Genomic DNA, 60,948 nt, shown 5'->3' on the forward strand with positions numbered 1-60,948 from the left:
GGATCCAGGTTTGGTTCCTAGCACATGGATGGTGGCCGGCAACCATCTCTAACTCCAGTTCTGGGATATCTGATTCTCTTCTGTCCTCTGTGGACTTCAGGCATGCACTTAGTGCATAGACATACAGAAGACAGAATACCCATATCCATTAAAATAAATAAATATTAAACTTAAAAACTGCAACTTCCTATTGATAGTATCTTAGATTCAGTAAGTCAAGGTTACAAGTATCAGTCCCTAGCTCTCTTTAAATTTTAGTCTTTATTTCTGCTCCTCAAATGCAACCACTTTCAATTTTCATGTTACTTTTACTTAGATTTCCAAGTTATATCATTGTATACATGTATGAAGATATGGTCATGTAATTTCTCACTTTTTAGCTCAGGCTACCCTCAAGTTTGTGATCCTCTTCAGTGTAAAGAGAAAGCCTTTTCCTTGCCAGCCGCTTTGGTTTTACCCTGCCAGCCGCTTGGGCTCTGCCACATTGTAGTCCCCAAATAACACACAAGACGCTGTATTAATTATGAAGCTGTTGGCCTTGCTTGTTTCTTACTGGCTAGCTCTGACCTAAGTAATTAATATATAAACACTAGGATTGACAGAGACATCTTGCTACCTGAACAGTCACCCGAAGTTTCTCTGTAACGTTGGGGCATTCATCTTCAGCCCATAGGCCATAATGTGTCCAGAAGATTTCTCAGCAAAGCAGGAAATTTCAAACTGTCCATCTGCGCTGTTTATACCATGGGGATCATGACAAAACTCAGAAACCTGTATAAGTCCTTATTTTCAGGGTCTGTAAGACTGCATCATCTTAGTTATTTCAATTGTTGGAACACCTGGCCCACTGCTTCCGGGGGTCTTGGTTCATCAAACCGCCTGCCTCTGCCCCTGCAGCAAATCCTACTGGCATGTGCCACCACAGCCGGCTTCTCTATTTACCACTATGTGAGTTTTTTTTCTCTCTCAATCTTACGTATATTTTTAAACACACTGTAAACCTTTAGAGGTTTTTCTTCATCCAAGTCTGACTTTACTGTAAATCTTTATGTTTTTCTGGCCACTTGTCTTATCTGTTAAAACCGCAGCTGTTTAAACTGCCGTTTTTCCAAGATGGCGGGTGTAAGCGTGATTCCAGCTTACCACCTCAGTCCATGCTGACATCCAGCAAAAGCTGCCGGCTTGGAGATGTAGTCATTGCCACTTCCAGCAGTATGTACACACCTTTCAATCGTTAGCAGAGCCTCTTAAAAGAACCTTGCTGGGTTTTTTTTGTTTTTGTTTTTTTGCTTTTGTTTTTTGCTTATGCTGAGTCAGGAAGATGCCCTTAAGCGAACCACGGTGTGAGTCTTTGCTTGTCGCTAGCAAAACAGAGCCCACCTGAGAAAATGCTGCTACCAAAAATCTGTGCTTCTCTCCGTTCTTCTGTTTCTAAAATTCCTTTAAAGCTTTTGTCATTCTACGTGGAAATTCATCATCCCACTCCTGATCACCATTATGTAAAGAGAAACCTTTTCCTTGAGAGAAGCCTTTCCGCCAGCCGCATGAGTCCCAAATAAACACACAGGAAGCTATTAATTATGAAGCTGTTGACCTTGCTTGTTTCTTACTGGCTAGCTCTGACCTAAGTAATTACCCCATAATTGTTAATCTAAGTATATCTCTTACCGGAGAAGTTTCCAGGCTTCCTACCCCATGGTGTTACATCTTGACTTCCTGTGTTTCTCCTTCCCAGAGTCCTCCTGGACTCCTAGTCCCACTTATCTTGCTTCCCTATTGGCCAACAGTGCTTTATTGACATATACACAGGACTTCCCCCATCACTTCAGTTGGGATTACATGTGAGCATTGCAACTCCAGGTATTGAGAAAAAGCCACACAAGTCAGTAATTTCTCTTGGGAATACCTTTCTTGGAATCCTTCACATTTGTTTCAGTTCAGCTTGGCATTTTTCATTGGTTGCTGCCAAACTGTCACCTAGACAATACATTTGTGCTTGTCCTATGTGCAGAAGTTCAGATTCAATCCATAAAAACCATTTTCCCCTCATATTTCCACATCTTTGTTTTCTGGGTTTAGGTTCTGCATCATCTCCTCAGTTTATAGCCTAATTTTTGCCCTTTTTTTCATTTTAAATTTCTGACATCTCAGTTTGGTTCCCTGAATATTCTTCTATCATAGATGTAAAAGCTATTTTCTGTAGTTGAACTTTTTAAAACTCTTTGGGAGCCTGCCATCCAGCTCCAAAATAAATACACAGAGTCTTATTTGTACTTATGAATGTCCAGCCTTGGCTTGGCTCGTTTCTAGCCAGATTTTTTAACTTAAATTTTTCCATTCTCTTTAACTATGTTTTACCTTTGGGCTTTTTACCTTTCTTTATTCTATATACCTCCCTTTCCTTCTTCCTCCATGTCTGGCTATGTGGCTGAGTGACTGGCCCCTGGTGTCCTCCTCTCTTTCTTTTCTTGCTCCTCTCTTCTTCCTTCAAGGCTAGATTTATCATCCTATTTTTTTTTCTCTGCCTAGCAGCCCCACCTATTTCTCTCACCTGCCTAGCTATCGGCCATTCAGCTCTTTATTAGAGCAATCAGGTATTTTAGACAGGCAAAGAAACACACCTTTACAGAGTTAAATAAATGCTACATAAAAGAATGCAACACATCTTTGCATCATTAAACAAATATTCCACAGCATAAAGGATTGTAACACATCTTAAACTAATATTCCACACCACTTTTCCTCCAAAGACATTTGTTATAACCAAATGATGTGTTCTGTCCATCATTTGTCTTAGATCGCTTTTTGGTTGCTTTGTCTTGATCCCTACTTTCTGGATTAAAGACTTTCAGATTTGATGATGTCTTAGTGTTTCTATTGTTATGAAGAGACACTATGACCACGGCAACTCTTATAAGGAAAACATTTAAGGTTTAGCCCATTATCATCATGGTGTTGGAGCTGAGAGTCCTACATCATAATAGGTAAGCAACAAGGATGGTTTGTCTCATTGGGCGTGACTTGAGCACATATGAGACCTCAAAGCCTGCCTCCACAATGACACACTTCCTCCAACAAGACATGTTGCTCCCTTTGCCAACTATTTTCTTATAAATCACTGAAGAGGGTGACCTGGCTATGACATCTGTCACTCCATTAGGATTAGTTCTGCCCATTTGGCTGACTACAAGTGTGTCCCCTTTTTCCCCTCACCACTCCATGAATTCCTCCTGAATCTTTGCATTTGGTGGAAGAGGACAACCTTCCCCAACAAAGGAGAACAGTTCTTTCTGCTGTAATGTAGCTGTGCACCTCTGCTGAAGCTTCCAAAAAAGTTTCAAGATCCAGATTAAAAGTTTTTTTTTCACCTGTGCAATGGCTGTCCATTCATATTTAATCTATTCATATTTAAGGGAAGGTCATTAAAAATAGAGTGAGGGATCCAGGCAGTGATGGCACATGCCTTTAGTTCCAGCAGTTGGGAGGCAGAGGCAGGCAGATCTCTATGAGTTCAAGGCCAGCCTGGTCTACACAGTGAGTTCCAGGACAGTCAGAGCTGTTACACAGAGAAACTGTCTCAAAAAGAAAAAAAAGGGAAAAAGAAGGCTGAGGACTGATATTATGGTTTAGTAGGTGAGTGAATGTGCACAGGTGGTGCTTCTAGTGGCTGCAGCTGAGGGCATATCCTGTCAGAACCCAAGGGCAGGCCAGTACAGATTTCTGAAGACTAACAATAGCACTTACAGGCCTGATTCCTTGATCAATTTCTCAGAGAGGAGTCCTGTAATCTCTGGTTTAACAGCAAAACCCATGTTCTTCCCATGTTTCTACATTGATTAAGCTCTAAGACAAAATGTGTATGTAATGTAGTTTGCTGTTTAGAGTTCAGGAAATGAAGTGCTCAGTGGGAAGGCTGGCTGAATCTTGATAGAAGAAACATGGGACAAATTCTGAGGTACTTGGTTCAACCAGAAACCAAGGTGAGAGAGAATGGAATGGTCATTAAAGGGAAAGTTTTAACCGGAGTTAAAATCGCTTTTGCACAGCTGACTAAGATATGTATCTGGAATTACATTGTACTCAGCCATAAAGTAGCTAGAGATTTTGGCAGGTCATTAACCTCTAAGAGATTTAATCTCTTCAACTGACAAACATGGGGAGGTTATCGATAAAATCTGTCCTAGGTCTAAAGTTCCTTTAAGGGGTTTACCACTCAAATTCTTTTGCATCATATATATTGACTATTTAGAGAATGACTATGTAGCTCATAGGAATGAGCTCAGTGATTTTGAAACTACTCATTTTTGGGGAGAAACAATTAAAATTCATATTGTATGCTATTTTTCAAGAATACTCACCGGGCGGTGGTGGCGCACACCTTTAATCCCAGCACTTGGGAGGCAGAGGCAGGCGGATCTCTGAGTTCGAGGCTGGGCTGGACCGACAGCCTCCAAATCAACACAGAGAAACCTTGTCTCGTAAAAACCAAAAAAAAAAAAAAAAAAGAATACTCATTGTTGTATGTATACACATTATATTTCTTTCTCTAACCCAGTAAACAGCTAGAACCTGAAAGAGATCATGTTGAAATGCTAGCCTTGCTTCTTCCCTTTACAGACAGACAGAGGTATTGCTGAACAAGGAAAGCAGGCTCTCTTTACCCCAGTTGTGCTATTCCAAAATGATGGCCCGGCTTTAGTTACATTAACATTTAGTGTCTAGTCAAGTGTCAGTATAGTCATTGTAGAAATAAAAAGCATGGTTCCTGCTGTCCAGTAGTGCACAGCATAGTAGAAACACAGTATTTTATAAAGTGATACTTGGGAACTGGGAAACTGATCTGGAATTGATGTCTCTTTTGGGTTACCTGTCAACACCTGTTTTGAAGTAGTCCCTGGATTCTTCTTTGGGAATTATCCAATCTTTCATCACACACATACATTTCTTTCTTTCTTTCAGCCTGGTACTATGTACATAAGACTGGCGTTGAACTCACAGAAATTCACCTGTCTTTATTTCCCTAGTTCTGGGATTAAAGGTATGTACCACCATGCCTGGCTCATCCCATTCTGAGTGGAGCTGTACCACAAGATTTCGTCCTTGTTAATTAGTGTCATGCACTGGGGCTTACAGCCATTGGCTCAAGGACAGAAACCATGGGCCAAGCCAATCCAATCTGTCACAGTCAAAAGCAATCTTATAGTGTCTCGCTATGTCACCTAGGCTGGCCTTTATAACTCAGTAGGTAGCCAAGGATGGCTTTGAGCTCGTTATCAGTCCTCTCACCTCAGCTCCCGGAGTGTCACCACGTCTGCTACTCAGAATGAATTTTATGACAAAGCGGAGTGCATTTAGAGTTCATCAGATTTAGTTACAGCTAGAAAACTGGTTCTGAACAGGGAGAACTGAGAGATGAGTATAAAGGATTGTAAGGCAGGAATAGTTGACGAGGGCCCTTGCTCAGAGTCTCTGATTCTTAGAGTTCTGAATCCCTAACAGGGCTAAGCGGGCACCGCCCCCACCTATTAGATTCCTGATATTTGAAGAACCTGCAAATCATATTTCCTGCTGTTCCATCTGGTTGTACTTACCTTAAGTAGACTCAAAAGCCTTTAACTCGGTGGTTCTCAACCATCCGAAGGCTGGGACCCTTTAACACAGTTCCTTAAGTTGTGGTGACCCCTAACCATAAAATTATTTTATTGCTATTTCATAACTACAATTTTGCTTCTGTTATGAATCATACCATAAATATGTGACATTTCTAATGGTGTTAAGCGACCCATGCAAAAAGGTTGCTTGGCTCCTAAAACGGTTGCGACCCACAGATTGAGAATCCTGCTCTAACTGCTTTTGAGGTTTGAACACAGAATTACCTCAGTGTGTCCAAGGAGCTTTTTATTCTGTACCAGAGCTGGGTAAGACTTAGCTCTGCAAGAGTAGAATCGGCCCTTTCACATTACTGAGAAGGAATTAGACTTTGGACTTGATATTTTATCAGTCTGTTTCCATACGCTGTTTGGGGGAGATCCCCACAACCACTGCATGCACAATTCCTCCTTTGCATGCCGCAGCTTGGGTGAATTTAGGAATTGAAATCGCAGCCACTAAGCTGAGTAGCAGCTCTAAACTATGTGCTTTGAACTCTGAAGCGATAAAGGGCGGGGTAGCAACCACAGCTCCTATAAAAATGGGTATGTCCAAGGTCATGCGTGAGTGGCAGTTAACGATACTGAGGTTCAGAAACCTCTAATATCGAGTGTGTCTCAGCTCAAGGGTTGGAGTACAACGCAATCCCAGTTTTACCGTGACTTATTTAAAGCAAGAAAGCCGGGGCAGGGTGTCCTGGGTCTAAACAAGGTGCTCTTCCCATCACACCAAAAAGATGCGGTGTTCCTCCTGTTACGAGTGTCACGCTCCGGCAAATTTCAACACCAGCGGGTTTCTATTTACCAGCTTTTCAATTAAAAAAAAAAAAAAACATGCGCAGTGCGACATCACCGCCCCACCCTCTTAGCATCCTCAGCGCGCATGCGCCCAGAGGCCCCGCCCTCGCCCTACCAATTGCAGTTCCCGCTCCTCCCCGCCCCTTTCCCGCCCGGATGTTACTTTGGCTCGGCCGGATGTTGTTGTGAGTCCGGCAGACACGTGAGGCTCTGCTACGTCATCACCAGGCACGCGCGGGGGAACATGGCGGCGGCGGGCGTTGTGAGCGGGAAGGTGAGTAACGGCACCGGCTGGCGCGGGTGCCCTTGGCCGGCGGCCTGCCACTGCTGGGCGGCCGACGAGGGGGAAGCGAGCCGCGTCGGCGTCGGGGGCCGCCGGTGGCTGACCGCGGCGGGGCTGGGCGGGGTGACAGCTGTTCCGCCCGAGCGCTGGCTGAGCCCCACGGTAGACAGTTCCTGCTGCCAGGCCAGGCCTCGCAGGCCTCCGCGCCGCTGCCCGGCTCTGCCCCGCGGCGCGAGCTGAATCCCGTCCTGTCCACCCCCGGTGACTAGTTCTTCCGACTCCGAGGCCTTTTGTAAAAGCCTCGGAGGCGCCACCCTGGCTTGGCTGTCTCCCTTCGGTGACAGGCATTTGCTAGTCACCGTCTAGAGGAGCCGGCCGGGAGCTCGCGCTGCAGCTGTGTTCCCAGAGCTCGGGGGGTCTGGTTCGCACTTGACCCAGATGCTTTGACGGCTGCGAGCAGCACGGTGATGTCTCCCCGGAGGGAACTGGCGAATGACACCGTCGCCAATCCCAGGCTCAGCTAGTAAAGCATTCGTTTAAGACATTTATTTCCTAGACGTCTTCGGGCGTTTCTGTGGGGACTGTCTTGTCATGCTGTTTTGCCGAGGCTTGTCAGTGACGCCCTCCTGGTCGGTTGGGAGCTGGCGTTAGGTGCGGAGGAGATTCAAAACAAAACAAAACAAACAAACAAAAAAACAAGCCACACATTGCCAGTTTAGATTCAGAGGGAGAGCTTTTGCCTGTCTAGGGTTATCTGCTTCATGACATACACCTGGCGGCATTTCCCAGTGCAGCGTTATTTCGCAAACGTCCATGACAGACTGGTAACGACTCAGAGAACGCTCAGTTCTATTTACTTGTTGTTGCAGATAGCTTCCTTCTTCTGCCCCTTCGACTTCAGATGGCCTCCTTACTGCATTTCACCCCAGTTTTGAATTATGTGACCACAGTTTGTGAAATAGCAGATTAGCCTGTGGGATAACAAATAATGGCTTTATCTTCGCTGTTGATCTGAATTGTGACCTTGGAACACTGGATAATTAAGACTTCCCTGTTCCTCGTCCTTTTTATCTGCAGAATGCCAGGCGTCTGGTACTGGAGTGCTTAGGAGTACACGAAGCCGAACAAACAAGAATGTATACATGGACATATTCTTGCTCTTTCAAATAATAAATTGGACAGCCTTTTAAAGGTTACTTCTGTCACATTCTGCGTTTTGGTTGGTTGTGGTTTTCTGTAATGCTCTCTGTTGCAAAGAGAAGTTTCCTTGATTTGAGGTGGAGACTACACTTAGAGTGGGTACGAGGACAAATGTCTATAAGATTGTTAGGGATTTTGCTGCTTAGTAAAGTGGTGATTGTAGATTCTCCTTCAAGATGAGTACTTTACTAGACATAGATAGTTGGCAAGGTTTTCCCTACCAGGCATGATTTCTCTCTTGAGTGGAAAAATGTGGTAGAGTGTTATCTTAAGGTGTGTGACTTTTGTTTAACTGCATTTAACACTGTGAAGCTGCGATTCTTTGCCTGTCTGAAACACCTGATGGTCCTAATAAAGAGCTGAACATGGAGGCAGGAGCAAGGGTGAATGCGGGGCTGGTAGGCAGAGAGGAGAATAGGAGAAATGAGGAGGTGGAGGATAGCGAGAACAGAAGAGGACATGGGGGAGCAGCCGCCCATAGAGTAAGAGGGAAAGTAAGATATGCAGAAGAGAGAGAAACGTGGAAAAAGGTAGACGGGTTAATTTAAGAAAAGCTGGGTAGAAACAAGGCCAGACATTCATAACTAAGTGTGAGTTATTTGGTGGGCCCTCCAGAGAGCTAAAAGACTAAAGAATAAAAAAATACCCAAGGGCAAGATCTGTTGTAGTTTAGGTGGCCCTGAACTTGCTAGGTAGCTGAGGGTGTGACCATTTGATTTCTCTACCTTCTCATCTCAGATTCTGGGATTACAGGCATGAGCCACCATACCAGGTTTATGTGGTTCTGGGGACAGAATCCTTTGCTTTGTGTATACTGGGCACTCCACCAGCACCCCAGCAAGAGTATTTTTAGTATCTAGTAGATTTTTCTGGAGATTTTTCTTTTCCTTAGATGAAATCATATGCCATGATAGTTAACTGGGGTCTTACAGGAATATGCCATTTAAGTTTTTATTGTTGTTCTTTGGCTTAACGGACATTTGAATACCAGTTACTATGCTGGGTTCTTTGCATGTAATGATGATTAAACATGGATTTTACTTTCTTTTATCTCCTTGGTTTATTGAGACAGGATCTTGTTGTACATCTGGTCCTGAACAAGGCTAGACTGCTTTCACCTCCTGGTACTGGGATTACTATGTGTCTTATACTGGACTTTAGGTTGTATTGTTTATTTTTAGTCACATTTCATTTATTATTGTGTGTATGGGGCATGATGCAGCATGCGTGTGGAGGTCAGATAAGTTTTCAGGAGTCAACAACTTGGAGTGGTACTCTCACATGGCAGTCTCCGGGCGGTACTCATTGCCCTGCTTTTTGTGCTTTTCCTTTTTGTATTCTACTATGTAGGTAATTGCCAACTGAGGAGAAGCCATTCATTGAGTCATTCGCAACTCCTCAGGCTGCTGATTTCTTTTTTGTCTCCTGTCCATAAAAAACCACAGACCTGCCTTTCATTGAGATTTGCTACACTTTTTTGTTTCTCAGTGGTTCACTGAGCATTTCCAGCTGTACCTCAGTAAATGACCTCCAGATGTCCCTTCACCTCCCAAAATTAAGTCACAAAGTCCTATACTTTTGACTTGTTTTTCAAATTTTGACTTTCTAGCCATCTGCCTTTCCACATTTCTACCACTATTGGCTTAATCGATGCTGTTACAAATCTCTCCACTTGGGTTATTGCAGCTGTTCATTATTGCCCCTTAGACTATATACTGTCTTAGAAAGGGTAGGGCAGATTATAGATCTTTCCATTAAAGCTCCAGTGGTCTAGTTCCTTAGCCGGGATTGGAGCAATGTCTGAAAATATCTTCTCACTCCAGAAACTGAAATCGGGCTCTTGTAACAAGATGAGGTGGAGGGCAGTGGGTACAAGAGTCTGGCAGACGTGTGCGCTTTTGGAGGATTGTTGGAAATTGTAGATGGGAGGACAACAGTGTTTGAGGAACAGTATTCACATAGAAAAGCACACTAGGTTTTCAAGGAACAGACTCACAGGCAGAAAGATGATGTCAGGAGGTGTAATGTCACCATGGAGGAGGGTAGAGCCCAAACGCATTTAAACTGTATTGATGTAACCAGATGTATAGTTTATACAGATGAATTGTAGAGCTACCTGTTACTCCCCTTACATGGGTGACTAGGTTGGAAGAATGTATGTGAGCAAATGACTCCACATAAGGTGAGGGGCCAGTGTCATAGTAAGACTGTCATGTTACAATGTATCGAGTCAGGACGGTGAGAGGCTTTAAGGGGAATGCCTGGTTGGAATGGCTGGTGAGAGAGAGTAGCTGACAGTATATGAAGAGCAGGTTAATACAGAACCTAATAGTTTAAGATGCTTGTGACTAAGGATGTGGAGATAGCAATTGGGTGCTTAGATGTTTAGTCGTGGTGGCTTTCCCTGGGAACAATTTCTGTAACTAAAAGCTTAAATTGTTTTCTGTAGGCCAAATAACTTTTCGATAAACTGAATTTTTGAACCCTTTTTAAATTGTAGATTACTTAATAAAATTCACATAGTTGCTAAACTGGATGTTATGCAGTAGCTATTGAGTTTCCATATTTGGAGAGATTTAGGGCAAGAATTGTACCTTAATCTTACTAATGAGAATTTTAGTTGAATGCTTTTCATTTATCTTTAGTTTTTCAACGTATCTGGTGGCAATATAAATGGCTCACTTCCACATCAGTATATAAAAGACCACTTCTGTGCTGTGCGTGTTCTCTTTCCAGCTTTGTTAGAGCATGGGTTTAAATTTGGTAATGCAAAAACGCATCTATTTCTGTCTGCCAAGTTGAATTCATTTGCGTTGTCACATTTTTTTTCTCTTTAACTTTTGTTGCTAAATTGAGGTCAGCAAATTTGTTATAAAACATTGCTGTAGTTCCTCAGAACTCCTTTGTTTATCATTATCCTCCTTAACATCATTTGAGGCAGCAGTAGCAGCTCATGAAAACCAGTCTTGGCCTTGAACTTGGTATGGCTGAGGATGACCTGTCTCGGCCTCCCAAGTGCTGGGATTTTAGGCATGTGCTACATCACCTGGCTTCAGAGTTATTTTAATCTCCTGACTTAGTTCCTTTGCTAAAGGCTATTAATGCTAGTAGGATGTCATTGGAAGTTTTATATATGCACTCAAGTGCTTGAACATCTTTTTTTTTTTATTTTCCAGTTTAAATTTAGATAAGAAACGAGGTTGCTTCAGAAGTCAGTTCCAGGTCCCTCTCCCATTCCCTCCCCTCCTCCCGTGCCCCCCCCGTTATCCCCTCATTCCCCCAGGGAGGGTGAGGCCCTCCATGGGGGTGTCCATAGTCTGTCATTTCATATAGGGCAGGGCCTAGACCCTTCCCCAAGAGTTCAGGGTGAGAGTGCACCTCACATTGTTCTATGGGAGTCCAAAGTCCGTGTGTATACTTGGGATGGGTACTGATCTGCTGCCCAAGGCTCAATAGATTACCTAGGCCTCCTCACTGACACCCAGATTCAGGGGGTCTTGATCAGTCCCATGCTGGATTCCCAGGCTGATGCCTGGGATTCAAGAGTTAACCTTTGTCTGGTCAGCTGTTTCTGGGGGTTAAACCAGCCCAGTCTTAATCCCTTTGATCATCAGTCCTCCCTCTCTGTTACTGGCTTTCTTGAGTTCAGCTCAGTACTTAACCAAGGGAGTCTGCCTCTTCTTCGATCAGCCACTAAATGAAGTTTCTGTTTCCCAGACTCTCTGGCCATAGGATTGTAGGCTGGCACTCCCCAGATCTATGTCTAAAATCCATATATGAGAGAGTACATGCCATGTTTCTCTTTTTGTGCCTGGGTTACCTCACTCAGGATGGTTTCTTCTAGTGTCATCCATTTGCCTGCGAATCTCATGATTCCATTATTTTTTTCTGCTGAATAGTACTCCATTGTGTAGATGTACCACATTTTCTCTATCCACTCTTCGGGTGAGGGACATCTAGGTTGCTTCCAAGTTCTGGCTATTACAAATAAAGCTGCCATGAACATAGTGGAACAGACATCTTTGTTGTATGAATGGGCATCTTTTGGATATATGCCTAAGAGTGGAGTTGCTGGGTCTTGCGGTAGGTTTATTCCCATTTTTCTGAGGAATCTCCATACTGATTTCCAAAGTGGCTGAACCAGTTGGCACTCCCACCAGCAGTGGAGGAGTGTTCCCCTTTCACCACATCCTCTCCAGCAAAAATTGTCATTGGTGTTTTTGATTTTAGCCATTCTGACAGGAGTCAGATGGTATCTCAGAGTTGTTTTGATTTGCATTTCCCTGATGGCTAAGGATGTTGAGCACTTTCTCAAGTGCCTCTCAGTCATTTTAGACTCCTCTATTGAAAACTCTCTATTTAGTTCTGCAGCCCACTTTTTAATAGGGTCCTTTGCTGTTTTGGAGACTTGCTTCTTGAGTTCTTTGTAAATTTTGGAGATCAACCCTCTGTCAGATGTGGGATTAGTGAATATTTTTTCCCATTCTGTGGGCTGCCTTTTTGTCTTGCTGACTGTGTCCTTTGCCTTACAGAAGCTTCTCAGTTTCAGTAGGTCCCATTTATTAATTGTTGATCTCACTGTCTGTGCTACTGGTGTTATGTTCAGGAAGCTGTCTCCTGTACCAATTCGTTCAAGGGTACCACCCACTTTCTCTTCTAAGAGGTTCAGTGTGGCTGGATTTATGTTGAGGTCTTTGATCCATTTGGACTTAAGTTTTGTGCATGGCGATAAACATGGATCGATCCGCATTCTTCTACATGCCAGTCTCCAATTATGCCGTGCTTGAGCATCTTAATAAGTATTCTAAAAATTGTATGTGTGTGTGTGTGTGTGCTTGCGTGTGCACATGCCATGGCACATGTATGGATGGAGGCTCAATGACAACTTTGGGGAGTCAGCTCTGACCATCATGATCTGGGCTCCAATTCAGGTCATCAGGCTAGGTGCCCCCCACTCAGGTTCCCAGTGTAGCCCTGACTGACCTGGAACTTGATGTGTAGAACTCCCAAATGACCTCTGACCTCCACACATGTGCCATGACATGCATACCCCTCTAATATGCACATTGCTGGCCGACTCTAACCTGTTTGTTTATTAAGAGTGTTTAGCTTATTTTTGTATATATGTGTATATGTGCACAAGTATGTAGGTGTCTGGAACCCCGTCAAACTGGAGTTTTGAGCTGGCAGTATGGGTGTTGGGAACTGCATGGACTCTGAGCCTCCACAAGAACAGCAGGTGCTCTTAATGACTGAGGTATCTCTAGCCCCATTTTATCATATTTTTAAGAATAAATGAAGAGTCTGAGATAACTTTATCCCAGGTGGAAACTTTATTATTATTATTATTTTTAGCTTTCCGAGACAGGGTTTTACTGTAGCTTTGGAACTCGCTTTGTAGACCAGGCTGGCCTCGAACTCACAAAGATCTACCTGCCTCTGCTGGGATTAAAGATATGTGCCACCAACACCGACTGGAAAAGAGTTGTTTTAAAAGTATCTTTATACATTTTATATACCTGTTTATACCTTTGGAGCAGTGGACTGCTTTGAGTAGATCGTATCTTTTTAATACTGTCAGAGGACCTGCCTGGTGGCACAGGCCTGTACTCTTGGCTGGTCAGGGAAAGCACAAGTTCACCTGGGCTGTAGACAAGAGGAGAAGGCTCTGACTCTAAGTGGAAGGTGAATTTTTATAGTATCTTGAACATGTGGAATGCATTTATAATATTACTTTTAGTATTATTCCCTCCTAATTTTGTTAGTGTCACTGGGGGGCATTTTTGATCTCATATTGAAATTTGTGTAGTTTTGTTTAATATGCATATACACTATGAGGTTGGAATGATTAAAAACACCTGTGCTCTAAATAATAAAATATCATTCCCTTAAAAGCATATCTAAACACTAAATATGTGAAGTAATGATTAACCCAAGATATGATGTGAAAAGTTCAGATGGAGCGAGTAGGCCAGATTGTTAACTCGATGCTGCATGGACTTACAATCTAAACACTTTGAAAGTTAAGTCTGGAGCAGCGTCCTTTCTGCATCTGGGATCTCTAACTTAGTTTGAATAGAAATAACTTCAAGACATAACATAAAAAAGAAAAGGGAATTCTAGGAGTTTAAAGTTACAGACTTTCTGGGGTGGGAGCTGGGGACATGGTTCAGCAGTTAAGAGCACTTGATGTTCTTGCACAGGACCTTGGTTTGGTTTCCAGCAGCCACACATTAAAAGCTAAAAAAAAATTAGATACTTTTTGGACTTCAGCTTATCAGTGTACAAAACAAGGTGAACTGAGTGATTGTATGCAATTCCAGAGACTGGTTTTCTCATGCATTGAACATTTCTAGTAGTTTTTTTTCCTAAGGTTTGTTTGTTTTAGTTTGTGTGTGTGAGGGTATGTATATGTACCAAGTGTGTGCTTAGTGCCCTCAGAGGTCAGAAGGTGTCAAATGCCCTGGAATTTGAATTACAGTTATTAGCCACATGGGGGTACTGGGAACTGAGTCTTCATCTGTTCAAGAGCAATTGTGGTAGAATAATATTCTAAGGTGTGTGACTTTTGTTTATGCTGTATTTGTTTAACTTTGTGAACCTGTGATGCTTTGGCTGTCTAAAACACCTAATGGTCTAATAAGGAGCTGAATGGCCAATAGTGAGGCAGGAGCATGGATAGGCAGGGAGGATGAATAGAAGGAGACCTGAGGAAGGAAAGAGGAGGAGAGAAAGAAAGAGGAGAGGAGAATGTCAGGGGCCAGCTACACAGCAGTCCATGGAGTAAGAGTAAGATTTACAGAAAGAAGAGATCAGGAGAAGCCCAGAGGCAAAAGGTAGATGGGAAAATTTAAGGAAAAAAAAAAAAAGCTGGCTAGAATCAGTGTGTGATTCATTTGGGAGAATAAAATCTACTACACATCTTTTTAGTATTTTTTAATCTGTTTGGGTTTCTACTGGTTGAGTTTAGAGAATGTAGAATCCACAGAGATGGAGCCTTCATAAAATTTTTAGCTACAGATCAATCACTAATTTCATTCTATTTGCCATTTCAGTCAGACTTAACTAATCTCTAGAAGTTAGCTACACCTTTGAAGTTAGGAAGCTAAGTGTGACTGCCTTCTGCAGACAGAACAAATATACTTTAGAACTTTGAGTTTTGGGACATGTAGCTTTTTCCTTAAGAAAGCACTGCAGAGGAGCTGGTGTGCTGGTGTCTATGCCAGGAGCAGCAGGTGGCAGTTGAAGTGTTCTTAGTGTAGGCCCACTAGGAGGTGACTCTGATGGCTGAATCTCGATTAGGCAAGGCCTCCGGACTACAGACCCCAGAATGTCTTTTGCTTCTGCTGTGCGTTTACATGCTTGTTACTGCAATATTCCTCTGGTACCCAGCATGGTGTGAGTGGTGGTGAGATCTCCACTGCCGGTAGTAGTGGAAACATCCCATTCTATTGGGCATTTCTTTCTGTGGATTGTCAAGAAGACAACTCCTCTCTAAGCTGTACTGTCTAAATTGCTAATAATGATATCCTATACAGGATTTTGATGAGTAAAAATAAATACAAGATATGTTTCACAGCCAGGGCCTGTGAGTTTCACCTAAGGAGCTGCGTAGATTGTAGCTCAAGTTAGTGATTAACGACTGAATACCAGTAGCCCAGCTAGTTTAAATTCCTAACCTTAATATTGGTTTCAGAATGCTGCATCACAGCTGAGACAAAGCTTTGAAAATAACAAAGTTAGACTAAATTTTTTTTTTGTTAAATAGCTTTGAGATGAAGAAACCCAAGAAGATAATCTAAAGTTTTAGAAAGGCACATAGTTGAATGCAGAACTCATTAAGGTCTGGGAACAAGAACAAATCAGCCCAAATTATCATTGACTGAAGTACCTTTCTTGCTAGGATTAATTCCTTATAACTATTTCTTTTTTTTTTATTGGTTTTTCGAGACAGGGTTTCTCTGTATTGTTTTGGAGGCTATCGGTCCAGCCCAGCCTCGAACTCACAGAGATCCGCCTGCCTCTGCCTCCCGAGTGCTGGGATTAAAGGCGTGCGCCACCACCGCCCGGCTCCTTATAACTATTTCTGCCCTTAATCTCCTGATATAAAAAACTATTAATGAGTGGATATGCACCCTAAATATTTGAAGGAGAGTTGACTGATTTTCATATATAAAAGTTTAGGTTTGTGATTCCTTTACAATTCCTTTTAAGATACCTTTAAAGATAAGTAATTAAGTAATTGGCCCTTTCTGGTAACTGCAGAATGCAGCCTGCCAGAAGACCTGACAAGAACACCTTGCTTTCCCACACAGTTAATTTATAACAAGTTGCTTGGGTATGAATGTGTGTGGGTTCTTGGGACAATTTGTTTTTCACCTGTAATATGTAAAATGTTTAATCATGTAAGGGGTATGGGAAACATGCTTTTTTGTTTGTTTTGTATTCATTGTAATTCTATTGGAAAACAATGCAGTCACATTGTAATTTCTATATTGTCTGAAAAACTTTGTTGTGATATATAAGCTGTAGAAAAAAAGGTGTAAGTAGAAAGGACACAGAGAGAATATAGAAAAGAACACAGGAGCAGCATGAAGAAGGCAGCCAACAAGAGAGTGTGTGGGGTCTCTTCCCCCAGACCCCTTAGAGAGGAAAGTGTAGTTTATGCCAGCTCCATGAGTTCTTCCAAAGCCCTGTGCTGCTGGAGACTTCCCCCTCCCCCAGACAGCAGTACTGGTGTGTACCTGCATTTGCAGCAAGTGGAAGGCAAAGGTAGTTTATCACTGTCTTATTTTTTTTCCATCTATAGTGATTTTTGCTGGATATAGGAGCCTGAACCAGCATCTGTAGTCTCTTAAAGTCTGCAGCACATCTGTTCAGTTCCTTCTGACTTTTAGAGTCTCCTGAGAAGTGAGTGAGTGAGGTATAATTCAAATAGGTCTGTCTTTATATGTTACTTGGTTCTTTTTCCTTGTAGCTTTTTTTTTTTTTCCTTCGAGACATGGTTTCTCTCTATTGCCTTGAAGTCTGTTCTGGAACTCGCTCTGCAGATCAGGCTGGTCTCAAACTCACAGAGATTCACCTGTCTCTGACTCCCGAGTGTTGGGATTAAAAGCATGTCCTTTGTAGCTTTTAATGTTCTTTCTTGGTTCTGCTTAGTGCTGTGATTATTATAGGCTGAGGGAGACTTTGTTTTCTGGTCTGGACTATTTGGTGTTCTCTGCTTCTTGTACCTAGATAGACATTTCCTTCTTTTAGTTAGGGAAGTTTCTTCTACATTTTTGTTGAAAATGTTTTCTGTGCTTTTGATCTGGGTTGGTTTTCTTTCCTTCGGCTCTTTCCTTCCCCTATTCCTATTAGTCTTAGATTTGTTCTTTTTATAGTGTCCCAGATTTCCTGGATGTTTTGTGCCTGGAGTTTTTGTAGATTTAACATTTTCTTTGATGTATCCATTTCTTCTATTGTGTTTTCAGTAACTAAGATTCTGTCTTCATCTCTTGTATTCTACTGGTGAGGGTTGCCTTTGTAGTTCCTGTTCAAGTTCCTAAATTTTTCATTTCCAGATTTCCTTCAGTTGGGTTTTCTTTATTGATTCTGTTTCCACATTCATGTCTTGAACTGGTTTAATCATTTTTTTCCATTATTTGTATTTTCATAGTTTTCTTTAAGGGATTTATTTCCTCTTTAAGAACCTCCATCCTTTTCATAAAGACTTTTAAGGTCTTTTTCTTGTGCTTCAGCTATGTTGGAATACTCAGGGCCTGTTGTGGTAGGGTTGCTGGTCATTGGAGACATTGTCCTGGCTTTACTATTGTGTTTTTGTTCACATATAGGCATCTGGAATTGGGAAAATTATAGTTCTAGGTGCTGATAATCAGTTTTGTCTTTGTTGGTGGGTGTTTGTTCCTTTGTTTCTGTTTCCTTTCTGGTTCTTAAAGAATGTGGTGACTTTGTGTTCCTTAGTGGGGAATTCTCAGGTCCTGATAGGAATTACCATTGGGTATTCCAGGTAAAATGTGTTTCTGGGTATTGGGAGCTGACCTTAGGGATGGGAATAGGCTGGGAATGGCGCTGAGGGGGCCCACAGGAGGGAGGAAAGCAGGGTGTTCCACCAGGATCTGCTTAGTGCCCTGGGAATGGGGCAGAGAGGAGAGGCCATAGCAGAAGGTCTGCTACAGAGCTGGTGTGGTAGAGTATTATTTTTAAGGTGTGTGACATTTATGGTACATTTGTTTAGTTTTGTGAAACTGTAATTATTTTTGCCTGTCTAAAACACCTGAAGGTCTAGTAAAGAGCTGAACAGCCAATATCGATGCAGAAGTAAGAATGGGCAGAGAGTATAAATAGGAGAGCTGAGGAAGAGAGGAACAGAGAATAAGGGAAGGAGGACGTCAGGGGCCAGCCACCCAGCCACATAGCAAGACACAGAGTTAGTGAGAAGGAAGAAAGGGCATGTAAGAATAGAAAAGGAAAAGCCCAAAGACAAAAGATAAACAGGATCATTTAAGAAAAGCTGGCAAGAAACAAGCCAAGCTAAGGCTGGGCATTCTTAACTAAGAGTAAGCCACCTCCATGTGTGATTTATTTGGGAGCTGGGTGGAGGGCCCCCAAAAAGTAACAAGTAAAACATCACACTGCAAGCTGGAGATGAGTCTGGAAGATTGGATTTGTAGGAATGGAGGTGAAGATCTGCAGTTAATCTACTTGCTTCCATGGTCAGAGTGGCCTGTGGGGTTCCAGGGAAGTACCTGCTGAAGTTGGGGGCTGGGACAAAGCTATGGGTGTGTGTGTGGAGTGAGTTTGAGGGGAAGATGTGTGATCATTGGAGATGGGGCAGGGGTAAGGCCTGGAAATACTCTTTAAAATTCCCACACTGCTCCCTGTAATTCTATACCTGGGTTATAAAAGAGTACCAACATGATTTTTAATAAGAATATGGCACCATAGGTATATGTAGAAAGTTCCTGTTCCTTATATTTCATTGCTGATTCTTTTAGATGTTTTCATATGGAATTTCAGTTTGAACTTGATGTTTACTTAAAATACTAAAATATTGGTGTTATTAGTCTTGCATGGCTGGAAATAGAACCGAGGGCAGTGTATATGAGGTAATCAGACCTCCAAACAGGTATTATAAGAAAACACTTTGGGGACTAGAGATAGGGCTCAGCCGTTAAGAGCAGTGGCTGTTCTTCTGGAGGGCTCAGGTTGAATTCCCAGCATGCACATGGTTTACAGTTGTCTGCAACCCCAGTTTCATGGGATCTGATACCATCTTGTGGCTTCCACAGGTACCAGCCATGCAAATGGTACACAGACACACATGCAAGTAAAACACCCATACACATAAAAAATTTAAAAAGTGAAAAAGAAAACATCTCAGGTATTTTTAAAAGATTTTGAGATAAAAAGCATGACTACGGCCTCCAAAACAATACAGAGAAACTCTGTCTCGAAAAACCAAAAAAAAAAAAAAAAAAAAAGTATGACTAGAGCTGGGGTTCATTTAGTGAAGTACTTGTCATGCCAGCATGAGTTCAGAATTGTAGCACCCAAGTGAGATGAACCTGTGTTAGGAGCAGTGAATTGGTCCTGAGAAGAGACCGAAGACACACACACACACACACACACACACACACACACACACACACACACACACACACACACACATGAACGAACGGGAAAAAGTGTAATTATAATCTTGTTTTTGCTCTTCCAGATTATATATGAACAAGAAGGGGTATATATTCACTCATCTTGCGGAAAGGTCAATGACCAAGACAACTTAATTTCAGGAATATTACGTGTTTTAGAAAAGGTAAGTGTCTGGTAAATGACTTCTTTAACAATATTTTATGGCAGTGGTTCTCCTCGGGACTCTGAAGGAGAGTCTGAAACTCACAAATAAGACAATGTATTTGAACAGTGGTTGTAAATTTGACATCGAAATGTTAGAAATAAAATACCTTAGATGCACCAGTAGATAGCTGAAATCTTTTAAATGTGTATGTAAAGATGGCCATGTTGGTGAACATCTTTAATCCCAATCCAGCACTTGGGAGGCAGAAGCAGGTGATTTTAAGGCCAGCCTGGTCTGTATAGTGAGTTCTGAGACAGCCAGAACATCAGAGAGATCCCATCTTACCAAAAAGAGAGGTGGGGATAGACATTATAGTAATACAATTTTTTTCATAATGAAAATAATTAGAATTAAATTTCTATAACAGTTATTGTTAAACAATGGTGATGTCAGCATGTGTAAAATACTAATATTTAAGGGCCTAAAGTTTTATTTTGTGTTTAGAAATAAAAAATGGATTAAGAACATAATATATTGACAAATTCTAAATATAATCCATGGTTTCTGTCTTCAAGATGCTCAAGTTATATCGTTGAATTCTAAATATATTTCATGATTTCTTTATGTAGGATGCTGAAGTAATAGTGGACTGGAGACCATTGGATGACACATTAGATTCTTCTAGTATTCTATATGCTGGAAAGGTATTTAAAAAAAATACAGTAAGACTGCTGTGTGTTTTCTGTGTGTGTGTGTGTGTGTGTGTGTGTGTGTGTGTGTGTGTGTGTGCATGTAGTCATGCAAGTGTCTTGTTTACCACCCTGTCCTAATTCCCTCCCCTGCCACCCTCTCCCCTTTGTGCTGGTACTTTTTGTTCCCCACAGTAGTCCCTTTTTCTGTGTGTCAGTCACGTGTATTTTTCCCCCCTCCTCTCCATCCCTTAATATCCCTACCCCTGACCTCTTCTCTAGTCACCATAGAATTGCTATGTAGACCACCAGGCCGGACTTGAACTTGTTTAGTTCTGCTACTGCCTCTCAAGTGCTAGGATCACAGGCTTCTTGCCACCACACCCAGCGTAAAATGATCTTTATTTTTAATTGTGTGCAATCTGTTTGCTCTGAATGGCTCCTCTTGTTAGCCCTCTGTGTTTCATTTGGACTGTGTCTTTTATTTAGACACTTGTCTTGGTATTTGGAGGGTTCTGTACTGTTAGGCTCATATTAATGGCAGGTTTCCCATTGAGATTATCAGTGAGAGTGTGTTCTCTTTCATTATGCTTAGGCCTGCTAATAGTGGGATTCTTCTCTGTATGTATAGGTAGTCTGTTCTCAGCTGGGAATCCCTAATGTCCTATTATTATCTTTCTTGGAGCTAGCTCACTTTATCAGAATGGAAGTTATAGATTCCTGCCCAGAAAGGCTAAGCTGGGATGTTAGTGTTTGGACAACTGAATCGAACAAGAGACCTGGGAGTCTTGCCACCATTATTATCTACATGGAGTTCCAGTTAAGCCTGTTTTCCTCAGTGCACCTGGTTTCTCATAGTCCATATCTTCTAATGAATAGAGCTTTAGCCATAGGGCTGACAAGATGGCTCCGTAGGTAAGGGCACTTCCTGCCAAGCCTGACCACCTGAGTTTGATCTCCTGAAACTACTAGAAGAAAACTGGCTTCCAAAGTTGTTCTCTAGCTTCCTTATGTGACAGTAGGTATCCGCAACAGTCACAGCACACTTACACAAAGTTTTAAAAAGAAATATGAAACAGCAGCAAAAAATCTTCAGTCTTCTGGAGTTGTTATTTTTCTACTTATAAAAACTTTACATTTTGTGTGTGTGTGTGTGTGTGTGTGTGTGTGTGTGTGTGTGTGTGTGTGTGTGTGAGAGTGAGTGAGCCTGCTTGTTTGCATGTGTACCGCATGCACGCAGTGACTGGAGGCAGAAGAGGGTGTCAGATCCCTTTAGAGCTGGGGCTACAGGTATTGGTAACTGTCCAATGTGGGTGCTGAACCTGGGTCTTCTGTAGGAGTAGTACAAGCCCTCTCTCCACCAGTTCTCCTATTTATAGCTTAGACTTTATCCTAATTTCTCTAATTGTTTTAACATGATCTGCCATTTCTGAGCCTGTTTGTTTGTAGGGGAAGGCCCACATTGAGAGAGGTGTGGGCGGGCTAATTCTGAGAGTGGTTCTTACCCTCCTCATTACCAGGCTGTGGTCAGAGAGATGGCAGTGAGGGAAATGTGGTGGTGGTTGTTGGATGAATACAAAAGGCTTTCTGAACTTGGCTTGGTAGTGTGCCTATAATAGGGAGGCTGAGGCAGAAGCATCTGAGTTCAAGGCCAGCCTGGATCACATAGGGAAAGAAAACTGAAACAAAGCCAACCAACCAAAGTCTCAAAGGTAGCTCTTTGAAAATGACATTTGAGGAAGAACCTGGAAGAAGAAAACCAATCTACTTTAATTGTAGTTTCATATGGTCTACTTCTTTTTAGTTGGCTGACATTAACTTGTCAGTTTTCTTGTGATTTGATGGTTTCATTCTGCTCCTAGCTACTTCCTTCTCTTATTCTGACAAAAGTTACACTGGACATGCGTCTTTTTCAACATAAAGGTATTTACTGGCTCAGAAACTTTTAGTGAATCTTCTAGACTTTATCTGTGGTAGAATGCTTATCTGTGTTGATTTGTAAGCTACATTTGTTCTTTTATGCACAGTTTTTAGTTTGTTGCATTTATGTTTATGTGTTTAATGAATAGCTATGCTTTTCTTAAATATGGGGACAAACTCATAAATGTCTTCTTAGGCAATGGCACTTTGTGGGAACATCATAGGATAAGATATGGACACAAACCTAGATGATACACAGTAGTCACCTGATATGTCCTCTTGATGTGATCAAGAGACATGATACCAATGTATGGATGATGATACCGGTGTGACACAGTATAGTGCTGTATCATATAGTATAAAAACTCAATGTAAGTAGACTATCTTTGTTATTAGAGTATACACAGTATATAAATGTGTCAGCAATGTGCATCGGTGTTGTCATTGTCACATATATACTTCCGGTAGTTTATTGTACTGTGCTATTGTATTGACTAGCTGCATGTGGTAGGTTTATATACACTGGCATTATCACATGCATCAGAGCACTGCCTGTGACACAGTACTAGACTGCTGTTGAATAAGTAGTTTTCCAGTTCCAGTCTAATCTTATGGGATCATTGTCATATATATGGTGGCTGTTTACTTAAAAGTCATGGCTATACATGACTATAAGTACATTTGAATGTGTATCAACCTTTAGCTATAGTATTTAATTGGCCACCCCTTAATTTCTCTTCTATTGATGTATGTTTTAATTTTTAAAAGTCCAGCTAAATTGCCCTATTGCAGTCAGAATTAGGAAATACTATTGTCAGCAGTGTAAGACAGCCCATTTTCTCAAACTTTTTTATACTTGATATCTTTTAAAAATAGGACAAAAAGGCCGGGCATTGGTGGCGCACGCCTTTTATCCCAGCATTTGGGAGGCAGAGGCAGGCGGATCTCTGTGAGTTTGAGACCAGCTTGGACTACCAAGCGAGTTCCAGGACAGCCTCCAAAGCCACAGAGAAACCCTGTCTCGAAAAACCAAAAAAAAAAAAAGACAAAAATAAAATCTTATTTTTTAACTTTTCCTTATTTCTCCTGAAGTTGGATATTGTTTTACTTTAATATTTTGCTCTTTTACGTGTATCGGTGTTTTGCTGGCACGTATGTCTATGTGCCACATGTATATCCGGTGTCCAGGGAGTTGAGAAGAGGATTGGTTCACTCAGGAACTGGAGTTAACAGATGGGTGAGCTGACACTGTAGATGCTGGGAGTTAACAGATGGGTGAGCTGACATGCAGATGCTGGGAGTGGAACCCTGGTCCTCTGAAAGAACAAGAGGTCTTTGACTTCCTTGTTCATGCCGTGTTTATTTCCTTACTTTCTTACATTTCATTTACTGTGTGTGTGTGTGTGTGTGTGTGTGTGTGTGTGTGTGTGTGTGTGTGTGTGTGTCTGTCTGTCTGTCTGTCTGTCTGTCTGTCTGCAAATGCTTGTGGAGGTCAGAGGACAACCTGTGGGAGTAAGTTCTGTTCTTTCACCATGCACATTCTGGGACTTGAATTCAAATTGCCAGGCTTGGCAGCAAAAGCCTTTTTACATGCTCTTGCATCTCACCAGCTCAGCTCCCATTTGCTTGCTTTTGTTTTGCATGAAGTTGGTAGGAGTTGTCTTGTAGTCTGGGTATCTCTCTTTTGCTTGTCAGGGTTAGAGTCTGTCTCACTTTAACTTATATATATTGTCTTTGTAAAGAAATAGATGTTTGGTTTTATTGTCTCTAAAAGCAAATGTCTGTAGAGCCATACATCATAGATATGTAATTTTTAGCTAATTTTTATTGTCAGAAAACACATAATTTTGACTCAAGTAAACCATTATAGTTAGTTATTTTCCATTAACCTTAAAATCTGGAAATTGGATGCTTTTTGTCTTTTGCTTTCTTTTCTCTTTTTGTAAGATGGTTGCTGTACTTTTAGACATCACAACTCCATGCAAAGCAGGACAATGAGGAATTGAGGTGAAATTTAGTTTAAAGCCAAACACTACAGAAACCCGAGTTGGCTTCTGAACATATTTATTGGCAACACTAACTGCAAAGAGGGTGATAAAATGAGAAAGGGGAAACTGGCCTTTGTGCTGTCTGCCGCAGCGTTTGGGCGCCATTCACAGGGGCTAAGATGTTATGCATCAGCATGGACTAGCTTCAGACTTAAATATTCATGTTACTGTTTCAGGACTCTAGCTCAGTCGTAGAGTGGACCCAGGCCCCAAAAGAAAGAGCTCATCGAGGATCGGAACATCAGACCAGTTATGAAGCTGAGTGGGACATGGTTAATACAGTGTCATTTAAAAAGAAACCACATACCAATGGAGGTATGAATTAAATCTTTTTTTTTTTTTTGAAATAGGGTTTCTCTGTAGCTTTGGAGGCTATCCTAGCACTCCCTCTGTAGATCAGGCTGGCCTCGAACTCATGGAGATCCACCTGCCTCTGCCTCTCGAGTTCTGGGATTAAAGGTATGCACCATCACTGCTAGGCAAATCTTTGCAATCTTAAACTGAACAGAAGTGCAAAGAAATGCTTTAGTGTTTTCAGTCAGGAAAGATGGTCTTACACTTCAGTATGTATGCATAACTAATTTTGTCCTGTTTTTGTTTTCTGGTTATTTTGTTGCTGCGACTTTAAAAGAGGAATTAAAGATGCTTGTTCTGTTTTTTAGTATACTTAAAAAAAGTAACTCTGATTAAACCCTGAGTGAAGTAAGAGCACACCTAGCTCAGCACTGGGGGAGCCTGAGGCAAGAGGATCCTGAGTGTAGGGGCGGCCTGGCTCATTAGTTCCAGGCTAGCCTGGACAGCATGGCAAGACCCTGTCTCAAAAACAAAACAGCACTCCATACATGGCTTTTCTTAATCTAGTATTTTAAAATCATGTTATTTCATCCTGAGGCACCAGGGGGAGATGGAGTATACTACTAAACTTTGCTATGCTGACTTCAGTATTTATTATGAATTTTTGTAGCTCTTTTCAGACCCCTTTTGTATATTGAAATCTATATCTACTGTGTGGTGACTACAGAAAAAGTCAAGATAACAGTTTGATACTGTACTTGCTAGTTCACATCAGAAAAATAGCGCATGTTCCTTAGAATTATGTATTATACTAAATATGATCTAACTAGCTCATATGTGATTTGATCAATATATTTGTGATCATTTGTTAAAAAGTTGAGTATTTATATACTTACAATGTTAGGTATTTCTTGTTCTATAGTATTGATTCCTTTGTGATTTGTAATGAAAAGGATATTTTCTTAATGATTTTGGCCTGAATTTAAAAAATCAATCTTATTCATTCAAGAGGATAGCAACATTTTTTGAGCATGTATTGTTTACATTTATACAACACTGTTGATGATTAAAGTTGATTTTAATGTGTAGTCTGTGGAATCATTCTCATATACAGAAGGTACACTTTGTTCTTAATCAATTCTAGGAAATAGTTGCAATGGAGTAGTAAATAGTATCTTATAAACTTTGCTACTAGGTATATAATACCCAGGCATGTAGGTTTTTTGCGGGTGTGGGAGATAAGGGAAGACATTTAGGTATTGAATTTTAATGCAAGGAGAGGGTTTTTCCAGGATTAGTATAAAGTGTCAAAGAGAGATTTTTGAATTTGGCATATAAGATGATGATTTACTTATTTATGTGGTTGTGATTGGTGCATGAGAAATGCTTTTGCTGTTGTTGCTTAATGCTGGTAACTTGAAATGAATGATGGCAGGCCACGAGAATGAGCAAGTTTTCAGAATGCTATAAGCATTACATGGATGAGATTCACAGTCTGGTAATAAAGATCTCTTCAAGATTTTGGGAAGAGCCTGGCGTTGGTGGTGCACGCCTTTAATCCCAGCACTCGGGAGGCAGAGGCAGGCGGATCTCTGTGAGTTCGAGACCAGCCTGGTCTATAAGAGCTAGTTCCAGGACAGCATCCAAAGCCACAGAGAAACCCTGTCTCGAAAAACCAAAAAAAAAAAAAAAAAAAAAAGATTTTGGGAAGGGGGGGATGGAGGAGGGGAGGGAGAGGGAACTGGGATTGACATGTAAAACAAGCTATTTAAAATTAAAATAATAATAAAAAATATTTTGGGAAGATTAGGTATAAAAACAAAGTCCAGACTGTGGGGCAGCTGGAGCTGTAGCATCAGTATTTTCTAGAAGGTCTTCAGGTGATTTTAATGTGTGGTCCAGATTGAGAATTGGTGGTAGTGTAGCTGAACCAAAAACCACTGTTGTGATTTGTTCATACTGGCTTATGAAGTGAAGGGGTTTCGTTTTGCAGTCGTGAAATGTTAGGGACATAACTTTCATCATTGCATTCAATTATGCAAACTGAGTTTCTTGTGACATTTTTATCTCTGTCTGTGCTTTCACCTCCTTTCCCCTGGTCTTTTCCTAAGGAAATACCTTCTTTCCCTTTCTTTTCTTCCATTTTTAGCTAGGGTCTCATTGTGTATCTCTGGCTGGCATGGCACTCTCAGATCTGCCTGCCTCTGCCTTCCCAGTGCTGAGAGTAAAGGCATATGCCACCATGCCTGTCTAAAGAAATACTTTGCCTTTTTTGGTTGTGAGCCTAGCCTTTAATGGCTGAGTCATCTCTCCAGCCCTCTTTTTGCCTTTTTTTGTTTTTGTTTTTGGTTTCTCTGTGTGTTTTGTGTTTTGTTTTTTTTTTTTTTTTCCTTTCAAGACAGGGTTTCTCTATAGCTTTTCAAGCCTGTCCTGGAATTCGCTCTGTAGACAAGTCTGGCCTCGAACTAGAAATCTGCTGGGCTAAGAAATAATTTGTAAGAAATTGAATTTGAGATATTTTAATATTTTATATAAGTGCTTTTTGAGATTTTTATTTTACTCATTTCACACTTAGCTTTTACATTTTTTACTTTGTGCTTCCCCCCTGTGGTTAATCAAGCTAATTTAATTTGGTATTTCTTAAGAACATTTAGCTGGGCGGTGGTGACACATGCCTTTAACCCCAGCATTCGGGAGGCAGAGGCAGATGGATCTCTGTGAGTTTGAGACCAGCCTGGTCTGCAGATCGAGTTCCAGGACAGCCTCCAAAGCCACAGAGAAACCCTGCCTCAAAAAACAACCAACCAATCAACCAACCAGAAGAACATTTAATGTTGTACTTCAAATACTTGGCTCTTGTGACAGATAACAGTGTTTTGAAACTGTTTACTTCTAGATAAACAAATTTTCACGTTCTGGCTAGAATTCTAATGCATGAGAATGTTGTTCTTGATATTAATTCTATTCACAGCATAGACTTTTGAACTGTTAGTTGTGCTTTGTACTTTTTGACTCTTTACTTCCCCATCTCAATGTGTTGGAGGTAGTGTACATGATCGTTAGAACTAATGTTTGTCTGTTTGCTTTCTGTTGTTGTGTTTAACTTTTAAAGAGAGGGTATGCCAAATTAAATTTGGCTTCTCTCTAGTTTTCTTTTGTAATCTTTTCTATCAAGTTAGCTGTTGACTGCCGATTTACATGCAGACTACTATATGTTGATGTGGTGTCCAATTCTTATTGCATTTCTTGGGCATGCTTTTGATTACCTCATGTGTTGTAGCCACTTCCCGGTACTGGAGATGTACCTGGAAACAAAGCTTCTGCCCCCTTCCCCTTATTTTTATCTTTTGAGATAGGGTTTCTCTCTTTGCTCCCCCTCCCCCTCTCCTACCTCCTACCTCTTTTGGAACTCCCACCCCTCACCTTTGATTTCCTGGAACTTGCTGTATAAACCTTGCTGGTTTCGAAATCTCAGTTACACCTGCTTCTGTAAAGGTGTGTGCTACTATGCCTAACCTAAGGAAATAATCTCTAAGAATTGAATTTCCTACATATTTTTATGTAATATTTTTATGTAATTTTGTGTAAGTTCATATTCTCTTTAAGTTTGTTTTTTAATGGAAAGACTTTTAGAATTGAACTTGTAATAGTTATCATCTTTATCAACTTTATAAGGGGAAATGTGTGAGGTATCTTCCTTTTAACAGGTTCTATCTCTCATTAAGTCTGTATAAAGTGTTTGCTTTTAAAATACACAAACTGCACGTACTATGTAATCTTCATAAGGTTTAATTGCATCTTTAGTGCAATTGATGCAATGTATGTGTTTTTTCTTTTATTGTCTATCTAATTTATCATTACTGTTATTCTATGAAAATATTTTTAGATTTTGCAAATAATCTAGTAGCATGTACCTTTTCCTAGGCAGTTCTGGTGTATATACACAGATGACAGATGGGGTAAGTTGGAATTCTTAGAAATGTCTTCACTCTCCTATGAGCTTGTGCTGTTCTGAGCTTTGTGCTATTGAAATACGAAGCGCATGGATGTGGCACTTAATGTGGCTTAGATAAGAGTTCACCATTCACACCAGTGTGGAGGTGATGCAGGTCTGTGGTGATACATTATTTATGATTTACTAAACTTTGCTTGAGGATTCAAAACGCAGTCAGCCTCAAGTTTTAGAGATCAGGCAGTGATGTTACACACTTTTAATCCCAGGACTCAGGAGACAAAGGCAGATGGATTTCTCTGAGTTCAAGGCCACCCTCGGCTACACTCAATTGAATCAGTCTAAAAGAGTAACAGAATTCACACTTTTAATTCCAGCACTAGAGAGGTATAAAAGATAGGATCAGGGTCTTCAGCAATCAGTCTTGGGAGTCGCCAGCCACACTGAGGAGAGCATAGCAGTCTAGTATAGCAGTCTAGGATTGCAGTCTGAGTTTTGGCGGAGCCAGGATGACCTTTCAGTCTGAGGTAGAGGTAAGAGCTAGTGACTGACTGCTTTGTTTCTCTAATCTTCAGCTTGAACCCCAATATCTGTCTTTGGGTTTTTATTTATTGTGCTACACAGGTCAGTGTATGCAGATAGTTACTGTAGCCTTCTATAGCAATTTTCAAGTGGTACTGTAATGTTTTAACTACACAGGAAGGTGACATGTATTCAAGTCAGCACCAGTTCATCTCTTCAAGCATTATTTTGTGTATGATAAGTGGGATGGAATTCATAATGGTCTTGAATAATAAGACTACAATATATCTTATGAAATAACATTTTAAAAAGTATATTGTTTTTCTTTTACATTTCAGAAACAATCATGTTTGTTAAATTATAAAAGCAAAGTAACATTTTACATTAGAAATTTTATGTAGTAGGAAATACTGCTTTTAAGTAGTAGAAAATATTTCTTGTAAGAAAATGCTTTTTAAATAGTTTTATGAATTTTTAAAGTAATCTTTAAGTTGCTTGTTAACAGTTTTGAGAATGTCCATGGGCCTAAGGTTTCATTTTCTGCAAATGGACCACATGTTCAGAAGATGTTGCGTTTTGTATAATTGCATCCTTAGTAGAAAATTGGTGGGGGCTGGTTATGTGGTTTAACTGGTAGAGTGCTTGTCTAGGAGGCGCTGTACAGTGTCCTGAGTTTAATCCTTAGCACCAGATAAACTGGGCCTGTGGCACATGCTTATAATTGCAGCTTTCCGTGGATAGGGGCAGGTAGGTCGGGTGTGTAGGTGTCCTCGGTAAGCACAGGGGAAGCTGCAGTGACGTGAGTGAGTGGGATAGTGCAGCCCTGCGTTTTAAAGCCGCTCTGAGGTAAATGTGAAGAGCATTGTTGATACCTTTTAAAAAGACAAACAAAATATCTATCCCGTTTTCTTGTTTTTAAGATGCTCCAAGCCATAGAAATGGGAAAAGCAAATGGTCATTCCTGTTCAGTTTGGCAGACCTGAAATCAATCAAGCAAAGCAAAGAGGGTATGGGCTGGTCGTATTTGGTGTTCTGTCTAAAGGATGACGTCATCCTCCCTGCTCTGCACTTTCATCAAGGAGATAGCAAAGTACTGATTGAGTCTCTTGAAAAACATGTGGTATTGTGTGAGTAAGTACCAAATTATTTTCTGTGTACTGGAACAGGGTTTGGCACTAACCCGGCAAGCTATGTGTGCTTGTCACTGAGAGTCGGAATCTTCACTGTCTGCTGCTTATGTTTTGCATTAGTGACTGAATAACATTTTAGTATTTTGAACCTAAAACTTTTTGTCTGCTTGTTAACTTTTTACTTTTTTTATATGTTACAGTTATTTATGGTTGTGTAAAAGAAGCATGACTCCAGCCTTCATAACTTTGTAGAGACGTGCTTTGTGCACTTTCCTCATTGCTGTGACAAAATGCCAGACAAAAGCAGCGTCAGGAGGAAGGAGGGTTATGGTGGCTCGTAGTTGAGGTGTAGTGAACCATGTGGAGAAGTCATGTAGCCGAAGCTTGAGCACTGGTAACATTGCATCTGTCTGAAAGATGGGAGTGGGGACTCAGCTCAGCTGCTTCCCTCCTTCAGTCCAGTGCCCCAGCCCATGCAGGCTCTGCCCACATTTCAGAGCCTCTTCCCACCTCAGTAACAGTAATCTAGATAATCCTCTGCAATGCCCAGAGCTTGTCTTCTAGATGATTCGAGATACTGCCATGCTTATAGTCAGTTGTCACACCAACATCATTTGAGTAAATGTAGAATGTCAGTTGCAATAAACACTGAGTAAGACAGATGCGGTATTGTAAGATCACACGGTAAGCTCTTTTTAGGTAGTAGTAATTGAAACTCTGGTGCCAACCAAGGAAGAGGATATGGTGGAGTGAGATAAGCACATACAAGAGTGATTGTAATTTTTAGTTGATGGAGTCAAGAGAATTGCCAGCCAAGAGGACCAAAAACTGTTCTTTGCTCTCTTGATGGTTGCTGTGTTAGTTATTTTTCTATTTTTGTGATAAAACACCATGCCTAAGGTAGCTTTTATATATATATATATTTTTTGACTTACAATTATAGAGGATTTAGAGTCCATAATAGCTGAGTTCTATGAGCAGGAAGCTGAGTGTTCATATCTTGAACTTCAAGCACCAAGGGAGAATACACTTGAGAATGACATGAGGCTTCTGAAACCTCATAGCCTGTTCCCAGTAGCTTTCATCCTATAGCAAGGCCACACTTCCTAAACCTACCCAAACAGTTCTACCAACTGCAACTAGATGCTTAAACACCTGAGCCCATGCAAGCATTCTCAGTAACCACAGTTGCAGTTGTTAAAATTATTATCTACCAAGATGTGGCCTTTGTTGATGGAGAAGATAGTTAGAAATGCTTATTTCAAAAGCTTAATCTCTATCCTCAGCTGCTTCCCCTAACAACAGAAGGTTGTTTTACACTTTGTCTGTGGGTGGTCTGAAATGTGATTAAGTCCTTCTCTATTTCAGGATGAAAAGAAATGCCCTCTATTTGCTTTTCTGTGACAAATTATGCTCAATTATATCAACTACATTATAGCTTGCCAGAAATTACACAATGACTACAAGTAGCAGGAAAAAAGATTCTCCAAATAGTTAGCAGCAGAAAAATTCATAAACTTGAGTAGTGGTGGCACACACCTTTAATCTCAGCACTCAGGAGGCAGAGGCAGACAGATTAGTTTATATATAAGGTTTTGTTATTGTGAATATTCTATAACATGGATTTAAAAACAGGGTTTTTTTTTGATGTTTTGCATGTATGTATGTGTACATGTGTATCACATGTATGCATGGTGTTTGCAGAGGCCAGAAGAGGGCATCACATCTGGAGTGGAGTTGCAGACTCTTGTTAGCTGCCATTTGGATGCTGGGAATCAAATCCAGGCCCTCTAGAGGATCAGCCACACTTAAGGGATGAGCTATCTTTCTAGCTTCTGAAATGATTTTTTTATTTAAGTTCATAGTCTTGTTGATGTTGATTGCAGTGCTATTTTATGTATTTTTTTAGCCATAAATATTTATTGGACATTCTCAATAACAGTATAATGTAACTACTGGATCATCTCCATGCACATTGTCCAGCTGGGAAGTGCTTCAGAATTTTTAGGTGATATATTTAATATGATTTTTTTTCTTTTAGCAGGTAGTGGTGGAGTTGCTGGTGCTAGCATCATTTAAAGCTCATTTTAGTGTTCCATTGAGTTTTCAAATCTTGAATAATGTTAGCATAAGAGATCAACTTCCCAGAGTACATACTTTGAGATTAAATCAGTGTGTGATAACTTTGCAATTTTAAACATGTTCTGGAAACCTGTCCTTTTTCCAGTGAAGTTGCTCAATAGTATTCTGTCCTTTGTCCAGTGTATTTTTGAGTGGTTTGAAGGCAATTGAGCCTTAAATTTCTTGCTAACTTTCCTCCAAGGACATAGCTGCAGTAGCCAGCATTGTGCGGTATAAAAGTGAAAGATTTCTGTTGCTTATTGGAAATGCAGTTCCATATTTTCCTGTGGCTAATTTGGTCATTGTAGAGTTGACTGAGCCCTAACAAGCAGAAGAGTGTACATTTTGTTCACTGTTTCTACTGAATGGACAGTGCTCTTACTTTGTTTTTAATTTAGATTTTAAGTAACTTGTGTGGTGATAATCGTTTGTGCTCTAACAAATAAAGCTTGCCTGAAGTTGAGAGGGTGGAGCTAGCCACTAGTTAACCATAGAGGCCTGGCAGTGATGTCACACACCTTTGGCCCAGTACTTAGGAGGCACAAGCCTTTAATCCAGCACAGGAAGGTGGACTAGGAATATAAAGTGGGTGGGTGCCCATTCAGTCTGAGGATTCAGAGAGACAGGAGCTCAACCTTTTCCCATCTGAGGATTTCATAGCGGTAAGAACTTGAGTGTCTGGCTCCTTTGCTTCTCTGACTTTTCAGCATTTACCTTGATATCTGACTCCGAGTCTTTATTGAGACCAATTAGAATTCACTCTGCAAACTTGATTTTAGAGACAAGGTCACTCTAGCACCAGCAGTGTTGTACTAGAAAATACAGTTCTTGCACTACCTACTTTTGGTGCCCATTTAAAAGTTGGCCTATTGTAAACATGACTTGTGAGAAGAGAATCCTTAGCTCTGCATTTTAAACACCCACCCTAATTCCAGAAAAACATTGAAAATGTAATGTTTTGATTGTCCTGCATCCCCCATGTCAAATAATTGGACCACAGCTTTTTTTTTAAAGTCAAGAATCTATTGGCTCTTTTTGTCTTCACAGATCCAGTGTTTGTGACCATGTAAGGAAAAGGTCCTGTTTTGGATTTCATATCCCCTCTACCATAACTGCTTTATTCTGTTAGGTTAGAATTGAGATAACTGTTATTAAAGATCTTATCTCAGACATTTGCAATGCACTAGAGGTGTATTGCAACAGAAAACATAGTTTTTTATTTTAAACATAGAACATTATAGGTTTATTACAACTGACTTACTAAGTTGTAATAGAAAAAGAGTGGTTCTTTTGTCTGATTCTGTGGAATTCATTGTCTGTTTGAAAAGCACACTGTTTATTCTTTGGCTACTAAGAAGTGTGGAAAGATACCTGTTCCTAGAACTTTAAGAAAACTAAAAATATGGTCACTGAAAGTGTATAGATATATAATATAATTTTAAATACTATTTTTTTTTTTTGGTTTTACGAGACAGGGTTTCTCTGTATTGTTTTGGAGGCTATCCGTCCAGCCTGGCCTCGAACTCACAGAGATCCGCCTGCCTCTGCCTCCCGAGTGCTGGGATTAAAGGCGTGCACCACCACCGCCCAGCAATTTTAAATACTATTGTATCTTGAATTTATTATTAGTGCTGGCATCATTACCAAAGAATCTTGATATCTTGTATTTTTAAACATTTTGTATTGTAATACTAACAAGCTGTGAAACAAATTTGGAAACTATTTCAAAATAGTATTTTCTATTTTGGACATATTATATGCTTGAATCCTATAGTTGTTTGGTTTCATCTATTTTTATGATGACAATGACATATATACTGTAAACTTTGTTGTAAAATGAATCCAAGAATTCAGTTTTAATGCAACATAAACATATTGGTATTTCCTCGAAATAAAAATATTAAAATGCTGTATTACATTTTAAAATTGAACAATTCATATTTTATGAAGTTTTCAAGCTTATAGTACAAGGTATTTGCTGAGATTACTAGGAAATTTCTAGAGCTAGACTTTTTTGTTAGAAAAAGTATGCAGTAGTAATTATTGAGATAATTGGAGTATTGTAGTATTTTCTAAAACCCCCTTTTTAATTACAGGTCATCACAAGATAATAGAACACTTCTTGTCAATTGTCAGAATAAGAGTCTTTCACAGTCTTTTGAAAATCTTCTTGATGAACCAGCATATGGCTTAATACAAGTATGCTTTTCTAGTCCTTAAATCTTTTATTTATATATCATTTGGATTCTGTCCTTTGTGTTCTTGTCCCTGGCCTTCTCAGAGCATAAAATGAACATAAGTGTGTGTGATCTTTATGATACTGTCGTGTAGTCTTATAGCGTAATATGAAACCCGGGTATTCCCTTGACCCTTAATTACTCTTAAGCCAGGTCTCTGTTTTATCGCAATGCTGAAATAGGGCAACAGATTTTAATTAAGCTTTTCATTTATCTAAAGGATCACAGAGTAAAGCTATTTCAAATTAATGATTAGTTTAGAAACAAGTGATCTGGACTTTGTTTCCCATCACAGTAGTCGTTTTGGGTATTAGAATGCATCTTGCTCCTCTAAATAGTTCAGGTCTGGTCTTGCTTTCAGCCTAAACCGTGTATTGAAGATGTGCAGTCTGTGCAGTCCCTGACGGTTTTCACTCCTATCTTCACTAGCACGTGCGTGAGTGCTTGCTCATCTGTCTCTGGCACTTTCCCTTCACTTGGGAATGTAACGATTCACCACGTGAGGTGGAGACTTTAGAAAGGAGCAGGATGAGAGGGTTTGCTCCTTAAAGTAAAAAGTTCTTCTGAGAGTCATTAGGCAATAAGTAACTGCTTTTTTAGTAAGTGTAAACTAGCAGGCACTTTTGGCTTTAGAAATAATCCTAGGATTAGACACGGAAACACTTTTGCTGTTTCCAGGACAGCTCTGCCATAGAAGAAATGATTCCTGATGTGAATTTTGCAGCTAATCTGGTTAGTTGAAAACATCAGCTCTTACCTAAATAAATTGAGCTTTTAAGATTATCACGTTTTGTGTTAGTGTGGTAGTGCACACTTCAAGAAATACAATGTGTATATTTTTTTCGTGAAGGCAGGACTGCTAGACAGAAGAAAGCTGTTGTGGGCCATTCACCACTGGAAAGTAAGCACTGTGTACATTTCTGTATGCAGATTGAATGAAGCCTGCAAAGCATTTGTTGATCTGCAATTCAATCAGTAGCGTTAACTTTCCATTTATTATGAAATTTTAACCAAATGGTTTAAGTTTAAATTTTTCTTTCTAGAGAAAAAACTAAGATAATCATAGAGTGCTCTGTTTTAGCTCTGATTTCCCTCCTTTTTAAAGCTTTGCCTGCTTGCCACTAGTGGGATAGATGTTTCCTTATTTTAATTAATAATGCTAATATCTTTCTTTCTACTACATAGAAAATTAAAAAGGATCCTTATACAGCAACTATGGTAGGATTTTCCAAAGTTACAAACTACATTTTTGATAGTTTGAGAGGAAGTGATCCCTCTACACATCAACGGCCACCTTCAGAAATGGCAGATTTCCTTAGTGATGCCATTCCAGGTCTGAAGATAAATCAGCAAGAAGAGCCAGGATTTGAAGTCATCACAAGAGTGAGTGGAGATTTTAAGTACCTCCTAACATTCTAATAGAAACAGAAACTAATTCTACTTATATCTACTTCCCTGTAACCCATTCATAATAGCCTTTTGCTGACTAGTAAGTGTCTGTGATAAAAGCCAGCTTGCCACCAAATTCTTGATTTTTTTTTCTCTTACATGTCTCTTGAATAATGTTGCATATCCTGTGATTGTTTTGTTTTTTGCTTTTTTTTTTTGTAATAATGAAGTTGTTTTGTGGAGTGCAGAGAAATAAAAGGAGTGCCAAGTTTGCCTGTTAGTTTTGTTTGTAATTTGCCCATTTCTGTGTAGGTACCAGAGGCAGCTTAACATGACACAGGACTTTTGTTGTCTTAATAAGTCTTTACAGAGATTGATGGGTTTGGGCCCTTCATTAAGGCAAAGCTTTTGGATTTGCTGCAATCCTAGGCTTGCTCATAATTAAAAAATTATAAATTTCTAAGTTGTAGAACTTAATTAAAGGCTTTATCTTTAAATAGTATTTTTAAATTGCCAGCATGTATTAATTGAATAAAAACAGTAGAAATTGCCAAGTGGAACTAATGAATCATGAATCAATTTTCAGAACTGTGAACTTCAGTTTGGAAGAAAAGCTATTTTAGAGTGTGATTATTGGAATAATTATACATTGCATCTCTTACTAATAATACAGCATTTGTTTTGAGGCTTTCATAGAATTGATATCGCATGCTTTTACTCATGTAGTTGAAAATTTAATGGCAGAACCCTTTTAATGACAAACACTTCTAGCCTTTGGAATCTCTGAACTTGTGTCCCAGTCATTTATGTTTCATAGGAGGGGGAATGTGTGTAATGCAGGCTAGTAAAGCTCATTGACTTACCCTGGGGAGCGAGGAAGTGTTCTAGGAGCATTAGAGCTCAGCCTGAGAAGCAGTCCTCAGAAGTTGTATATGTCTCATTTCACCTCACAGGTGTGTGAGAAGCGCTGTTACTTCTCTTCTGTTTCAGATTGATTTGGGAGAGCGACCTGTCGTTCAGAGGAGAGAACCGGTGTCCCTGGAAGAATGGACCAAGAGCGTTGACTCTGAAGGAAGACTCTTGAACGTGGAAAGCATGAAGCAGAGGATCTTCAGAGGGGTACTGTAGCTCTGATTCTGATGTATCAGTTTTCTGTTAAGTTTGTTAGTGACTTCTTTTGCAGGAAGAATTGACTCTCTTTTTTTAATGAAAGATACATTAAAGTTTCTGTATTGAGTGGGTGCTTACAGTGTACCGTCCTGCACCTGCGTGCTTCCTCCCTCCCTCCCCGAGTTTGAGATGTCTATAGGTCTAGGAGAAGATGCTTCTGTGGGTTACATGAAGAGGCTCACAACAGGGTGTTCTTCTTCAGTAAGGTTGAGCTTATGCGTCAGCCCCACTGTCTACAGTAGAGTCAGTTGTACTCTTGTTTGGCAACTGCTTTCACTCTCAGAGTCTGGGCATAAGAAACAAGATAGTATTCACTGAATTGAATTATTTTGGGGTATAAAATTTAAGTACTAAGTTTTCATTTATATTTAAGTTCTGTGAACTTAGGATATTTTTTTCCTTTTTAAACTAATATGAATTCTTTCTTCAGGGTCTTAGTCATTCATTAAGAAAGCAAGCATGGAAATTTCTTCTGGGTTATTTTCCTTGGGATAGTACCAAAGAGGAAAGAACTCAATTACAAAAACAAAAAACGTAAGTAAATGATGCTTTTGTATGTTTATCAGAGAAATTGAAGTAACCTATCCATACTAATTAACTTTATATAGGATTTGGAATAGACTAGGAAGTGGTAGAACAATTAGATTTCATCATTTCAATTTAAATATTAGAAGGAATGTACTTATTTCATGCCAGAAACACTTGTTTAGAAGGATCTCATTAGAGCTGTGTTTGTGAATCTGTAAAAATACAGTAGAATGTTGCCCTAGCTTCCTGTGCTAACTTTATATCAGCCTTTAAATACTTAAAGACAAGTGTAGATAAACATTCAAGTATAACATGCATCTCTTTTGATTTTATAATTTAGTTATGAAATTATAATCTGGGTTATACATATATTTGCTATTTAGGTTATCTGTAAGTTATTACTATTTTTGGTTAGGCTTGGTTTTTTTGAGATAGGATTTTGCTATAGCTTTGGAGCTTGTCATGGAACACATTTAGTAGATCAGGCTGGCCTCAAACTCAGAGGTCTGTCTGCCTCTGCCTCCCGAGTGCTGGGATCAAAGGCGTGTGCTACCATGCCCAGCTTCCCAGGTGTCCTTATGTCCAGTTTTCAGTGCAGCCTTTGATTTGAAACCATTTTCAGCCATTACGTGCATGTCCAAAGTCTTTGTCAGACTTTCTTATGTCTTTTATTAACAAGTTTTCCAGGAAAAATGGTAGGAAAACAAAGTTTTAAAGTTGGGTTTAAAAAGTTATTTGAATTCTTATTTATTGTTTTTCAAAAGCTTTAATGGCTAAAATATTAAGTGTAATAAGTTTAGAAATATCAAGAATTGTTTTTTCTTAAAGTGTATCTGAAATTCTAGCAGTTGTTTTATCCCATCCATTTCTTCTGTTTTTCACGTATGTCTAAATGTTTCTCTGACACGTTTATAAACTAGATTCTACTAATGTCATAAATACTGTGGTACACTGTGAATAGAGAACTCTAGCAAACAGTGTTACTGCACAAGTCTCAGTGGTGTTCTTGGTGTGCATTGTCTCCACAGCGATGAGTACTTCAGGATGAAACTGCAATGGAAGTCTGTCAGTGAGGAGCAGGAAAAGAGGAACTCCAGGTTGAGAGATTACAGAAGTCTGATCGGTATGTTTCTATAGTAACTTTGGAATCACCCAAGACCTTGATTTAAAATATTTATCATTTATGTATTCCCTATGAAAGTGATGTTTTACTTATTGAAAAATTAGAAACTAGATAACCAAAAAGAAAATAAACATTTGTTTCTACTAGTTGGAGTTAATTATGGCTAATTGGTTTTGGTTTATATAGCTCTAATATACATAAACTTTTCTCTTTCTTTCTCTGTCTACACACACACACACACACACACACACACACACACACACACACACACACACACACACACACACACACACACAATAGATGGATGTTATTGGCCAGCTAGTCTCTCATCATTTAGTGAGGTTTGGGTTCAGTGAGAAACGCTGTTTCAAAAGGAGTTGGGCGGGGCAGTGGTAAAAAAACACTTAAGATTGACTTTTGGGGTCATGCACACTTATAACCTACGTATACACGTGCAGAATGTATTCATGCACACCTCTGCTTAAGACACTGTAGGTTTTGTGGATCATATGAGGAAGCATGATGGAAAGCTATTGGAGCATTGTAAGAGCATGTTCTATTTTTTTTTTTTTTCTCTGTGTGAAAATGGGTTCTATCAAGTTGTAAGTAGTAATAAGAAAGCTGGCCATGATTACAAGTAGGATTAATGAAGCTAGTTAGGAGATAGAAGTCTAAGCAAGAGATGGTGATAGTGCAGACTAGAGGACCCCCATGTAGTTGATAGAATGTGCAAGAATTTTGGTGTATTGAATCTTGAGTGAAGACTTGAGACACCAGGTGCTCAGAATTGCCGGTTACTCAAGAGAAGATTTTGAGCCATACTCAGTTACGGCTTATAGCACACTTGGCTGATGCCTGTAGAATAGTGCTAGAGGAGCAGAATTCGTATAAGGAAGACCATTGGGGGCAGCTGCTAAGGTCCAGATAAGAGGCCATGGACCTAAGGGCAGGAGGCTTGTGTGGACCCTTGAAACCAGTGTGGGTGCCTCCTGTAGCTCCCTAGTGAGGGGGACAGAGTAGAGGCAACAGACGGGCTAACAGACAGTCTAAGCTTGTTTGTTTATACTAGGCCCTGAACGTTTGGTGATGGAGCCCATGCATAGGAAGACTGGCTGGCCTTAGTCTTTGTCAGAGAAGCTCATTCATCATGGTAGGGGAGAGGGGAGGTGAGACTGAATGCCCATGCAGGCTGGTGTGTGTGTGTGTGTGTGTGTGTGGTAGGGGGGCGTGTCAGAGGACAACTTTATGAGAGTCAGATCTCTGGGAATTTTTCTCCCAGTAGTTAAAGCTTGTCAAGAAGTGAAATTAATTAATAAGAAATATTGTGCTTGTTAGATAAATACTTTATGTAAGAATTTGTTTTTTGAAATGTGTGATTTTCTTCTTTAGAAAAAGATGTTAACAGAACAGACCGAACAAATAAGTTTTATGAAGGCCAAGATAACCCAGGACTTATATTGCTTCATGACATTTTGATGACCTACTGTATGTATGATTTTGATTTAGGTGAGTTCTATAAAGTTTTGATTTAAATAAAGACTTAATGTGTGTTTATTTTAGAATTTAAATTTATTAGCTGGTTTGGAAATGGTAATTGCTTTAGAAGCCTATAAAGCTGTGACTCCACAGGAGAGCCCTAGTTTGCCACAGCAAGTCACAGAAGCACTATGGAATTATTTTTATTTTTTGAGAGAATTGTAGTGATCCCTTCAGGACTCTACTGTATTAGCTGAAATAGTGTAGCTTGCTCTATTTCTTTTGTAAGACTGGTTGTTTGGCTTTGTTGTGTAAAAACAAACAAGGAATATGGGTGAAGAGCTCAACAGGTGCTTATTAGTCCAACACATGGAAACTCAGGCTGAACATCTCTTCCCTGAACAGTTTGAACCAGGTGTTTGGATTTTGAGAGCTTATCTGGAGGTTCTAGGTGGGGAGGGAAGCTACTGAGATCCCTAGGACTGGAGACCATTTTCCTATATTTGGAGATGGTTATCCTGTGAGTGCAAAACTTCAAGAATGACTTTTGAGGAGTGATAATGGAGAAAGCAGACTCCCTTACATCTAGCCAGATCAGCTGAATCAACTCTGGTGGTCAATGGTGTGACCAATGTAGTCAGTCAGGTCTCCCTCACATCAAACTTTGGAATTTGAGTATGTGTATATATGTTACTTTGAGCATCCCTAATCTGGAAATCTGAAATCCATCAAAATCTGAAACCCTTGGCCCTTGGTGAACTATTTGGAATAAGTGTGTAATAAATGGAGCTATTTCTTGGAGATTAGGAAGACATTAATTAACAATGCATTTGTGGAGAAAGTCTAGAACCATTGTTTACACTTCCTCCTTTTGGAAGAAAACTTCTGATTGGAGCTCTTGCCTTGTAGAGCTGAGTGGATTATTTGAGTCCTACAAAAATGATGTTATTAGGACTGGCATGTGAAATGGGAAACCATATAGGGAAGGGACACTAGAGGGAAGAAAACAACTGTTTTGGTTCTGAGATAGGGCTTACTCTGTAGCCCTGTCTGGCTTAGAACTTGATATGTAGATCAGGTAAGCCTTAGCCTTGAACTCACAGTGATCCACCTGCCTCCTGAGTACTAGGCTCAAGGGGAGCCAGGATTTGTAAATAGCAAGAGACCTTGCTAAGGGACCTCGGTTCTCTCCCTAAGCATCAACCCATTATAAATGGTAAGTAATGCACATTCCTGAATTACTACCATTCGAATGGCTCCCAGCTAGAGACTGTCAGACATAGTGTTTTCCAGATTATTTCAGTAGAGCTTTGGGCATCTTTTTTTTTTTTGTAATGTTTTTATTTAAATTAGAAACATGAATGTTTCACATGTCAATTCCAGCTCCCCCTCCCCCCTCCCACCCCTCCTCCCTTGTCCCTTCACCTGCCCCCCCCCCCCCAACCCCCTACCCAATCCCCACATCATTCCCCAGGGAGGGCCTCACCTCCCTGGGGAGATCTCTAAAGTCTGTCATTTCATCCAGGGCAGGACCTAGGCCCTTCCCCATGTGTCCAGGCAGAGAGCATCCCTCTATTTGGAATGGGCTCCCAAAGTTCATTCATAAACCATGGTAAACACTGATCTACTGCCCAAGGCCCCAGTGATTTCTGTGACCTCCTCACTGAGACTACATTCATGGAGTCTGGATCAGTCCCCTGTTGGCCTCTCAGGCATCAGTCTGGGATTCAAGAGCTCCCCCTTTTCCAGTCAGCTGTCTTTGTGGGTTCACCAGCATGGTCTTGACGAGCTTTGGGCATCTTTTGGAGTAGCTGATTGGATACTCAGCACATGTAAACTCAAGTGAACCTTAAATTAATTTTCTTCATTGTTTGTATTTCTACTAATTCTCTTGGTTATGGTTCTTAAGGTATCAGCCTGTTTAATGGTAATATATTGAAAATTACAGAGCTCTTATTAAAAAATATAGCTAGTTCTATCTGTCATACCTATAGTGAACTTCATACTGGATTGTTGAAAGCATATGAAATGATTTTCAGGTTATAAAGTGCTGTCATACTTGATTTGACTTTAATTTTAAATTATAATAGCTTTTTGTAGAAGTGAGGCTGTTAGTCCCACTTTATCAATGAAATGTGTTGGTTCAGAAAGAGACTCAAGGCTGAATAAGAAGAAGATAATTGGTCCAGGGTTATAGAATCTAATCTTTGTTACTGGCTGGCATTTTTACCTCTACCAGTGGTTCTCAACTCTGTGGGTCATGACTCCTTTGGGGCTACATACCAGATATATAAATTATAATTCATACCAATAGCAAACTAAGTTATAAGGAAACAATGAAAATAACTTTATGGCTGGGGGTCCCCAGGACATGATGAACTGAGTTAAAGGGTCACAGCATTACAAAGGTTGCGAACCACTGCTCTGTACCTCAGGCACTGCAATCCATTGCCATTTTAATTTAACATTTTACTATTGTAGAGAATGGGAGTGTTGTTCCCAAGAACAGGTGGCATCCATGCATTCTTTGCCATGGCAATTTTGAAATAAGAATTTACATATGGCTGTGCATTCTGCCAGGAATACAGTTTGAGAAGTGTATCAGCTTGCCATCTCTAATAGTCTATACCATCAGCAGACACTTCAAGTGTCTGAAACTTAGTTAAGGTTTCCATGAGTAACTGGGGTTATTAGAAGCCGAGATAGGTCATTTTGCAATCAGTGGGCCACATTTCCTGCCCTTTACTCAGGCAGTAAATTTAGTCTTCTGTTGGCTCCATCATATTGACTTGTTTTCCTAACTCACAGATAAGTAATGAGTAAGATACACCTTCCCCAAACTCAGTCTTGTTATTGAGGAAATAGATCAAAGTGATGAAAAGCATACAGAAAGCTCAAGAGTAACACAAATACTGTGCTTCAGGAAGTGTCCATGGGCCTTTTGTTTTGTACTGTGGATGTTCACAAAGAAGATCCTGAATATCCAATAACAAGTTAAACTCTGTTAAGTGCTGTGTGCAAGAAGGTGCTACAGTGTCTAATGTTTTTTTTAATTCTTTTTAATTTAAATTAGAAGTCTGCTTCATATGTCAATCCCAGCTCCCTCCCCTCCTCCCCTATCCCCCACCAGCTCCCCATCCCATCTTCTCTCTGCTCTCCAGGGAGGGTGAGGAGCTCCATGGGGGATCCCCAAAGTCTGTCATGTCATTTGGGGCAGGGCCTAGGCCTTCCCCCATGTGTCCAGGCCGAGAGCACATCCCTCCAAGTGGAATGGGCTCCCAAAGTCCATTTATACAGTAGGGATAAATACTGATCCATTACCAGAGGCCCCATAGATTGCCAAGGCCTCCTCACTGATATCCACATTCCAGGGCTCTGGATCAGTGCCATGCTGGCCTCACAGCCATTAGTTTGGCATCCATGAGCTCCCCCTTGTTCAGGTCAGCTGCATCTGTGGGCTTAACCAACCTGGTCTTGACCCCCTTGCCCATCACTCCTCCCTGTCTGCAACTGGTTTCCTGGAGTTCAGTTCAGTGTTTAGCGGTGGGTGTCTGCCTCTGCTTCTATCAGCCACTGAATGAAGTCTGGCTTGCTAGCTCTATCGGAGGGTAGAGAGGGGGAAGGCAGGATTGACTGCCTCCAGGTCCCTCTGCAGGATTCAGTGGCAGGAAGGGTCTGGCGGCCCCCGCAGGTCAGGGGACACTTGCTAGCTTTTCGCTCTACCAGAGGGTGGAGAGGGAAGTGTCTAGGGTTTTTGAAAATAATTTTTCTGGGCGATTATGCAGCACACCTTTAATCGGGGAGGCAGACAAGCAGATTTCTGTGAGTTCAAGGCTAGTCTTGTCTACAGAGCAAATTCCAAGACAGCCAGAACTGTTGAGAAACTCTGTTTCAAAAAACCAAACCAAAACAAAGAAAAACTCACAAGATTTTAAAAATTTTAACTCTAGTATATAAGCTAGAATGAAAAATTGACCAGCGAGTAGACTGAGGTTTTATTTTCAGTTGAAGAAAATGTACTAGTGTTATAAGGAATGTTACTTCTCCCATGTTTCCAGCTATGAAGATAATTTTAGGGAAATACTTTAGGAATTGTGTTGCTGCTGATCAAGATGAATAGTCAGTCAGCACTAGTACAGAATCCAAGCGCAGGTGAACACAATGGTAACCAGCTTTGCCCGGCCTCAATTAATAATGATTTATACATTCGTTCTGCCCCACAACTTGTACCCTAAAGAATGTCATCTAAAAGAATGAAATAGTTTAAAGACTACCTGAAGATAAGGAATAATTTGATGGCTTGTCTCAGCAAAGACTTACAGAAGAAATAGGTTAGTGATCTCATATCAGAGCTGACGACCTTAAAGGATTAAATTAGCGTTTTAGAAAGTTTTATTTTTCCTAACTTAATAACAAAGCACTTCCCCCTAGAGGAAAGGTACATTGTAATTCTCTTGACTAGCACATTTTGAAGATTCCTACCATGACTGCACTGGCATGCACAGTGGAATTACACTCCTTTGTACTTTGTTCAGGCCAGATTAGATTTCCTTCAGCTTTAATTGGCTTAGTTTAATATTGGCGTTTATTTCATTGTCAGTGCCAGATTGGAAAGAGTCTGGTGATAACAGTTTACTCGTCTTATTCGTTTCCTGAAATTCTGCCTTATTTTCCAAACACCTACATAAATCTGTAGACATGTTTATATTTAAATATGATATTCTTTTCTCTAAATTTTTTGCTTGGAACTGCAATAATTAGTTGTCTTTCTATAGGAACCAGGTATTCTCTTATGCTAATGAGTAGCATCTTATTCACCCAATGTAGAGATTAGATATAACATGGCAATAAGGTTGTATGTAAAGGCATTGTCATGGATGATAGAGTGCAGCCTCATGGTGATGTAGTAAGATTGTGTGGAAGGGCATTGTAGTGGACCACAGAGCACAAAATTTAGGTTTTCAGAGACTTTTCCCTTTTTTTCAGGATATATACAAGGAATGAGTGACTTACTTTCCCCTCTTTTATATGTGATGGAGAATGAAGTGGATGCCTTTTGGTGTTTTGCTTCTTACATGGACCAAATGGTAAGCAGAGGATTCCTTCCTTTATTTAGACTGAATCTGAAAAGTTCACTTTTATTAGTGTTTAAGATTGATTTTAATAACTAGCTTCTATGATGGAGCTTGAAATTGTTACTGTATATTCTTTTTTTACTTTTTAATAAGTTTTCAAGAGGCTGGGAAAATACTAGAATCGTTTTTTAGTATGAAAAGGTTGATAATACCTGTTGATAGGATAGTACTTATTGGGTTTAATTTCAGTAAATGATTATGCTCTATAGGAGAGCCATATGTCATAATAGAATATTGATGAATAGATAAGTTCAGTTTTGTGAACTTCATATTAATTTCAGATATAAAGCTTAGTGCTATGTTAAGTAGTCTTATCTTTACTGAATGTCTTGGATTTTGTCATAATACCTGGACTTAACCTCCACATGTGTGTTAATATGTTGGTATTTCTGACACTTTCTTAGAATCCATTCCTTGTTATTTTCTAAAAAAATATGTGGGCATTAGTGTTTAAATATACATATTGCATAACGACATTTTATCTGTCATTGTTAATATATCTTTGAGACAGTTCTAGGATGGTAGTACAGAGCTGCTATTAGGAGAGCTAAGGAGCAAAGCCTTCTCAAGCAATCAGTTAGAAAACCATTTGGGGTAGGTGAGTGATGAGGGAGTATGAATAGACAAAGGCATATATGAAATTTAAAGCCCTGACCAGAGGGCCCTGTATTGTTTAAAAAACCACAACAAACTTGATGCTAAGTCTTTATGGTACATACTGAAATGGGGATAAAGACTTTGAATCTAGTCACCTGTAGTTGTTCTTTGTAATATAGTTTAATTCAAGGCTTCAGATGTAAAATTGCTAAGTATATGTCCTGCCTTCTATTATTTACCTATTCTTCTTTACCGTTTTTTCTATCTTTATTTCCTTAAATCTATTGTCTATATTTTGAATTTATCCTCATTTCTCTTAGTCCTTTTCCAAATCTATTTGATAAGATTTATAGTTTTTAAATGTTCTTTTATTGTTAAAGTTAGTTTAAGTTAGTCCTTTGCTGTGAATTGCTTTTGGATCATTTGGAAAGGTTATTAGCTTTGCAGTAACCTAGTCATATAGTTAGTTGTCTTCCTTACCTTTTTGATTGATTGAATGCCTACCTTCTTAGTTCCAATTACTCCCAAGTGCTCTAGAAACCTGAGGCATTTGTTATAAAGGTCTGTAGAACTGATAATTTCATAAAAATTGTCTGTCCTTTTTGTGCCGTTGTTGTTGTTGTTATTTTACTAGAACTAGTATGTTCCTTGTAACAGGAACATATATTTGTATATAGCAGAATATAGTGGAAGTGGTTCAACTGATTTTTGTAGAATGAATACATGAATCTTTCCTCGGTATTCAGTTCAAACCTCTACTTACAGTATATATCCCCCCCAGTTAATGTGAACATACTGTGCTTATTTTCTTGTAATAATTTTCAACAAAACAGCCAACATTGACATATTCAAATTTATTGACATATAAGTTGAGATGGCAACATATGTACATGTGCATGTATTTAGGTCTGATACATAAAGACTACTCTATACATCTGTAATTTACAGTCTTTCTTTTGTGTACCAAGAGTTTGAATTTCTTCATTTTGTCTTCTCTACAGTAAGTGTTCTGTGCTTCTCTTTTACATAGAAGAATCCTGGGGGTTGATCTAGTCTTTATTCTAAAAAAGATCTCCTTTTTTTAGTCTACTAATTTTCTTTACAATGTGGTATTCCTGTGGAAGGGCAGTGTGTGGCAGTGAGGACCTGCCCGGTGTTTTGTTGTGTTACTACTGCTTCCTGCACTTAAACTTGTGTTTATTTGCTTTACTCACTGTAAACATTTCACTGCTTTTGTGATTGCTGAACCTAATGCCTACAGATTATTTTAGTTTATGTGTAGTTGAAGGCATAGACTTTGTCTTGTGGAAATGTTTGCAAACTACAAATAACATAATGAACTTTGCTGTGTTTGTCATCTATATTACTATATAGGTTTACTCCCACTTTCTCATCCCTGTGTTCCCAGGATACAATCAGAAGTCCTTTATTACCTGTTGTTCTCTCAGAGGACTCCAGGAATGGGTACTCCTTCAGAGTGGATTTCTGTCATTTTCTAGATGCTTTTTTTTATAGCTTGCCTTAGTCATGTTGTACTCCAACTGTAATTTTTGACTGCTAAAGCAAAAATCCTGTGGATTGGCGAATTAATTTTGTCCTTCCTAATAGTTTTCTTGTAGCTGAGGAACTATATTCTAGAGGCTTGACTTTATTAAGCTGATTCCTTAATTCATTGAAGGGAAAATTTTACTATTAAGATTGGCTTCTAGCCGGGCATTGGTAGCACATGCCTTTAATCCCAGTACTCAAGAGGCAGAGGCAGGCAGATCTGAGTTCAAGCAGCCTGGTCTACAGAGTGAGTTCCAGGACAGGCTCTAAAACAATACAGAGAAACCCTGTCTCAAAACAACAAACCCCCCAAAATAAACAAAAAGATTGACTTCTAAACTAATAGTTTGGCTAGAGTACTGTTATAGTACTATTGAAAAAGTGTGAGGGGATGGTCAGAATTCTGTCCAAGGGTTTTGAGAGTATTTGTTCTGCCTTCTTCAGTTGCTTGTCTCAGTGTTGCTAGGGAGCCTTGTCAACCTTGAAGACTGTTTGAGCATGTAAACCACAGCAGTTTTCAAGCCTTCCACTCCCAAAGAACTGTTTCTTTGTGGACTCTTTTCAAGTTTGATCATATGAAAAGTTAATACTGTTAAACATTTATAAATACTTAGCTAGCTGTATGCCTTGAACAACTTCCCATAATCCTTATGTATGTTTTTTAAGAAGTCCTCTTTTCCAATGACATTTAATGCAGTACAGATTTCCATATCTGCTCCCATGTTCAATCTATGGAAGTATCATGATGTATAGCCTATGCACTTGTGAGAAAACTGTGCTAGATAGGTAGTGTTTTACTATGGTCATGATCACAACTTTGATTTCCCAAATGCCCTGTAATTAGCAAATCTAAAAAGCAATTAGTTTTTAAAAATGAGTTTTGTGTTAAAGCTAATTTTGTTTCATATGCTTATTTAAAGGAATGTTTAATAATGGGAATAATTTGATAACTGTTTATGTGCCACAACGTATGCTCTTTTCTAAATTCTTTATGCAGCATAAGGAAGGAGTGTTACGATTGGTCAGTCTGCTCCCATCCCTGTGTTCTTCTTGATCTAAGTCAGATAAATAGAAGTAGAAAGTAAACCTTGGAGAGCTATGGTATTTTTTTGTTTTTTTCTCCCTTTTTAGTGATGCTTTAGTTTTTCAATTAGTTGTTTGTTTATCATAACCAGTACAGTAGATGTCCAGCATTTATCATTAGGAGTCATATTTTTAATTATCAGTAATAATGTATTTTGAAATACTAAATATTATGTGGTAATAATTATTTTCTTTTAAAGCATCAAAATTTTGAAGAACAAATGCAAGGCATGAAGACCCAGTTAATCCAGCTGAGCACCTTGCTGAGATTATTGGACAGTGGATTTTGTAGCTATTTAGGTAAGCTGAGTGAATGCAAGTATACACAGCAGGTTATAGGATAATACCTGTAAAAATATAAAGGTACTGATTTTTCAACTTTAAAAAATACTTATTTTTGTGTGTGATGTTTGGCCTGCATACATGTATGTGTACCATATGTGTGCCTGGAACTGGAGTTATGGATGGCTGTAAGCCACCATGTGAGTGCTGGGAATCGAACCCAGTTCCTCTGCAGGAGCAACAAGTACTCTCCAGGCCTCATAAAAGAACTCATCTCTTTTTTGTTTTTTTCCAGACAGGTTTTCCCTGTGTAGTAGCCCTGACTGTTCTGGAACTTGCTCTGCAGACCAGGCTGACCTCAAACTCAGAGATCGCCTGCCTCTGCCTCCTGAGTGCTGGGATTAAAGGCGGGTGCTACCACCGCTAGGCATAAAAAATTTCTTAAAGGCAAGGATGTTCCACTGCTTTTGCCTGAGTTCTTTTAAAGAGAAGAGTTAAGACCACTTGACTTCACACACTTACTCGTTTAGTTGTTTTTAAAAAATGTTGCACTATACATTCAGTTGCTTCCTTGAGTTGGCAGAATATAGTCAGACATATGAGGCTTCTTGTTACATAGAATGCATAGATAAATTTGAGTTTGAGGAAGATTCATCCATTCTGACATGTTAGCATAAGAATAAGCCCTATTTTCTTTCTTTCTTTCTTTCTTTCTTTCTTTCTTTCTTTCTTTCTTTCTTTCTTTCTTTCTTTCTTTCTTTTTTTTATAGAATCCCAGGACTCTGGATATCTGTATTTTTGCTTCAGATGGCTTTTAATAAGATTTAAAAGGGAATTTAGTTTTCTAGATATTCTTCGATTATGGGAGGTAAGTTCTTACATTGATTATTCTGTGTAGAGTTGTAAGTATATTCTCATAGGTTCACTGTACTTTCTCAAGCAAGTGCATTTGAAATGCATTTGTAGTCTTCCCTAACAACTAGTGACTTCAGATACAACTCTTGGTTCTTGGACTATCTCTTCAAAAGAGACCAGCTATCCCAGAGAAAGTTTTCTAGATCATTTGCTACCTGTATCCTTTATTTGATTTCACTGTTTTATTTTTAAGTTTTTTCTCTTTGCGAGTTTTATATAATGTTTTAACTGTATTCATGCTTTCCCCATTTTCCCCAAGTCCACTCCTTCTTCCTTACCCATCTACTTGCTGGGATTTGGTCTGGCCTGGGCTTGCACAGGTCTTACATGTGCTGTCACAACCACTCCAAATTCAGAAGTGCATCTTCTGCTGTGTCCGTAAGAGTGTTTCTTTGTAGTCAGCCACCACCTCTGGCTTCTGCATTCTTTCCGCCCCCTCTTCCACAATTGTCTACCCCTTGGAAGGGGGCAGGATGTATGTCTGCTCCCTTTAAGGCTGAGCACTCTGCTGGTTCATTCTCAACACCTTGGCCAGTTGGTGTGTTTATGCTAATTGCCATTTACTGCAAATAGAACCCTTACTGATGAGGGTTCAGAGACACATTGATCTATAGGTTTAACAATATATCATTAGGAGTTGGTTTTATACTATGTACTTTAGTAGACTGATAGTAGTAGGTTCTCTTTGAGGGCCTAGACACATCTGGATCTATCTGCAGTTTCTTGGCCTAATAATGTGCTAGGTATGGGTTTCATCTTGTAGACATTCTCAAAAAGCCAAAAATAGATCTACCATGTAATCCAGCATATACCTTTCTTGGTGTGCGTTAGGGTTGTTTATAGGATAGAACTGACAGAATTTGTGTATATAAAAAGAGGATTTATTAGTGGCTTATAAGTTCAGCCAGTTCAGTAATGGCTGCCTCCCAATGGGAAGGATAAGAATCTAGTAGTTATTCAGTTCATAAGGCTGGACATCTCTTTTCTTCTGTACAATATTAGTGTAATGTCTTGTCTTTATAAAAACTAAGGAAACAGGGGCTGGAGAGATGGTTCAGCGGTTTAGAGTACTGACTACTTCCAGAGGTCTTGAGTTTGATTCCCAGCAACCACATGTTGGCTCACAGCCATCTATAGTGAGATTTGATGCCTTCTTCTGGCATAATAAAGTAGTACATGCAGATAGAGCACTCAGTCATATACATAAAATCAATAAAAAGTATAAAAGAAACCTAAGGAATGATAGAATTTCTACCAAGGAAAGAATATGTAATACATATGTTAAGAACCACCTGTAAGAGAACTCCTTTTACAGCTGGGAATTGATTCCTGCATTACCATTAGAGAAGGCTCTGCTAGTTGAAGGATATTGCTTTGTGGCACTTGTATTCTGCATGGACTCATGCCTAACTGTGTAAATATGTGTAAATAGAACCCTGAATATCTTTTATTACAGTTCGTCTTTATACCATATACTTTGATTATGTTTTCCCCTTCCTCAACTCCTTCCAGACCTTGCCCGTGTCCCTTCCCAACCCACCCAACCTTATTTTCTTTCTCAATCTCTTAACACACACACACACACACACACACACACACACACACACACACACACACACACACACAAATACCTCACTCACTCACTCACTCACTCACTCACTCACTCACTCACTCACTCACTCACTCACTCCAAAAACAAAACACAAGGAAACAAAAGGCCTATAAAACTAAACAAAGCAAAAAGTTGTTTGTGGTGGCTGCTACTCCTGGGCATGAGGCCTGTCCTGGAAATGGGAACATGAACTCTTTAAAGATAGTTTACAAATATTGTTACCACTTAAGTGGACGGACTCCTGAATCTTTGAGGTTAATTGCCTTATAATGAAATTTCTAGAACTGGGTGAACTTGTCTTATTCCCTGTGAAAGCCGAGGCATTTCTGCTATGCAACACTAGCATTTTTGTATGGTTTCTTTTTCTTACCAGAAAAGATGTCATAAGTACATTACTAGGGATACATTTAGGTTTAAGTGGAACTGTTGCTCAAATGTGTATGCAGTGGGGGTGCTCATTTTGTGCAGTCCCTCCAGTTTTTGTTGGAATCAGGGATATTCTTGACCTTGAATTGCATGATGTGATGATGTACATGGTGTAGAAGTTCCTCTCGCTGTCTCTACTCTTCTGTCCATAACTAGGTCTGTTTTAATTTGTAGGAATTTGTCCTCCCTGATTGTTCTAGGTTAGACAAATACTGCAAGTGGACCTAACCTTTAGATTTTAAGGCTCACCTTATGCATGTGGCCAATAGTCAGTGAGCTGTTTGCTGTAGTAGTTGAAGAGTCACACTGGAAGTATATCAGTATATACTAAACTTGATTTTAACTTTTTTGTGACCCCTTCATTTCTCTTCTGTTAGGTAGAAAAACTGGGCTATCCCACCAGACATGTTTATTGCCTTAGAATTAGCATGCATCTCTGAGGAGATAATTTACAATTGATTTGGTTTTCAAGCAACTTATATTTTTTGTAGGTCATATGGACAGAACTGCCTTGTAAGAACTTTCATCTTCTTCTATGCTGTGCTATCCTGGAATCAGAAAAGCAGCAGATAATGGAAAAGCATTATGGCTTCAATGAAATACTTAAGGTGGTTCTTCTCTCAGTAGATGATGGCGCCCTGGTGCTTCTCTCTGGTGGTCTTCATGCACAAAACAGCTTTTTGGGGTGTTGTTGAATCTCATGAGTCTCACTGTGTCCTTAACACCTAGTGTTGGACTGGATTTCTGAGAATGACACTTTAGCAAATGCATATTGCTCAGTTCTTTTCAGGTTGCTCTTTAGTAAGGAAAATAAATTTAACAATTTTTTAATGTAGTTTAGTTTTTTTAAAAAATGAGTTGCCTTTTACTTAAAACGTTGAGATAGTAGACTTGAGATGGGTGCAGGTTTAATGTTCTGTAAGCTTATTAGCTAATTCCTTGACTTTAAAACCTGAAAGAGTCTAATGAGAGATATATTGGATTTTCTGTGGATTTGTAATATGTGAATATTTTTATATTATGGTTAATATCTGCAGTGCAGCATAATTGGTTATAAATAGTTTGTTTTAGAGCTTTCTGTTTTGATTATCGGGTTCTCTTCTGTTTTTTTTTTTTCCAGCATATCAATGAGTTGTCCATGAAAATTGATGTGGAAGATATACTATGTAAAGCGGAAGCAATTTCCTTACAGATGGCACAGTGCAAGGTATACAATCTTGCAAATAATTGCAGTATTTTTCTCCTTTTTATCAGCTAAGGAAAAGATTTGCATATAAGGATTTTCATATAAGGAAAGTAAATTACAGTCAGAAAATTGAAGGCAGATGCAAAGCTTTTGTTTTATTTACTATTTTAAGTTTACCTTGCTTAGTTGAAAACAGTTGACTAATTATATCAGATTGGAAACATTTAATTGGCAAAATGACAAAAGTAATGAAAATATTCCTACAACTGGAGGCTGTAAATTTTAAATGGCGTCCAATTTAATGAATACAGAACAGGATCTCTTATGCACAGCATCCAACACCAAAGGGAGGTGCTGACCAAAAGCATGTGGGTGGTAGTTTATCTTACTCTGTTGTCATCAGGTCTTGTTTCTAAAAACAAAGACAAATTTGATGTTTTAGCCGAATTTAAACCAAATCTATAGTTCAGCTCCCCCTGCTTTATTTTAAAACTTAGACAATTTTATTTTAAAATTAAAGTCCTCGAACTGCTTCTGTTTTGGTTTCATTCTGGTGTGTGACAAAATACTGACTGCAAGCAAATTAGAAGAGGCTTGGGTTTGCTTCCACTTACAGGTCACATTCCATCGAGGGAAGTCAGAGCAAGAACGTAAAGTAGAAACTACGGAAGAGTGCTGCTTCATGACTCACTCCAGGCTCATGCTTATTAGCTAGTACAGATTTTGTGTGTGTGTGTGTGTGTGTGTGTGTGTGTGTGTGTGTGTGAGAGAGAGAGAGAGAGAGAGAGAGAGAGAGAGAGAGAGAGAGAGAGAGAGAGAGAGAGAGAGAGGGAGAGAGAGAGGGAGGGAGAGAGAGAGAGAGAGGGGGAGAGAGAGGGGGAGAGAGAGGGGGAGAGAGAGGGGGAGAGAGAGGGAGAGAGAGAGAGAGAGAGAGAGAGGGAGAGAGAGAGGGAGAGAGAGAGAGGGAGGGAGGGAGGGAGGACTGACTGACTGACTGTGTTTGTCTCTCTGTGTGTATGAGCATATGAGTGCAGGTGTCCTTGAAGCCTGCTCTCCAGCCCTCTACCTAGTTTTATTTTGAAGCCCCTCTTATTCCACGAATGGTGTGGGCCACAGTGGGCTGGGCCCTTCTACATCAATTAGCAATCAAGACAATCCCCAATAGACTCACCTACAGGCCATCTGATCTGGGCAGTCCTGCAATTGAAACTCTCTTCTCAGATGACTCTAGGCTGTGTCATGTTAGCATTTAACGCTAACTAGAAAAATTTGAGACAAGATAGATGGCTAGAATTTCATTTGGAATATAGAAAGATGAGATGATGTGAGAACAGTGCGTGGCATTTACACTGCTAAAATAAGTGTTCAGACTCAGAAATCAAGTAGTTTCAAAGGGTTACTTTGTGAATATTCCTCAGTAGTGAATAAATTGTTTTATGTTTGATTTTTCATACTCAGGAATTGCCACAAGCAGTTTGTGAGATCCTGGGATTTCAGAACAGTGAAGTTACAACTCCAGATTCAGACACCGGTGAAGATGAAAATGTTGGCACTGCTTGTCCCACATCTTCATTTCCAAGTAACACCTTGTCCATCCCTGCTGCCAGTGAAGCCAAAGACAGCTCAGCACAGACATTAGCATCCCCAAATGCCTGCAGATTAACACCTGCATGATCATTTGTCTTACATTTTTTAAGAGATACTTTGTTGCAATTCCTTTTTAATACATGAAAGGTAGACATTTACAGTCTTGGTATTGATCATGCTTTAAGTTTTATGGAAAGACAGTGTACTGATGTTCTTGCATTAAAGCTTTACGAAGTTTTAAACTAATTATTTTTGTAGTTACTTCTACCAAATAGCCTTTCCTTTTCAATAACATTCCTTAGTATTTTTATAGCGAAGTGCATTTTATTTGTGGCTGATGATCTGGGATTGAATAAATACTACAAGTGGATGCTTTGGGAATTTGAAAGCATTCATGGTGTACTCCTTAGTGACTGTGGACTTGATGAAATTAAATGGTGAGCCTTTATAAAAAGCATTCTAAGCTGAGGAGATTGTTACTCAGTGATGAGATCTAAAAATACAAACAGATTCAGTTTTTCCATTGTTTACAACAATATTCAGCTTAAGTATTTATGCTGGTTGAGTGTGATTTAAATTAGACATTTTCACCAGTGTAATTACTGTGTGGATAAAGAACTACTTCAGCCTTAGCAAGTGGATTGGCAGTATGTTTTTTACAAAGAACTTTTCTTCACTTGTACATAGACTATATATAAGTACTATTTATGAGTATAAGAAAGCATAGTCCTATTTTCTGTAACTGAATAAACTTGACTATTGATTTATATAAGCTGATTCAACGAAGTTAATACATGGCTTCAATATAAGATCTTTTTCAAAACTATTTTCTTAACTGGACATTTATTTAATGAGACTACATTCAATCCTACCTATACCTGGCATAATTTTAAAATTAATCACTGTAACCTCACTTTACTAATAATGTTTATTATCTTTCCTAATAGTGCATTAATTGGTTAATCAGATCTTTAAATTTTTATAAAATATTCTTTGCAGATAGCTTATGTCAAAGATTTCCAGGCACTGTCATGAGTCTCAAAGTAATATTTTTTGTATATGAATGAAGATGTTTTTACCATGCAGTATTGCATGATTTTAAGTTATGTGGAATTAACATAACTGGTTCCGTTTTAATTGTAATTTGTTAAACTCTTGTACATATCATTAAAATAAATTGAAAGCTAAAATAGTGTTTTCAGTTAAATTACACCTAGAAACTTCTGGTTCTTCATCAGACTAACTCAAGGTGGACATGGATGTATACCAGGTTTTCATTATTGAACTAATTCTTCCATTGAGTTGCAGAAGTGATAAACAAGCACCTCCTTTATACTTAACACGTTTTCATCAGTATACACAGTCACAGTATGATTATCTGAGTCAGTGAAGCAGTGGCTCTGCAGTGGTAGTGTTGAGAGATTGGTTGTTTTCGTCCCCAGAAAGTAAAGGTACCAAAGGAACTTTCCCCCAGTTGAGTATTAACTGACAGTCATGGCACTAGAGCCATTAGATTGAAGTTTTTAATATCTGAGTGTTATCTCTTATCAGTTAATAATGAGTAAGCCTGTCTAGAAAAACTGCTCACAAGCCACCACCCCAGCCTTTCATTTCCTGCTGCTCGGGAAATTGTTCAGAACATCTTGATGTCCTCCTTGTTCTTCCTGGATGGGGGGGTGTTAGGACTTCTCTCTACGTAATATGATATCTGCTTCAGATTAAAGAAAATTTAATATGTTTCATAAGTTGAACTTTTGTCAAGTTTTGTTATGACTGCTTGTTAAAGTATTTTTACTAAACTGCATTTCTGTCAATCACATTTCCTTTTTTTTTTTTTTTACATGAGAATGATAAAGCATTGGAGTTGGTAAACTCTTAATCAGCAGACAAAATCCAGTTAGGAATATAATGCAAGCTTGAGCTAGTGGGATTGTTAGAATATATAGCCCAGGAAAATTTCTTGGTGTAATTTTTGAAAAGATAATTTTAGTGTTCACAAAATGTTCTACCTATACCCCTGTAGCATGTAGAAGATGATTAATTTTATGTGATACATAAGAATTTTAAAATCTAAATATTTTCTAATTTTAATTGCATATTTTCAGTTTTTTTGTGAATGTATGGGAAACATTTACCTTTAAGAACCTGTTTTGTTTGTTTCTAGATTTTATCTCTTTCTATGCAGAAAACTTTAGTCTTGGTTAATAGAAACAATCTTTTTCAGTAGTCCTTACAGGAGAGTAGTTGTTGTTGAACTTGGTGGTGCCCAGAATTGAGATGGGTCCTGACTGAATCTTACAGGGAGCCCCATGTGTCCATTCCTAGCATGGTGTGTATAACATAACCCATGGTGTTTATGGGCTTACTTTGTGTGCATTGATGTAATGGACATTTTCACTTCAGAGTTTTCATTCAAAAATCTTAGAGCAGTGATTCTCAACCTGTAGGTTGAAACCCCTTTGAACCGGGTTGTTGAATGACTGTCTCTCAGGAGTCATCCAAGACCATCAGAAAACACAGATATTTACATTAAGTTGCAAAATTACAGTTATGAAGTAGCAACGAAAATAGTTTTACAGTTGGGGGTTACCACAGCATGAGGAAAGAAGTGACAGTTTTCCTATTTTATGGAAATGTTCATATTGATTTGTGTAAAAGTAGAAATGTATTAAAGTATAGTTACATAGTATTTTACACTCATATATAGCGTCGTCAACATTCAGCCAACTAGTCTCTAAAATTGCATCATGAGAAAATGGAAAGATATTTAAGCTTATATTGCTGAAAATGGTACATTTAATTATACCACCTTCATAAGAACAATCTTTTTGTGATCCCAAAATCTCTGCAAGAGTTAAAAAATACCAACATTCTCCGAAATGCATTGCCTCACAACAGAGGTGTAGTGCAAGGGGAACATGAAATGTCACCTCAGAGAGAGGTGCGTACACCTAGTGGGAAGACAGAGTCTCAGGGCCCGCCCGGGTGTAGCTATCCCTGGAGTAAGGCCATTGGAGACTGCATGGCTCCCTGAACTTCCTCTTCCTCCTCCAGCAGCTGTCACTCCTGGAAGTTAAGGTACAGAAGGTATTAGCCATTTTATTGAGTGTTTTTCCCAAAGCCCCTGTTGTGATTTCAAACAGAATTCTGTCAATTTCTCGTTCTGCCTCTGCTTCCATTTCTTGTCCTCTATGCTTTCAAACATGCCCCAACATGTCTATAATTTCAGCTCTCATGGCCTGGGATTCTGACAAGACTGCTTGGCCTCCATTGTGTCTATTCTTCGGGAAGTCAGCTGCTTGTTGGACCACAGCCTGTTTTTTCACCCCCATGAATATGCAGTTCATATGTGCATTGGATGTATAGAACTTGTCACAGCCTGCCTTAACCTGATCATTCCTCAACTAGAACCCCACAGAAGACATCCTTCTGGCCATTTGTGGCTCCATCTTTCACAAGATTGTATCCCTTTGGATGCCTATCTGCCTGTCACCTTTCATGTTTCCCGTGACCATTGAACAGCTGTGGAAGTTTCTTCCAAACAGCCATGACAACTTTTTGCCCTGCCTGGTTTCTATTTCTTCCTCCTGGATAGAGTATATGTCTTTTATGCTTTTCTCCAATCCCATAAAGACGTTCAGAACCAACAACATGTACACTGTTTAAGACTTCATCACAGGGGATTTGTTTCCATTTATTGAATAAAATGCATGTGAATAAGGCCAGAGCCACACACAGGTACTCTGAACACAGTAGCTTAATCAGTTGGTTAGGATTTGCAGCTGTTGTCCTCATTATTTCACCTGGTTCTCTCAAACTCTCCCTGATTTCGAAAAATATTTGCTACTCTTTGGCTAGTCTAGGAAATTGCAGTCTTCTGCCTGTGCTGAAACTAGCATCAAAAGTGTGTTTGTGTGTGTGTTATTATTATTGTTTCTCTGTGTAGCTTTGTAGACCAGGCGGGCCTTGAACTCAGAAATCCATCTGCCTCTGCCTCCTGAGTGCTGGGACTAAAGGCATGCGCCTCCACTGCCTGACTGGCAGTTGGGTTTTCTACATTATCACAAAGATGGATTTTGCCAAGTAATTCCACTTTTTCATTCATAATCAATAGTTCCTCACTTTCAGGGTTAGAGAATACATTGGTGGCATGCTGGATTTATTCTTTGAGTTCCAAGATGGGCAAACCATACTGCCCTGGGAGTCAGAGGGAGCCTGTTTCCACCACAGAACAGCAGTGAGCTCATCTAAACTCCAATGTGATGCAGATCAGCATCACAGAAAGACTTGTGGTTTTGCTCGCCCAACAATGGCGGTCTCCTGATGGAAAGTCCAGGAATTCAATAGTTGCTCAGTCCACGAGGCTGGCTGTCTCAGCTAGTCATCTTCCACGCTGGAATCCTGGAGCAGTAGGCTCTAATATCAGTGAAGGAATGCCTTAGCAGCAGGATAGATGAACTTATCAGCAAGAGTGGGGACAGGCAGGCAAAAGGCAAAGCTGCGTCCTCCCATGTCCAGAAGGTGTGGTCCAGATTTAGGTGGATCTTCCGTTGTCAAATGATCCAATCTAGAAAAGTCCCTCACATGTGTGCCCAGTTGCTTAGATTTTAATTCTAGTCAAGTTATCAACCAAGAACAGCCATAGTAACATTCACTGTATGTAAGTTTCCAAACCCAGGTCCATCTGTTTACCAAATGATAGGCTAGGTATGTCGAGAGAGGTAAGGAATGTGATTATCTGAAAAGAGTGAAGGAGAAGATGGGGGACCCTTGTCCAAAACCCACCTTCCTTCCGAGGGCAGCAAGGACTTTTCAAAGGAAAGAATTAAGGAAGTAGAAGGAAAGGGCAGAACATTATTGGACATGCTCAGGTGTCATGAGGGTTGACTGTATCCAGTTGCACTTCATGCGTTTTCATGTAGGCATAGGTAGATAGCCATTTTAAGCTACACATGTACAAACTAGCTGTTCTTAGTTCTTTTGTGCAAGAATGTCTACCTAGGAGTTGAGTTGTTGAGTTCTAGTTAACCCTAGTCTTGAGAAACTGCCAGATAGTCTTAAAAAAAAACTACATTGTTTTCCACATTCATGGGGTAAAAACATCTAGGTCACATGGTAACTCTAGGTATCATATATTGAGGGACCACCAAACTATTATCTGGAGTAACTATGTCACTTTACATTGCCACAGGTAATGTAGGAAAAGTCCAGATTTTCTGTCTCTTCATCAATGCTTGGTATCATCTGTTATTTTTATTCTAACTACCTCCACTGAGACTGAAGTATTTCATTTTTACATGATTTGTAACTTTCCAATTAATGATGTACAGCATTTTTCATGTGCCCATTAACCATATCTTTGGTGATATTTCTATTCAATCTTAACTAAATGTTGCAGCATTGTGAGAGTTCTTAATTCTGGATGAAATACAATAAATATTTTCTCCTATAGTAAAGGTTGTTTTCTTTATTTTAAATTTTTATTTTTTGATAGTTTCATATGAGTACTATATTTACATCGTTTCCCCCTTCAACTCCTCTCATGTCTCCCCCATGCCCTGCCAAATCCATGGCTGCTGTTTCTTTAATTACACACACACACACACACACACACACACACACACACACACACACACACACACACACACACCCTAATAGTCCATTTATTGTTGCTTGTCTGTGTGATTAGGGTTGATCCATTGGGATTGAGTAATGTATTGGGGGCTCATTCCAGTAGCCATTGGTTATATGTAGTTTTTCATCTAGGAGTGAGGGGGGGCTAGGAAATTTCCCCCATCCACATTGGCATGTTTCATTATGCAGATTTGCGTAGACAGCCATGCTGCTGAAGTTCCATGGGTGCAGCTTCCCTTTCAAGTCTAGAGACACTATTTAGCAGCAGGTGTCCTGGTCCTCTGGCTCTAATATTTTTCTGTTCTTTTCCAGGGCTTTCCCTGAGTCTTAGATTTAAGGGTTGTATTGTAGATGAGTCAACTGGGATTGGGCATCCTATGATAATTGTTCAGATTATTGTTTTCCTATTGTTTCATCTTGGAGCCTTTCTTTGAAAATTATCGATCAGAAATGCAGTGGATATTTACAGGCTATCACTAGTTCATTTATTGATGTCTGTCTTTACGAAGTACCACACTCTACCGATGACTAAATTTGTTGTAGATTTTGGAGTTTTCTGACTACTGTTTACAGACTTCGGACAACTCTTTCACATACTGCTGTTTACCCACAGCT

At 39.6% G+C, this 60,948-nt stretch overlaps 1 protein-coding gene across 2 annotated transcripts; it reads left to right on the plus strand.

Annotated features, from left to right (window-relative positions):
* The first annotated feature begins 6,589 nt into the window (after positions 1 to 6,589).
* On the plus strand, positions 6,590 to 55,889 carry Tbc1d15 (TBC1 domain family member 15). Of its 2 annotated transcripts, XM_005081470.4 has the most exons (18): positions 6,590 to 6,720; positions 19,649 to 19,747; positions 20,359 to 20,433; positions 24,563 to 24,701; positions 30,075 to 30,285; positions 34,502 to 34,604; positions 35,493 to 35,543; positions 35,828 to 36,025; positions 37,022 to 37,150; positions 37,632 to 37,735; positions 38,758 to 38,852; positions 40,242 to 40,358; positions 45,315 to 45,415; positions 48,892 to 48,991; positions 49,744 to 49,841; positions 52,418 to 52,534; positions 53,047 to 53,133; positions 54,571 to 55,889. In XM_005081470.4, exons 1-18 carry the CDS (start codon positions 6,691 to 6,693, stop codon positions 54,784 to 54,786), a joined length of 2,070 nt encoding a protein of 689 aa, XP_005081527.1. In that variant the 5' UTR covers positions 6,590 to 6,690; the 3' UTR covers positions 54,787 to 55,889. The 2 variants fall into 2 exon arrangements, with proteins under 2 accessions (XP_005081527.1, XP_005081528.1); XM_005081471.4 differs by lacking the exon at positions 35,493 to 35,543 and having other exon boundaries at positions 6,591 to 6,720.
* Positions 55,890 to 60,948: the final 5,059 nt, after the last annotated feature.

Source organism: Mesocricetus auratus, unplaced genomic scaffold (genome assembly GCF_017639785.1).
Source record: "Mesocricetus auratus isolate SY011 unplaced genomic scaffold, BCM_Maur_2.0 Super-Scaffold_100011, whole genome shotgun sequence".
In the NCBI taxonomy this organism is placed as follows: Eukaryota; Metazoa; Chordata; class Mammalia; order Rodentia; family Cricetidae; genus Mesocricetus; species Mesocricetus auratus.

What these genes read in the sequence shown, in the direction of transcription:
- Tbc1d15 (XM_005081470.4), top strand. Translation starts at nt 6,691, where the DNA reads ATGGCGGCGGCGGGCGTTGTGAGCGGGAAG. An exon ending in GTATTCTATATGCTGGAAAG is followed by an intron (nt 20,434 to 24,562) that starts GTATTTAAAAAA and finishes TTACTGTTTCAG; the next exon opens with GACTCTAGCTCAGTCGTAGA. An exon ending in GCTTCAATGAAATACTTAAG is followed by an intron (nt 52,535 to 53,046) that starts GTGGTTCTTCTC and finishes TTTTTTTTCCAG; the next exon opens with CATATCAATGAGTTGTCCAT.